Source organism: Candoia aspera, chromosome 6, assembly GCF_035149785.1.
Source record: "Candoia aspera isolate rCanAsp1 chromosome 6, rCanAsp1.hap2, whole genome shotgun sequence".
In the NCBI taxonomy this organism is placed as follows: Eukaryota; Metazoa; Chordata; class Lepidosauria; order Squamata; family Boidae; genus Candoia; species Candoia aspera.
The window spans coordinates 46,283,451-46,349,005 of NC_086158.1; the positions used below are offsets into that span (position 1 = coordinate 46,283,451).

General features: G+C 45.0%; 3 protein-coding genes across 11 annotated transcripts; all 3 read left to right on the forward strand.

Annotated features, from left to right (window-relative positions):
- Positions 1-282: 282 nt before the first annotated feature.
- HPS1 (HPS1 biogenesis of lysosomal organelles complex 3 subunit 1) lies at positions 283-20,078 on the forward strand. Of its 3 annotated transcripts, XM_063306999.1 has the most exons (18): positions 894-1,332; positions 1,861-1,998; positions 3,953-4,095; positions 4,795-4,903; positions 7,526-7,686; positions 7,887-7,998; positions 8,794-8,886; positions 9,138-9,207; positions 9,779-9,843; positions 14,585-14,752; positions 14,832-15,011; positions 15,279-15,346; positions 15,974-16,099; positions 16,460-16,525; positions 17,411-17,555; positions 17,694-17,807; positions 18,584-18,666; positions 19,135-20,078. In XM_063306999.1, the coding sequence occupies exons 1-18, from the start codon at positions 1,216-1,218 to the stop codon at positions 19,295-19,297; spliced, it is 2,121 nt and encodes a 706-aa protein (XP_063163069.1). In that variant the 5' UTR covers positions 894-1,215; the 3' UTR covers positions 19,298-20,078. The 3 variants fall into 3 exon arrangements, with proteins under 3 accessions (XP_063163068.1, XP_063163067.1, XP_063163069.1); XM_063306998.1 differs by lacking the exons at positions 17,694-17,807; positions 18,584-18,666; positions 19,135-20,078 and adding an exon at positions 283-347 and having other exon boundaries at positions 1,216-1,332; positions 16,460-17,504; XM_063306997.1 differs by lacking the exons at positions 17,694-17,807; positions 18,584-18,666; positions 19,135-20,078 and adding an exon at positions 647-723 and having other exon boundaries at positions 1,216-1,332; positions 16,460-17,504.
- A 3,822-nt stretch (positions 20,079-23,900) lies between these two features.
- PYROXD2 (pyridine nucleotide-disulphide oxidoreductase domain 2) lies at positions 23,901-40,072 on the forward strand. 7 transcript variants are annotated; one of them, XR_010068191.1, is made up of 17 exons: positions 23,901-24,131; positions 25,022-25,041; positions 25,248-25,341; positions 25,427-25,500; positions 26,061-26,216; positions 26,399-26,552; positions 27,691-27,752; positions 28,018-28,115; positions 28,524-28,665; positions 28,949-29,083; positions 30,092-30,164; positions 31,211-31,367; positions 33,209-33,363; positions 34,059-34,165; positions 34,507-34,627; positions 38,833-39,059; positions 39,908-40,072. XR_010068191.1 is itself a non-coding variant. In XM_063306991.1 (16 exons), exons 1-16 carry the CDS (start codon positions 24,002-24,004, stop codon positions 34,969-34,971), a joined length of 1,776 nt encoding a protein of 591 aa, XP_063163061.1. In that variant the 5' UTR covers positions 23,901-24,001; the 3' UTR covers positions 34,972-36,138. The 7 variants fall into 7 exon arrangements, 4 of the variants coding, with proteins under 4 accessions (XP_063163061.1, XP_063163062.1, XP_063163063.1 ...); XR_010068192.1 differs by lacking the exon at positions 34,059-34,165; XM_063306991.1 differs by lacking the exons at positions 38,833-39,059; positions 39,908-40,072 and adding an exon at positions 34,901-36,138 and having other exon boundaries at positions 34,507-34,654.
- Positions 40,073-49,718: 9,646 nt separating this feature from the next.
- Positions 49,719-58,836, forward strand: LOXL4 (lysyl oxidase like 4). Its single transcript, XM_063306132.1, has 14 exons — positions 49,719-50,004; positions 51,044-51,210; positions 51,434-51,639; positions 52,699-52,737; positions 53,285-53,501; positions 53,927-54,110; positions 54,508-54,662; positions 55,078-55,245; positions 55,483-55,645; positions 55,961-56,204; positions 56,950-57,065; positions 57,218-57,354; positions 57,553-57,664; positions 57,797-58,836. Exons 1-14 carry the CDS (start codon positions 49,734-49,736, stop codon positions 57,865-57,867), a joined length of 2,250 nt encoding a protein of 749 aa, XP_063162202.1. The 5' UTR covers positions 49,719-49,733; the 3' UTR covers positions 57,868-58,836.
- The last annotated feature ends 6,719 nt before the right edge of the window (positions 58,837-65,555 follow it).

Here is a 65,555-nt window from a genome sequence, read left to right on the forward strand (position 1 = left end):
TACTGGCTGGGGAAGAGATGAAGTCCGCGACATCAGGTCACAGCCGAAAAAGGCCTTGCTGAGGAAGAGTCGCGAAGCCGCCAGATGCAAGGGAAGGCGGTTCTGCCCCGCCCTGGGGGCTGAACTTTTGCTTTCCTCTTAATGGAGCGGCTCCTCCCCAGAGAAAAGGCAGCAGCCGGTCACAGAATATTGTGCCCCCCTTCCTTTTCAGCCCTCTTCACCTCCGACAACCAACTTCCACCTCCTTCTCCGTCCCTCGCCAGCAGCTTGGCGAAGAGCCCCGCCTTATCTCCGCTCGAAAGCGGCGGGGCGCGATTCATTGAACGCGCCAAGCAGCCAACCGAGTGGTGAGGAAATAGGTCAGGCCGCGGCGCTTTCCTTCCTCTCCGCCATCTGCCTAGGAGGCTCACCACCGGTTTGATCCAAAGAAAATCGACCCCTAAACAACAACGCCCAAAGGGCGGCAACGGCGGGCGGGGGAGCTCCCGAGCCCCCTCTGTTTCAGGCGGAGCTGACTCCGCGGCTCGTACGTTTTCCCGGGGCAGAGTCACGCGCGCGCGCGGGCTTGGTTTGCACAAGTTCGTCCGGAGTCGACGAGAACCAATGTGGGACAGGGTCGCCCGGCGGTTCCTGCTGCTCAGCTTACAAATTTGAAAGACCCGGCAGCGCCACGTTCGCAGCCGCTCCCTACCTCGCTTGGAGGCGTGTCCCGGGACGGGAAAGGTAGGGCAATTCGGGGCAGCGGGCCCGTCTGTGGCCTGAAAAAAGTTCTCCTTCCGGGATATCGCCGTGACATCCTGGCGCTTAGCCCTGGTGTGTTCCCTGCGGGGAGCCTTGGTGGTACTTCTTTCTTTCCTTCCTTTCTCCTTCTGCCCACCGTAGGAACAAGTTCCATTTCGGTGTACCGAGCAGCGGAGAAGAGGGTCTTGGCTGCGTGCGCATCCTTCGCGACACAGTTACCGAGCTTCCTTCTTTCGAAAGGCCCCCTTCGAGCTCCATCAGCCGATATCCAACGTTATAGATGTTACTAATTTTGCCTACTGACCCGTGCTTAGTTCCTCAATAGTTACCATTTTGACTCTCCCTTTTGTTTGTTTATATTTCCTGCTAGATCCAAAGCTGATCTTTTTTCTTCCTTGTTTTCTGTCTCCTCATAAATGGGAACTGAATCTAGGTAACCACCTTGAAAGCCGTGCATTGATATTTCCTTTACAGATGAAGTGTGTCCTCATTTCCAGCGAGGGTGCTGAAGTCCTCTTCTACTGGGCGGATCCAGACTTTATGACAATCTTACACCAGCGTTTTCAGAGCCAGGATCAGAATGGTGATGAGGTAAGATCTACTGTAGCTCTTGCACAGTAGTATTAGAGCAGGTGTACTTAAGACAGTCTGCCAGCTTTTGCAGACCCCAGAGCCCCATGTGAATGCAGGGCCGCAACTAGGCTCTGTGTCACCCAGGGCAAACATGGATTCCGTGCCCATTTTGATGCCCCCCCAGCACGGTGCCAGGGGCACATGCCCCACTTGCCCCCCCTAGTTGCAGCCCTGTGTGAGTGGGTGGAGCCAAAAGTTTTAGGCCTGTTTCTGTATGGCTTGTAGTTCAGGGTATTAAAGAGTATAATGGGTCCTTTAAGCCTTGCCAAATCACTTAAGAAAGGGGTAGTGGCCCTGTACACTTTGATAAATGCTTCTTGGTCTGCTGGGCAAAGCCTAACATGGCCCTTGAGCTAAAGGAAGTTGCATGCTCCTGTTTTAGTGATTACATATAACTTCTTGGAAGGATATTGGGTTTCAGCTAGTCCAAGGTATGTGTGCTAATTGGAAGATAGGAATATTTGCTGGTTGTCCTTCTTTTCACAGATCCCTTCTGTGGAAGACAGCATCAACACGTTGTTTGCCCCCATGATCATCTCCTGTGCAACTATGCTAGAAAAGTTAGGAGACACATACACTTGCTTCTCTGCTGAAAATGGCAAACATCTCTATGTGCTGCATATGGTAATTACTCCTGCACTGCAAGCTGTTGATGAACTTCTAATAAGGAGGGGACAAATGTGTCCCTGGATGTGCCACTTGCTTTAGGACAGAAGTGAACTGTCCAGTTTCAAAGTAGTATTTTCCCTCTTTCCCCAAAAGAGTTTTGCTTCTGTCCAAAAAAGAATCTTCTCTACAACTTTCACTTTCTAAAAAGCCAAAAATAAGCCAATAAATAAGAATAAAATAGTATTAAACAACATCACTTAAAGCAGCAGTAAGCAAAGAGCACAGTGGCTTTCCCTGATCTATTGCTTTTAATGTGGGTTGCCTTTCAGTTCCCATAAACATTAGTTCACATAGCATTTGGCCACAATTATAGGAGTACTTTAGTCAGGAGATTAAGGATAGAAAGAGCACTGTTGGAAGATAAACATTTGACGAATTAGATTGCATTTTGCTTCCCTCCTCAAACTCAAAAAGGAGAGCCAACCAGATTTTTTCCACATGAAATAAGGAGCTTCTCAATCTACTATACCTTAGTTCTTCTGAGTCTGCAGGCAGGCAGGCAGGCAGGCAGATTTGTATCAGAGGAAATTGTAGTCCAGTTACCATGGTCTCAAGCCAGTTTGGACTTTATTGATAACTTAGCAGGTGCCATGGACCTCTAAATCACACATGTCCATACATACGCATATGTAGTTCCAAAAGGATGAATCATCCTTCAGATGGATTTGGACATGGTTCAGCTCCTTTTAGATCCAACCTTGTATGGAGAAGAGGACAGGGGTTTCCAAAAGGGATTCCTTGCCCTCCCTGCCGAGGCTAAGATGGCTAGAAGTTAATAGACATTGTTTATAGGACAAGTAAAGGGTCTGTATGGAGACACTTTAAATAACTTTATTCAAACATATTTGTGTGAAGCCTCCTTGAAGATCTGATTGGGGTGTTAATCTGCATCTAATTATGATGTAGATCTGTTGAATACATATGTTCTTAAAGCTGGCTGTCCAGGACTAGGTGACTCTAAGGCCCAGCAGAGATAGATTCCTGGGAAGACTAAGTGGAATGGAACTCCCAGTTGATCACAGTTGAGGATGTATAGTTTTTACATCCAATTATATCTGAGGATGTATAGTTGAAAAGCGTAAAGCAAAGCTCACATTTACAGGTAGTCCTCGCTTAACGATGGTCATTGTGACTGGCAACTCTGTTGCTGAGTGATGCGGTCGTAAAGCGCAACGTCATACAACTGCCAACTTACGACAGCAGTTGTGGCAGGTACAGTTGCCGTTGTAAGGCAAATCCTGCATGGTTACAGTGTCACATGATCACCATTTGTGACCTCCTGCTGGCTTCTCCATTGACTTTGCTTGTCAGAAGCCAGCAGTGAAGGTTGCAAATGATGGTCACATGACCGCAGGACACTGCAACCATTGTAATGGTGAGCCAGTTGCCAAGTGCCTGAATCGTGATCACATGACCATGGTGATGCTGCAATGGCTGCAACTACAAGGAATGGTCATAAGTCCCCTAGTTGAGCACCATCATAACTTTGAGCGGTTGCTGAACGAGGAATGCCTGTATTCTTTTCCTTATCTTCTGGTTTCAGTGTTTGAGTGGTGCATCCTCCTTTTTTTCCTGCAAAGAATAATTTATAAATGGCACTGTTTGGCAGCCACAACCAAATGCACCCCAGCAACAGTGTATTGTAAACTGGTCACTTCTTGATAAGTCTCAGATAATGTTCTCCAAGGTGGGATCAGTGGTTTTATCCAACATCAGTGAACTGCCTTTTGCTTCAAACCTGGTTTATTTAAAAAATTAAAATGTGCTTAGAGTTTTAGAGCAGTAAAGAGGACTTTTAAGTAATGTTAATTTTATGGTAAATAGTTCCAGTAGTATGTTGCTGTTTTTGTTTGTCTTGTAATTGTAACTGATGCAGTTCTGTAGGCATTGTGTTTTGCTTATTTTTCAGTTTGGTGAATGCCTGTACATTGCAGTGAATGGAGATGGCTGTGAGAGTGAGGATGACCTGCGCCGTCAGCTCTATGTGCTCAGAAGACTGACTGAGGCTCACTTTGGCCTAGTCACACTGGACAGCCACCTCTTCCACCGGGAGTGAGTGATTGGGTGAAGAGGGGAGTTTTGTTTTGTTAGGTTTCTCACTGTTGCCTTTCTTGGATGGAGCATCAGCCATGCTTTCCATATGTTGTTCTTCAGCTCTGCTAACATTAAGCTTCTTTTCTGTAATTGCACTAAGTGACATGAGGGCAGCTTCTTCTTTTTCATATTCCTCACACTTGGCGTTTAGACTTGAGTAAAAGTTGCAACCACGTGGTTGCATAAACAATTTCTACTTACTTAAGTTAGAAAGGCCATGTAGTAGTCCTGTCCACATTGCTGTAATACAACCATCTGACCAATGGGAGCTCTAGGCATTATAATTTTCAGGTACTCATGTTGGGAATACCAGCTTCATGAAAGTCAGTGTAATATATTCTGTCTCACACATTGCCCATGTGTTAGAAGTTGGTGATACGGTTCTGAGACAGAAGAGTTGGCGTTCCTTATAATATATAGGCAAGCACAGCAAAGCAGAAGCTATTGTGTGGCTTCTAGTTCTGATCAATAACTGTGTTGTGTTGCTTGATATATGTTGCTTGAAGACTGCAGTTAAGCATAATGACTGTGGAATGCAATGGCGTTTTCTACTTCAGGTGGAGAGGGGAATCAGTGGCAAAGTATGAAGGGGAGGATGGTGAAGGGGAAAATTGGCCCTGGCTGTACTTAGCTGATTGGCTGGTTCTTTTTTTGTAGACTTCGCCCAGTAGAATCTGAACAACGGGCTCACATCTGGGCGCTTTTTCAGAGCCTGCTGCAGACTTATAACCAGCTGCGTAAGGAAGACCAGAGCTTTGCTATAGAGGTAAAGTAGAGTAGGGTTGTTGAAATGCCTGTGAGATGCATCATTTCAAGAATGGAGGTAGCAAGCCAGAATGTGTGAGTGACCCCTGTAAGAAGTAAGCATAGCTTCAGGGTAAAGCAGCTACTGGCCATTATAGCTGGGGGTTATTGGAGCTGAAGACCAATATTCTTGGTCTTCCGTGGTTCACTATTCTGGCTCCTCCATGATTCACGGAGGAGCTGAGGGTTTTGAAGAGGGTTAAGAGACATCTAGAGCGCCACTGGAGGAAGACAAAGACCAAATCTGACCAAACACAAGCTAGAGCCACTATTAAGGCCTACCTTGTGGCAGTAAGAGGGACGAAACAGCAGTATTTCTCCGCTCTTATTGCATCCGCAGATTGCCGCCCAATGGCCCTGTTTAAGATCACAAGTACCCTTTTGGGGAAGGTGGGCCCAGTGACCCACCTACAGGGCTGTGCAGAAGAGTTTTTGGAGCATCTGCAGGATAAAATCACTCAGATCTGTTCCAAGTTGGACTCCACGCGTGAAGCAGGGTCTGAGGAGATGCCAAGGGAATGTTTTAGCCTTGTTATCTGGGAGCAGTTTGATCCTGTTGGACCCAAGGAAGTGGACAGGATCCTCCAGATTGTGAATGCCACCACCTTTCATTTAGATCCATGCCCCTCCTGGCTGGTGAAGGCAACTCCGGAGGTGACGTGTGGTTGGATCCAAGTGATGGTAAATATGTCCTTGAGTGAGGGGGTGTTCCCGGCTGCCTTTAAGAAGGCACTGGTGCACCCCCACCTCAAGAAGCCATCGCTGGACCCAACTGTGCTGGACAATTTTAGTCCAGTCTCCCACCTCCCCTTTTTAGGGAAAGTGGTTGAGAAGGTGGTGGCGTTGTAACTCCAGAGGTTTCTGGATGAAACGGATTATCTGGACCCCTTTCAGTCAGGTTTCAGGCCAGGATATGGGACAGAAACTGCATTGGTCGTACTTATGGATGATCTCTGGCAGGAGCGGGATGGAGGAAGTGCATCCATCCTTGCTCTCCTTGACCTCTCAGTGGCTTTCGATACCATCGACCATGGTATCCTTTTGGGACGGCTCAGGGAGTTGTGCGTGGGCGGCTTGGTTTTGCGCTGGTTCACCTCCTTCCTCCAGGGCCGATCCCAGGTGGTGGTGATAGGAGAGGAGAGATCTGACCCTCGACCACTCTATTGTGGGGTGCCGCAGGGTTCGGTTCTCTCTCCTCTCTTATTTAACATCTACATGAAACCACTGGGTGAGATCATCCGTCACCATGGGATGAGGTATCATTAGTATGCCGATGATACCCAATTATACATCTCCATCCCGGGTGAGGTAAGTGATGCAGTGACTGCCCTTTCTCAGTGCCTGGGGGCTGTGGGGGTCTGGATGGAGAACAATAGGCTTCAGCTGAACCTTGGTAAGACGGAGTGGCTGTGGATTGACGGCGCGTCGTCTTCCGGGAAATTGTCATATTTAGTTCTGTCATCTTTAGATGGGGTTGCACTGCCCCAGACAGACTCAGTGTGTAATCTAGGGGTTCTCCTGGACTCACAACTCCTGCTCGAAGAGCAGGTGGCAGTCGTGGCCAGGAGGGCCTTTGCGCAACTTCAGGTTGTGTGCCAGTTACACCCATTCCTGGAGGGAGAAGCCCTCTGAACAGTCACTCATGCCCTTGTCATCTCTCATATTGACTACTGCAATGCGCTCTACATGGGGCTACCCTTGAAGAGTATCCGGAAGCTTCAGCTGGTCCAGAATGCAGCCATGCGGGCCATTTTTGGTGTCCCTAGGTCGGCACATATAACACCTTTGCTGTGCGAGCTGCACTGGGTGCCAGTTTGCTTCCGGGTCCAATTCAAGGTGTTGATTATGACCTTTAAAGCCCTACATGGCATGGGGCCAGGTTACCTTAGGGCTCGTGTCATCCCCATTACATTGGCCTGCCCCACCCGATCATCCAGAGAAGGCATGTTACGGACCCCGTCCGTAAGAGAATTTCATCTGGCGGGGTCCAGGAAACGGGCCTTCTCTGCAGTTGCCCCCGCCTTTTGGAACATCTTGCCCCTGGAGGTGAGGCAGGCCCCTTTGCTCCTGACCTTCTGGAAGGCCCTGAAGACTTGGTTCTGCAGTTTTGCCTGGGGCAGCAAAGTGGCTAACCATTCTTGGGGGTGGCTCGCACCCTAGAGTCCCTCCCACCAGCTTGGAATTTTATACCCTCTTGGATTTTATATTTATTTATTGCATTTTATAATAATTGTAGTCTGTCTGGTTTTATGAGATTTTAACTTTTATGATGGTTGTTTGATTTTATTGTAAACTGCCCAGAGTCCCTCTTTTGGGGAAGATGGGTGGTAATTAAATTTGAATAATAAATAAATAATAATAAATAATAAATATGTTGAGAGGACACCAGAATGGGGGAGGGTGGTAGTGCTGAGGTTTTTGCACTGCTCATTAAATTGGGATGAAGGATTTATCCTAAATTTGTTTAGAGGAATAGAAATGTACTTTTTGTACTATGGAGGAACTGCCTGAAGGACTATGGGCCCCAAAGGTGGGAGCAGAGAGGTTTTTGAAATCTAAATGTGCCTCTGCCCATCTTTCTCAGGCTGTAGAGCGGCTGATCCACCCACAGCTGTGTGAACAGTGTATTGAGTTTTTGGAGCATCAAGTTGTACAGTACATCAATAGCAACACTGAGCGTGCTGGACATGAAGTAGTGCATGCCTTCCTGCTCATACACACCAAACTACTTGCCTTTTACTCCAGGTAAAACCCTAGTTCTCCACAGTCATCTTCCCCCTAATGCTGGTGCCACTCTTCCCAGCAAAACCTTTCAGTTTACAAAGTTGCTCCTCTGACACTTCCCACTCTCTGGGCCCCCAGTTTGCTTTCCTCTGTCCCTTTGGGAAGTCAGTATGTGGCTTCCCTAACTGTGACATTCTTTTTCTCTGTGGCACTTTATCCAGCCGTAATGCCAGCTCTCTGCGACCAGCTGACTTGCTCACTCTCCTCCTGATTGTGCAGGATCTATATCCCAGCACTTCTAAGGGCCAGCCTGTTCCTGAAGTGCTTGCCCAGGTAAAGAAATAACTATTTCATATAAGGGGAGTTATACTTGCACAAGAATCTCTCTGCCTATCTCCCTCTTCCCCTCCCTCTGTCTTGGAATCCCTTTGACAGCTGCTTTGGGATGGAACGTCTTCTGTGATAGGGATCTTGAGTTGTGAACTTTTATTCATTTAAATATTTATGTGCCAGATATATAGATATATTCCACCTTTCCTCCAGGAGCTCAAGGCAGCATACATAAGCACTCCCTTCTCCAGTTTTTCTCCTACAGTAAAAGGTATTAGGCTGCAAAATAGTGACTGACTAAAAGTCATCTAGTGAGCTTTTTTGGCTGAGAATGTACTTAAATCAGGCTGTCTTCAGTTCTAGTATCTTAATTACTAAACAATATTGGCTGTGTGAGATCTACAGATTCCCGAATGGTTGAGCCTCTTTCTTGAATGACATAGTTAGTGGTTAGACTGCTGAACTAGAATTCAGAAGACTAGTTCAAATCCTCATCAGTTGTAAACTTAATTGAGTGATCTTACTCCAATCATATATTCACTCAGCTTACCTAAAATGAAGAGTGAAAGGTGTAATCAATATATGTTATCCTAAGCTCTTTTAAAAGAAGAATGGGATAAACATGTCAACATTTCTGTTTACAGGGTCAGCTCCTGTAAATGCTTATTTTCCAGTGTTATTCTACTATTTTAATTTCCCACAGTGCTACAGTGATAACTTGGCATTGTGAGGAATTAAACGATGGAAAATAGCTGTTTATAGTGGGGCTTGGTGCTGATGCCAAACCTGTCTGTTCAGCCTGTAGAGGGAGAACTAAGTCTTCAGAGACCGCAAAGCAGTGAGAGTATTCCAGTGAACAGCCCCTTTCACCCCAGCACTTCTCAAGAACAGGTGAGTACAGGCTGGTCTTTCAGATGCCTAATGTGTCTTGGGATCTGGGCACTGGGTGTGGACTGGACTTCAAAAGTTTGAATAGATAGAAGACAAGAAAGCTGCTCTGAGGTTTGGGATGAGCTGTGTGGGGTCTATCCTTTGCCAGGACTGGTTAATCTCTGTTGCCCACTGTGAGAATTTCTTCTGGGCACATGGGAGGGAGCCATGTTGGGCTCTGGCTGAGTCAGTTCCCTTCCACCCTCCCTCAGATAGCAGATGATCTCTCTATGCCTGAAGAGTTCTTCACCCCCAAGGCTTCCCCTAGCCAACAGAGTACAGGTGAGTTTGGGGTCAGTTGTGGAGAACTTTGAGAAGAGATGTGGAAAATGAAAAGGGCATTCTGTTATGGATCTGAGGAGGACTCTTTCAGAAGAAGTGGTTTGCGCATTAATTGGCTATAGTAAATGGCAGCTGCTATTACCTTGCTTGCTCGCTTGCTTGCTTGAGAGGAACAGAGCTCTGCTACTATTGTGGCATTCAAAAAGCATCTGCTGCAGCCAAAAAACTTAAGGAAAAATGGGATAGATGCCTGGATGGGACAGTGATGGTCAAAATCTCTTGCGTTAGTTGCTGTCTCTTCAATGTCTTTCCCATTCTTGGGGGTAAGGATATCTTGGGTGCTTATAAAGATCTATCAATCAGTAGTTATTTTGCAGCTATTCCACCTTTCTCTTTAATGGATTTTTTGTGGAAAAAAAGAAAAGAAAACGTGAGAACACAGAGGCTCCAAGTGGAAGATGATCGTGTCTGGTCGCGCCAGTGAAGTTCTGTATTTGAGGCAGGGGCAAGTACATAAGAAGGCTCTGTTTGGAAGTGCTCTTAGTCTCTCTTCTTTTTCTGCTATCTGAAGGAAGTTCCTGGACTGAGGGTGTAGACTCACAGAGTGAGGGAGAGGTAAACTCTGCTGATTTCCTGGTAAGTGCTTGGATTAGGATTGGAAGCTTTATAATCAATCCCTATTTTGTGTACTTCGACCTTTTGGGGATATGCTGATTGTTTCCCATGCTTTTCTCTAGCCTATCCCTATCTCATCCAAATCAGAAATGACTTTAGGGTTCCCACCACCCACTCCCTCCACTTTCTGTGAGCAGAACCTCTAGCATAGGTTTGTGTTCATACGTTGTTCCCATATGAAGAACAGAATAAAATGAAAGTTCCCAAACTAAATAAAACTCCACAAAAGATAAAATGTAGCAACAAAGAAACGCACCAGTGGGAGTTGGAAAGAGGCAAGGGACTATTCTATAATGAATCGAAGGGCTCAAGATAGAAAAGGTAACGGTAGATTTTTTTACAGGAGCCTTCCCAGACTTGGTATTCCCCAGATGCATTAGGCTTTGTTGTTTATTCGTTTAGTCGCTTCCGACTCTTCGTGACTTCATGGACCAGCCCGCACCAGAGCTTCCTGTCGGTTGTCAACATCCCCAGCAACCCCAGGGACGAGTCTGTCACCTCTAGAATATCATCCATCCACCTTGCCCTTGGTCGGCCCCTCTTCCTTTTGCCCTCCACTCTCCCTAGCATCAGCATCTTCCCCAGGGTGTCCTGTCTTCTCATTATGTGGCCAAAGTATTTCAGTTTTGCCTTTAATATCATTCCCTCAAGTGAGCAGTCTGGCTTTATTTCCTGGAGGATGGACTGGTTTGACCTTCTTGCAGTCCAAGGCACTCTCAGATATAGCCAGTCCTCCTGGCTGGAGGATTTGGGGAGGTTTGTTCTGTGATACGATACATGCTTCCATTTTGCATAATATAGATGGGTAGTCTACCTGTCCTGTAATAGGCATCCTCTGACCCAGTTCTTTTGGTCCTGGAAGGATTGTTTAAGATTTGAACAAGTTATGCTCATCCTAATTAAAAAAAAACTCTGAACAAGTGTTCAGTTCATGCCTAGGCAACAGCAAGGACATGTGTATATCTGTGTGAGGGAGAAGTGTGGGAAGGTTAGCTTCCCAGAACTCACTCCTGCGTAATATCTGCCTCCCTGTGATCTGTTCCCCACATATTCCCTACTTGTTTCTTAAGGCTTCTGGGGGTGAGAGACGGGGAGAGAGCCAGAGAGTGGATGTGGTATGAGTGGATTCCTCCCTTCTTGATTGGGGTGCCCCCTGCCAGCTAGTAAGAGAGGCCGGTGGAGGGCCACAGTAGCGGTGGGGGTGTGGTGATGTCTGGGTGGCTTGCCACCACCCCACGGTTGCTTGAAGTATGAGTCTTGACGTACAGTTGGATGGAGGGACCCTTAGCTGGAGGGTCGGGGTGGGGAGGAGATGGAAGTTCCAGGGGGATTAGAGTAGGTCATTCCATTCAGGTGGTGACAGGTCAGGGGTGTTACGGTGGGGACCAGAGGGCGGGCCATTGTTGGGAAAGGCACCCCTGGTGTTTGGTACCGGTGGTGTGTTCCGGCCCTCTGTGCTCAAACCCAGGTCCTGGACAGCAGATCCATCAAGGCCCTGGGCTTCGGCTGCTGCTTCTTAATACCAGATCGGTCAACAACAAGGCCCCCCTCATACATGATCTGATCATTGAGGAGGGGGCAGACCTGGCATGTATTACCGAGACCTGGCTGGGCCCTGAAGGGGGGTGCCCCTTTTGGAAATGTGCCCGGTTGGGTTTATGGTATGGCATCAGCCAAGACCCCAGGGCAGGGGAGGAGGGGTGGCAGTTGTCATCCGGGAGTCTCTGGTGGCCTTTGGGCACTGCCCCAGAAGTGGCTGGTTGTGAGACCCTGTTCTTCAATTCGGGTTCCCGAGAACAGTTGGAAGTGTTGCTACTCTACCAGCCTCCCTGCTGTGTAGCAACCTCCCTACCTGAGCTGCTGGAGGCTGTCTTGGGGTTGGTGGAATTCCCCAGGCTTAGGGTTCTGGGGGACTTCAACCTGCCATCCCTGGGGCATGCCTCGGAGGCGGCTCGGGAGTTCATGGCCACCATAGCAGCCATGGGCCTGTCCCAGATTATTCGGGACCCAACTCGGGACAGTGGGATCACACCAGACTTGGTTTTCTTGTCGGAGCAATGGCAATGTGATCTGAGGGGAGAGTTACAGCTGTCCCCATTGTCATGGTCAGATCATGCCCCACTGGCCCTGAGATTCTCCTATGCTGTCCCCCTCCACAGGGAGGCAGGACCCATTTGATTGGTCTGCCCCTGGCGACTGGTGGACCCAACAGGGTTTCAGAGGGAGCAGAGGATCTGCTGCACGGTCCAGCAGAAGCCCTGGCTGCTGCCTGGAATAGGGAGGTGGCCGGGGCCTTGGACAGGATCGTGCCTGTGCGGCCTCTCTTGCCCCATTCTACCCGACACTCCCTGTGGTTTACAGAGGAGTTGAGGGTTTTGAAGAGGGTTAAGAGGCACACAGAGCGCTGCTGGAGGAAGACAAAGACTGAATCTGACCGAACACAAGCTAGAGCTGCTGTTAAGGCCTACCTTGTGGCAATAAGAGCGGTGAAACATCGATATTTCTCTGCTCTTATTGCATCTGCAGAATGCCTCCCGATGGCCCTGTTTAAGATCACCCAATCCCTTTTGGGGAAGGGGGGTTTAGAAACCCATTTACAGGGCTGGGTGGAGGAGTTTGCTGGGCATTTGGAGGATAAAATTGCTAAGATTCATTCTAAGTTGGATCAGGGGAGAGGCCTAGGGAGCGGACTTGCCCAGTTATCTGGGAGCGGTTTGATACTGTTGGGCCTGAGGAAGCGGACAGGGTTCTCGGTTCTGTAAATGCCACCACTTGCCAATTAGATCCATGTCCCTCCTGGCTGGTAAAAGCAGTTTGGGAGGTGATGTGTGGGTGGGTCCAGGCGATGGTGAATGCATCCTTGAAGGAGGGAGTGTTTCTGGCAGCCTTTAAAGAGACACTGATATGCCTCCTCCTCAAGAAACCATCACTGGACCCTACTATTCTGGACAATTTTCGTCCAGTCTCCCACCTTCCCTTTCTAGGGAAGGTGGTTGAGAAAGTGGTGGTATTGCAGCTCCAGAGGGTCCTGGATGAAACGGATTATCTGGACCCTTTTCAGTCAGGATTCAGGCCCGGATATGGGATGGAAACAGCCTTGGTCGCACTTATGGATGATCTCTGGCAGGAGTGGGATGGAGGCAGTGCTCTTCTTGACCTCAGCGGCTTTCAATATCATCGACCAATGTATCCTTTTGGGGCGGCTCAGGGAGTTGGGGTTGGGCAGCGTGGTCCTGCACTGGTTCACCCCCTTCCTCCAGGGCCAGTCCCAACTGGTGGTGATAGGGAGCGAGAGATCCGGCCTGCGGCCGCTCCTTTGTGGGTGCCACAAGGCTCAGGGCTCTCTCTCCTCCTTTTTAACATCTACATAAAACCGCTGGGTGAGATCATCTGTTGCCACGGGATGAGGTATCATCAGTACACTGATGATACTCAACTATACATCTCCATCCCGGGTGACGTAAGTGAGGCTGTGGCCACCCTCTCTTGGTGCCTGAAGGCTGTGGGGGTCTGGATGGGGAACAACAGGCTTCAGCTGAACCCTGGCAAGACGGAGTGGCTGTGGGTTAGGGGCTCCCAGGTATCTGAGAGCATACCATCTTTGGTTCTGGATGGGGTTGCACTGCCCCAGACAGACCCGGCGCAGAACCTGCGGGTTCTCGTGGACTCATGGCTCCTGCTTGAAGAGCAGGTTGCAGCCATGGCCAGGGGAGCCTTTGCACAACTTCATGTTATGCACCAGTTACGCCCTTTCCTGGATCAAGATGCCCTCCGGACAGTCACTCATGCCCTGGTCATCTCCCACATAGACTATTGCAATGCGCTCTACATGGGGCTACCCTTGAAGAGTATCTGGAAGCTGCAGCTGGTCCAGAATGCAGCCACGCGGGCAGTCTTGGGAGCCTCAAGGAGGGCACATATAACTCCTTTGCTGTGTGAGCTGCATTGGGTGCCAGTCTTGCTTCCAGGTCCAATTCAAGGTGTTGGTTATCACCTTTAAAGCCCTACATGGCATGGGACCAGGTTACCTGAGGAACCGCCTCACCCCCATCACATCGACCCGTCCGACCTGGTCAGGCAGAGAGGACATGCTATGGACCCTGTCCATGAGGTATTGCCAATTGACAGGGTCCAGGAGGAGGGCCTTCTTTGCTGTGGCACCTGCCCTGTGGAACACCTTACCCCCAGAGGTAAGACAGGCCCCAACTCTACTGGCCTTCCGGAAGGGGGTGAAAACATGGCTATGCCACCTCGTTTGGGATGGGAGGGGGATAGCCACTCATGGGGGTGGCTAGTACTGTGATCGTGCCAAGTACAAACCCTATTGCCATGTTAAATTTTACATTTTATATGTCGTATTTTTATATTTGTATTGGTGTTTAGGTATATTTATATTGTATTGATTTTATATTAGATTGTTTTTACTGACTGCTACTTATTATCTGTAAGCTGCCCAAAGTCATGTACGAGATGGGTGGCAGAGAAATTTGATAAATAAATAAAAAATAAAATAGTAGCTCAGTAGTTGGAGCTATTGCTTTACTTTGCCATCACAAATGTTCTAGTATAAAGGAACAAGGGATTACGTGGGCACATTCTTAAATCATAGTGAAACAGAAGGTCTTGGGACATTTATCTGAGCATGTTCTACAGTTCACTTTATTCTAATTCCATGACACCTGCACATTTTCTTCCATCCTAGGTGGCTGAGGATTTGCTGCATAGTTTAATACCCCCAGCCCCAGAAGCTACAAATCCACGGAGAATATTTCTGGATGCCAACTTGAAAGAAGGCTACTGTCCCATGATGCCCCACACAATGCACTGCCTTTCACTCTGGCCAGGCATCTTGCTCGTGCTCCTCACTAAGGTGAACAGGGTCCACTGACACTCATTTGATATCCACCCAGACTGGCTGCTGCTGAATATCCACCCTCTCTGCCTTCTAGAGCCCCAGTTCCCAGGCGGCCCTTTCTCTCTACCAACTGCTGGATGGGCTCCTGATGATGGAGAAGAAATTGAAAGAGGGTCAGGAGACCCGGCAACCTCTGCGTTCTCAGCCATTATTTTTGGAGCTTCGACATCGAATGGACAAATTTGTCAAGAAGCTGGGTGGGCAAGAGTCACAGGTGAAAATTAAGTTCGTCTACACAGAAAATCAGTGAGGGTGGTGGATGCTTTTGCTCAGTATGAGGAGAGCTGGGGTAATATCCTGACAAATAAAATCCAGCCCTTCAGGAGTGCTAATGGGATAGAATTGAGTAGACCTTTGCTGTGGCTGAGTTTCTACTTGCACTGTAGGAGTGATAATGAGACCTCCTAGATGAGAAAGGAACTGAAGAAAAAACTAAACCTTGTGTCATCTGGAGTGCAACTTGTTTCTGTATGTCTCTCAGTTGCAGAATATCTGGCAGGATTTAAAGAACAAAGTTTCCTCTCGAAGTGAGCCTGGAAGTTCCTTGGAGTGAGTATTAGTAGGAATTATCACATCTACTGATCAATATGCACAAGTAAATTTGTCCATTCAAGCAGAATACCTCTATGGGATTGTTTAAATTTTGCACCTATGAACATTGAGAATAGACGCCTTATTTAGAAAAATTAAGAAAGAAGAAACAAAAATGTTCAAAATAACAGCAAGGATTTAGAACTAAAATGTAGACAATAGAACAAGCAGCGGTGGGCAACTTGTGGCTCTCAGAGCTCCATCTGATTACGGCTGCTAAAAACTGAAGGCATAGAAGACCATTTCCAGTTTTTTGGAGGTGGGGAGATGAAAACTAGTATGAACCTTAAAACAGGCATACTATAGTTTAAACAAAACAAGGAATAGTCCCCGCAAGGTCCCCCTAAAATTTAAGAGGCAAATCCTTCAGCCAATACTTTTGTGCAGCAAAGAAAATATATAGAAAACATACTCAAATATTAGGAAGAGGAAAGGAAAAGAGTTCCATCTGGATAATCAGCTTTCCTGTATTGCTGATATGCTCTTTATAAAAAGTAATAGTTGAAAAAAATGCAAGCCCAAATCAGGAATGCCACTTAGAGTGAGAGATGTCCTAGAAGTGTATTGATCTTTATGTTGGTTCAGACTTTTGCAGGCTTTTTGCAATGTCCGGCGGCAGCTCTGTGCTGTATATCGGCTCCTCTTCCTTGGATCCTCAGGGGCCCAAGGCCTACCCCAGAACTTGCTGGACCGGGTGCAGCAATTAACACAGTGAGTGAGAAGGAGCAGAAAGGTGAAATCACAGCTGAGAGTCTGGTGGGTTACAGGATCTGTAGGCTTCTCTCGGACTGTGTGTGTCTTCCAAACTCTGCTTATTCCATGCAGTCCAGCTGGTGTATCTCTACTGCTGGACAACTCTCTGACCCTCTGCTCAGTATCATCTTTTCTCCAAATGCCAACACTCAGTTTTCTTCCACTGTAAGAACAAGGGAGTGGTGAATTGAAGGCACCCGCTGCCCTTTCTTCTTTTTGCCCAGGGCAGGTTTGCCAAATAAACATTGTTGCTCATGACTTGCATGCATAACAACCGTAGTCCTTTGTTTAATTTTTTTCTCCAACTTGTATTGTCAGGGACAAGCTCCAAGACTGGAAAGACTTCTTATTGGTGAAGAGCAAGCGTAATGTCACCATGGTGTCATATCCTTTGATGTTCAGCATTTCCTCCCCACCTTTCCATTTTGGTTGGGGATGCTGGAAGTCCTGTGGGGAATTAGAGAGGCTCTGGTGAAGGGAGAGGGAAGCACGGGGCAAAACACTGTTCTGATACAACTACTGAAGCGACCTTGGCAGAGAAAGAATTTCTTGGGGAAAACAGCCTTTTTTTTTTAATAAGACTTCTATTAAGTTTGAAACAAAGATAAAAACTACAAAAAAGGAAAAAAACTACAAAAAGGAAAAAAATTAAAAGTGTGAAACACAAGAAAAAAGAATTTTGAAGATTACATAAAGAGGTGACTTCCAACTATTAACAACAATGTGCTAATGGAAGGATTTATAGAAATAGTGTGGTCTTGGTTTGATATAGAGTAACGGATTGATTATGGAAATTGCTATATATTCTTGCTGTTGGAAGTTGGGGAAAACAGCCTTGAAGACAAGAATTTCACTGTTTTCTTTTCCATCTTCACATGCACGAAGCCCATTTTAGTGCTTCCCTTGCTTATAGGCATGAGGCAGAACTGGAGTAGAAGACACTGTATTTGGCTGTTTCCTGAATTTCTCAGATGTTTGGAACAGAGCCATAAAAAACATTATGCTGTTGAAGGATAACAGAAAAACAGCAAGAAAGTACCCATACTTCTAGACAAACATTAAACTCTAAAGAAATTAAACGATAGTTCTGTTACTCATTTAGTTTTGTGTTTTAAAAAATAGGGATTGGACTCTTGACTCCAAAAGTTCTATGAAGTGTCTAAAGATTGTTGTACAGAGTGAAAGTTTAGGGCTACTGTTTGAACTGGTCATGGCCAAAATGGAAAAGATGCCTGTCTTTAACCAAGTTCTTAACTTGCTTTCGTTCACATACTTGGAAAATTTCCCAGGACTTGTACATTTCATCTATGTGGATCGCACAGTGGGACAGATGGTGGCTCCATCTCTTGGCACATCAGAGGAATCTACTTCAGAGTTAGGCAAAGGACCTCTGCTTGACTTTATTAAGAAGAAGGTAATGATAGGTGATTGACAAGTATGTGTATAAATAACCTCAGTGGGAGATGATGTTTTTGGGTACAGGAATTGAGTTTGAGGTTTGAGCTGGCTTTAAGGCAACTTTTCCATTTCTTTCTCTACCTTTGGACCACAGGTATGGTCACTGGTGGCTTTGGCTCGAAGCTACTTGCAGAAGGGCTACACTACACTGATGGTCCGGGATGGAGACTACTATTGCACCTACTTCCTCTGGTTTGAGAATGAGCTGGTAATTGTGGAGGAACCTGTTGCTGAGAGGAAAAGGGCAGGGGCAGGATGCTATTTCATAACTTTATACATAAAAGAGGTTGATACAGAATCTGAAGACCTTCCTTTCAGAGTGTGATGCAAATGATGTACAGAGATTTGTTTTTATATGTACCCAAATTGAGTTCACAATCCTTCCCCATTAAATCCATAACTAGCTACTCCTAGTTTCTTTACTTAATTGGTATAATTTATGGCCAGGGAGAGTCTCTCTTTCTGCAGCTGCTGCTTAAACAACTGGGAATCAGAAACCCTTCCTGATCTATTGCGGATCTTCCAGATACCTACCAGTAGAGCCAGATTTACTCATCTTTGATGAGGTAGCATCCTTTCCCAACCTGATATTTTTAACATGTGTGGGAATTCAACTCCCAAAATTCCCACCCAGCATCTAGAAGACAACCAGACTATGGAGAATAATGTGATATAGAATGTTGGCTCAGGATATATAAAAAAAACTGGATTGAGGTGGCCATGCAGCTTACTCTCCCAGAACTGGTCCTACTTTCCCAGTCTGCTTCACAAAGTTAATGCGAGGCTAAACTGTTGCTTTGGGGATGAACAACTAATGTGGCACATAAATACTGATGACAGGAAGATAGTACAGGCTGATGACTTTAGTCCAGTCTTTCTGGAGAGCACTAGGATGGGTTAGCCATGAGCTAAGAATGCATGCATCTGCTCCAGTTCCAAAAAGCGTTTTTCTGACCATTTCTTTCTGCTCCTGTTTCCATGCAGGGATACAAGCTGGAGGTTATGGAAGTGCCAGTGCTTTCTGATGATTCAGTTCCCATTGGGACACTGGCAGGTGATTATTACAGGTGAGCAAGGTTTCTAGCTCCATAGATAACTGGTGGATGCAGAAGGGATTTTGGATTGATTCAAGCTCTGTGATTATATGAAAAGGACAGTGCTTACAGCTTAATCAACTGCCTCTTCCTCCTGGCATCAGTATAACTCACAACTTTGGAGAGTGTGGCCTCCAATGTCAGGTCTAATCCTATACTGTAGTTACCCTTGTGTGATGTGAAGTTGAAGGTGTTATAACCATCTAAATTCTGGAACTTTAGCTTTTGTTTTGCCAAGGGACACACAACATTGGGAGGAACCTTTAAATTGCATAAAATTGTATGGCTACACATTAAGTTTTTGCAAGCCTGTTGATAGTTGAAGTGCAATGCTTTTGTCTTCTGCTGGCTAGACTAGTGAGACTTTGTAGAACTTTTTGATTTCTCTCTTTCACCACCACCCACTTTTACCCATTTTCTGACTCCCTGTTTCTCTCACAGGAAATTGCTCCGTTACTTTGGCAGGAAACATGCCAATGAAGTGGTGAAGTGCTATGAACTGTTGACCATCCATCTGGGCATCATGCCAAATGAACTTGTGATCCAGCAGGCACGCAGCTTGGCCCAGCAACTCTGGGAGCCAACACGCATCCCCTTGCTTTAGGGACCTTGACTGGTGCTTGGTGTAATTTGGCTGTTTACTTCTTTCTGGACAACATGGCATCTCAGGTCCCTGCTGATTTTACCTCAGTGGGACAGGTCTAGCTTGGACAGTATTTTTACCTGACCTGCATTGGATTTTCAGAGCTAGGAGGTCAACTTGTTCATTCGTCTTCCCTCACAACATCGAAAAGTTCCATCCCAAAACTTGTCGTGGATACCAAAAGCGATTCCTGTCAGGGCATAGCTACTGACATAGCATTGGCCCTTGGTGTGAGATTGGATTGGAGAACTTGTGATACAGGACTTCCTTTCTTGTAACTGTGCATCAGAACTTTGACTCAGAAGCCCATTGGGCACAGCTTATAAATGTACGTGTTAAGTGCAGTGCCTAGTTTTGTTAGGCACTTCATTATCATTAAATATTTATCCTAAACATAAGAAATATAATATACAATAATTTAGAGCAGAAAAGGTAACCTTTTTAGGCTTCTTACAAAATATGGAACAGTGTTTCTCAGCCCTGGAAACTTTAAGATGTATGGACTTTGACTCCCAGAATTCCCCAGCCAGCATGCTGGCTGGGGAATTCTGGGAATTGAAGTCCACACATTTTAAAGTTGCTAAGGTTGAGAAATACTGATACAGAAGGTAAACTAAGAGAGTGCCTTCCACCACCCTGTCAAGATCCCAGGTCTCACTCTCTTATCACTCCAATTTACTTCCTTCTTTTTAAAATCTTCTTTGTAAGAGTATACCCAGCCAATGAAAGTCCTAGACTGCAACCATCCTGTTTTTAAACATTTTTTTAGGAATGCCTATGGGGCATATACAGCCCTGGATTAATTATTAAGCAAAATAAGCACATGCTCGGCACCACAGGGTTTTTCCCTCTAGCTTTCATGCCCTTAACTCTTTCACTGCCCCACTCAACTTCAGTCATTTTTATTTTTGCAATTGTCCTTACCTGCCATGTTCAACTTTAATCTGCATTGTTAAAAAATGTTTTCTTTGGTATAGTGAGTGACTAATGTTTAAAAGTTTGAGCTTAATGCCTTGTCAGTTAATCAATGGAAGGGCTGTGTCATGAGTAAGGATGGCGAGCAGGGGGCTCCCATCCAGACTGTTAAGCGCATGCGTAGCACTGAGGAATTAGGTAGCCATTCAAAGAGACACAGATCGGGACCGCCTTAACCTTTGGGGTTTATATGGCTGGGTTTTTCCCACGCTTCTTCAGTTTGTTAGGATTCCTGTTATGTACAAGCAATAAAACATTAGAGACCAGTTCCTTGTCTCAGCGTGTTTCCTGGCAGTTAGGACATCAATCCTAACAAACTCCTACTCCCATCGAAAGAGGGAGGAACAAGAAATTAAGGAGAGACATTTGGAAATGTCTTCAGAAAACCAAGAAATGTGGCTCGCCATCCTTACTCATGACAGGCTGTGGGGCATCAGTTGGCCTTAATCTAGCCCTGAACACACAGAAGATCCAGAGGCTTTTTTTTAATGGTTTTTTTCTGGAGGCTTGTGTTGTTTTTTGTTTTTATCTTGTTTTGCAGCTTGCCAGATTTATTTATTTTATTTCTTAAAATATAATTTCAAAACGGGTGGGCAGGGAGCTTTTCAGGTGCTAAGGAATACGCCCACAAGCACCAAATTCTCTCTCCGTGGTTTACAAATGTTTGCAAAACTTGCATGCAAAAGAGACACAAGCACGATAAAAATTATGTCCAGAGAAAAAGAGCTGAGGATTATCAACCTTAACAGTTTATACCATATCAAGCTTCAATATTCTAATTGTCCAATAAAGATTGAAGCAAATTGGCGAAGCTGGCTGTGTTTTTGGCTCAAACAATCCTGCAGTCTCTATTGTACTACTGTTTAAGTACAGACCGGTGATACGAAGCCAGTTGTGGAGGGCAGAAATATCCAGAAATTTCATTTGTTGGCCAGGGGATTATCAGAGTTGAAGTCCAACCCATCTGTTGCATACTAACCTGATGATGGCTGAACTAAATTGATTTCAAGTCTGATCCAAAACAGCTATTTGTCTATTCTTACCCATGTCTGCTGCTGCCATTTTTTCCCCTAGAACATGTTCTACATTATTTAATAACCAGACATACTGGTACATTTCTCCAGCTGTGTCTTGTATGACGATGAAACTTCTACCTAATGTGCAGCTCTTTATTTTATTTTATTTTATTTTGTTTGTTTCACATTTATCTGGAGACAGTTTTCAGTATGATAAAATAGCTGTGCAGCAAAAGTGGTAGTTGTACTTCAAAGGATTACTTGCATAGGAAAGTAAGAGCCAAGGTTTGTTCAAAGTTCTCAGCAGCGGATTTCTTTATTAATAATGAATTAATTCTATAGTCCTTTTCCCCACAGCTGAGTTACTGTATTCACCTGTCCTAGAGCTGGCTGAAAAGTATACTGGCATATAATTCGCTGTTCCCAGTGGTGTCCTGATGTTGCACATGCAGGTCATGTTAAGCATGGCGAACTGGTAAAACCCTCTGGCTTTGCTGCCCACTCATGTTTTAGATGTCAGCAGCCAGCAGAAAAGCATTGGCAGGGAGGGGGCTTCAAGAGGCAGCAGGTCTTGACAGGTAACTGACCCACTTCTCCCGCTTTATCCAGGGTGTCATCTGGTTTTGCAGATGACACATTTGATAACCCTCTCCCTCTCTTGTATGATAAAGAAGGAGAACCAGCTCTCTAAAAACCTGGCACCCCACAGCTCCTCCAGCCACTAATCAGCTTGAGGGTAGAGCAAGGCAGTAGCTGTTTCTACCAGGAGACAGACCAAAGGAATGGTGGCAGAGGAGAGGGCTGGGGCCTGAGGGGGAGGTGGTGCCCATGGTGCTTTGCTACAGGATAGTTATAAAAGCATGTTGGATTTCACACATCTGGAAACTGCTGTAGGTTGTAGATGGCTCTACGTGGAAGAATATTACTGCACTTTAAAACCAGGACAGCCGAGCATCACTTAAGACTGTCTCATTCATAGGCTGAGGATGAGATGAAGGCAATTTAATAGGGGAATATTATACCACAGAATAAAGTACATGTTGGTACATTGTTAAGATGCAAGCAAGGAAAGCTGGGCGGTGTAGCTAGATGAGACCATACATTCCCAAACGAAGTCTAGCAATAGACTGAAGGAACCCCTAAAACTGAGGAGGTGAAAGCAATCTTTAGAAAGAAGAAAACCCACAGGGAAGAAAGTGCCTCCACCCTCCAAAGAGCCCAGGAAGGACAGCAGGCTCAGCAACCTCAATTTAGAATGCGCCTCTGTTGGGAGGAGGGGGAGTACTAAATAAGGGGGAAGAGAAAGAAGCATCCCGTGTGGAGGAGGATGTAGCCAAGATTTCTGAATCTTGGGGGTGCAACATTCTGGTGCAGGTCTTCCTTCCTGAAATAATGTAAATGTGCTGCCATTAAAGGCTGACAAGAATAAAGCAACATGACATATTCTTCTGCATTGGCATCTACTGGTAAACAATCTGTTTTAAACACAGAAAAAAAACGGGTAGATTTTCATTAACGTTGCAAAGCAGAAATATTCTTCAATAACTTTGTTCCTCCAGCCACTTAGGCAGGATGGGGACTGATAACACAAGCATGCGAAAGATGGCCAGGCGAGCCGAGTGAAGATGTAATTATACCAATAGATATCAGCAGTTAATTATTTCTTTAAACGCTTGACTGGAAGCCCTCCTAATCTCAGCTGCCTGCAAATGTTGGCAATGGCTGTGATTATCCAGCAAGTGGGGGAAAAAATCTGCATTGCTGAGAAACACGGAGCCAATACTCCAGTTCTGTCTGCCTAATCAGGTCTTCTGCCTGGTTGCAAGCAAAGGCTTGCAAGCTTTTGATCTGATGTTAATATGCCACTTTTCCTGCCACTTAGTTAAGTTCGCCCTAAGGGCTTTCTTTTTCCCTCGAAAACAGCCTTCCCCAAGGGAGCTGTGTGCTGGCTGGAAAATCGAGGAGTTGAATGGTGGCGTGGGGGAAAGAGAAGGGTCTCCGGTCTAGGAAGACCACCTGGGCGTATGTAAGCTGCCTTCCTCGCCGCTTCACATCTCCGGAGCGCGAAAGGTGATATGAGGTCGCCTGTCTTGGAAAGAGACTCGTCAATTATCGATCCATGATTATTGCTTTTTAATGCCAGGAAGGAGCGAGAGGTGTTTCTGAGAATCTCTGTATCAGGTACCAAAATGATTTGGTGGACCTGGTCTGAGTCACGAGCTGGAAAGCAGCTCTGCTTTAGGCTACGTTGCAAATTGCAGGGACAAGGAACGAAGGGAGCAAATTGCAGGACATCCGGGGGCGAAGGGAGCTCCCCATGATGCCCAGGTAGAACGCCTTGCCTTGGAGTGAATGTCTGTCTTCTAAAGTGTTGCAGTTTTTAAACTAGAAACTATTGGTAGTACAGTCCTGTGGCCATTTAAAAAGCAAAGTTTCCTGGTGGCATCCTTGTCCCTCCCTGTTCTGCCCGGAACAGCGCGTTGTTGGTGTAGCAAAGTAACTCGGAGAGATTTACGCGGCAAATCTTCCTCCTACTGACTTGCGCATTCGGGACGGTTCCCGGGGTACTCCCCCGCCGTCCTCTCCTCCTCCTCCCCGCCTTCCTAAAAGCTCGCAGGACCGCCCCTATTTCCTCTCCCGAAAGTGCGAGCAGAAATGCAAAGTTCAGTATAAAATGGCAGGGAGGCACTGTTGCCGGCTGGGTCCGGCTGGCATACGCCGGATTTTAACGGGTTGCAGGGCAAACCATTCGCGGCCTGGAGCCTCCTTGAAGCGGGAGTACGACGCTGTCGTGATCGGGGCAGGTGAGTGTCAGAGGCATAAAGCCCATTTGACACATCCGGGAGCGAAGGCAGCTCCCCATGGCCAGATATGGAGATGGCCCACTGCCCAGGTAGAACGCCTTGCCTTGGAGTCAATGTCTGTCTTCTAAAGTACTGCAGTTTTTAAACTAGAAACTATTGGTAGTACAGTCCTGTGGCCATTTAAAAAGCAAGGTTTCCTGGTGGCATCCTTGTCCTTGTAGTTTTCTTGACAACAGTATGAAAATAGTTTGCCAGTGCTGCTTTCTAGGGTGTTTGTCAACTTTCCAGGTATTTTCTGGTAAAGTCCCATTCAAGTGCTGCTACTTGCCAAGACAGTGTGTTTACCTGGAGTTCTGTGTTGCCCTTTAGGTGTAGCAACCTTGGCTGATCTCAACTAAGCAGAGTCACATTTGGTCATCTCAAAGGTCTGGACTAGACTGGAATGTCAAAAAAGCCACCCCATTATAGTTGCTAAGAAAACTCTCTGGAAGGGTTAATGTAGTCGTAAAAAACTAAGCACAATTTGGAGACTCACTTTAATTCTGTGCCAAACATATACAGGGATGGGCAGCCTGTGATCGTTCAGATACTGCAGAACAATAATTCCCAGCATCTTCATCATTGACCATGCTGGCTGGGTCTGGCTAGGCATTGCAGTCCACTTGCATCTGCAGAGCCACTGCTGATTTTAGATGTTTTAGTATCACCTGTTCTTAATTGTACTATAAATTATGCTTTACCTTTTCAAGTGAATGTTTTCCCTTGAGGACCCTTTCAGGGTTGAGTACGGTGACAGAAAATGCTTGTATAAATAAATGAAATATGTGCACCTCCATAAGAAGGAACAGATCATGACAAGTAGCTTCTCATTCTGTGATACCTCTTTACAGGACACAACGGACTAGTGGCTGTAAGTACTGAGGGTTCTGGAAGGAGGTAGCACCTCACATCTGATGGCTTCTGGAACAGGTCCCCAGTGCCTAACTTATGCTTTGGGGCAATCTGTTCTTCACTGGGGATACCTGGTCTTACAGTTATGAGGTTCCGCAGCAGGGATTCCTGGAGAGCAGCAGGCGGGACTATTCAGGACCAAGTTAACACCCACTGCATCCCCAGGCTGCCTATCTGCAAAAGGGAGGGCTGAAAACAGTAGTGCTGGAGAGAAGACACATTGTGGGAGGTGCTGCAATCACTGAAGAAATTATCCCAGGTAAGAGTTAAACATATCCAATGCTCCCCTTTCCCAAACATGTGACCTCTGCTCCTTGGTGCACCTGACCTCCACTATTCTGCAGGCTTTCGCTTCTCCAGGGCCTCTTACCTGCTCAGTCTGCTGAGACCCCAGATTTACAATGAGCTGGAGCTGAAGGTATGGATAGCACTGGTTGGTTCCTGTTTGGTGTCTTTTTTCCAATTTTGCTTGTCATTTTTTCCTGAAACCTGTTATATCCTGATCCCATGTGCCTCTCCTCTTCCAGTTGTCCAGAGTTACCAATTCGACAGGGACTCACATGCCCTGTGCCTTTTAAAAAAATTAATATTCAGCTTCAAGCCAGAAGTCAATCACAGTGACCTATTTGATTAACACCTCAGTCATCAAGGAGGCAAATTCTTGAAATTAGAAACTAGCAGATAATAGGCCTAAGAAAGGGAGCCTCTTCATGTTGAGGGGTTTACTTGGAATTAAATCCCACTGTATTTAATGGAGTTTACGCCACATACACGTTTTTAAGATTGCAGCCTAAATTAGCTGGTGGCAGTTCATACAATTGTTAGTGGTGTAAAGAGATCATTTTCCTTCTATTGTATGCCAGGAAACAGTCATTCTGGGACCATTGTGTAATGCACAGTTTTGGCACAGCTGCCCATATGTCTGAGCACTATACACAAAACTCCATACTGCATGTGTGTGATAGTTCTGTCTTGCAGAAATATGGCTTAAAAGTGTTGCTGCGTGACCCGTATTCCTTCACTCCAGTGCTGGAGGACAGTCAGGGTGGAAAAGCTCCCTGCTCGCTGTTGCTGGGGAACAGCATGGCTGAGACACAGAACCAGATTGCCCAGTTTTCCCTAAAGGATGCCCAGGTATTTGGGGTGACTGATCTTGGAGCCAGAGGGGTAAAGAGCAGCAGAGCGTATCACAGTCATACAATACAAGAAATTAAGCCTAAACGTTTGTGAGTGCTTGGGGTGTTCATCTGCAAGAAAAGGCTTGTTCTAGGAATGAGTCTCAGCTGAGAAGTCTGCCTCTTCCTTTTCCTTTGCAGGCCTTTCCCAAGTATGAGGCGTTCATGAGCTGCTTGGTGGCAGCCATTGACCCTCTCCTTGATATCTGCCCAGTGGATGTAGCTGCACTCACCCAGGGCTCCTTGCATCAGCGATTCAGGGCCTTGAGGGGTTTGCAAGCCCTGTTCCGTGCAGGTGAGAGGCAGGCGGCCCAGGCCCTGCCACTTGGGATAGGACTCGCCTGAGGTCAGAATGAATGCATACCCAGACCTCTCTTCAGTGACTGTTGTGTTGGATCATGTAGGTGACTAGAATCTCACTCAGTCACATGGACTTTATACCTGAGTTAATATTCCCTCCTCTTACCTTGCTGTAAGGTAAGAGTGAGTAACCTGAAGCCCAGGGCCACATGTAAACCCTAGATTCCCTTTTTGCAGCCCTTAGAGAATATTCTGACCATGAATATTGGTCACTAAAATTTGTCACTAAAAACTGGCCCCACAGTTTCCTCAATTTTGAGAAGGAAACACATGGAAACTAGCATTTGCTTTAAAATAAAGGAACCCCAACATTCTCCACCAAACCTAGCCTCACCCATGTGTGACTTTAGCTAGCCCAAAAATGTGTGACTTTTGGCCAACAAAAGGCTACTTGTTCCTGTTTTGGAGCAACAAAACAACCATACAGCCCCTGGAAGGTGCATCAGCTGATAAACTGAGGGCTGTGCTTGTTTGCACACTCACATGCACTCCTAATGCCCAAAGACATCCACATACAAGAATGAAGGCCATGCTAGATTAGTTAAGATTACTTTGCATCTTTCCTAAGACTAGGATTGTTGAAAGCAGCAACATTGCTGAAAGAACAACAATATTAACGTATTAACAGCAATATTAGCATTAAATGTTTATTTAAGATACCTTGTTTTTATTGTATTTCAATCTTTTTTAGCTTTACTGTAAACTGCCCAGAGTCCCTCTTTTGAGGGAGAGGGGTGGTGACAAAATGTGATAAATAAAATAGATAGATAGGGGAGAATTGGCGCTAATATAGTCACCTCTGGAGGGCTTCATGAAGGCTTTTTGCCAAAGGTGTGCTAACAAAAAATTGTGAACTTGAAAGTGCCCAAGCAGCATGCCTGGAACACCAGCTGTGTATGAGCAACAGTGGAAGACGAGCAAAGAGAGAGGAACTTTCCTGGTGTGACCCATTTTATTGGGGATCTTCTGTGCCTGTAAAACTCTCTTTGTGTCAGACAGTGTTGGGATGGTTAACAGGAGTGTTTTCCTTTTTTTGTTCTGTATTTGAAATCACCTTGTTTTCTTCTTGCCAGGATTTGCTTTGGGAAAACAACTTCCACAGTATTATGAAGTTCTCACAGCCCCCATTTCCAAGGTGAATGGCACTGGCCAATCTGATCAGGATTGTAAAATGGGGGCGGGGAGGTTGTTTGCACAACCTCTTTAGGATAGAACTGTGCAATCTCCACAATTCAGTAGGTGCTCAATAATAAATTCTATATAGCTTTAATGTGACCTGTAAGAGGATCCTAGGACTAGCCTAAGGACCTATGGGTCTGAGGAAGGTGATGAGGACATGGAATGTGTAGATTCCTTCAGGGGTTCCATACAAAACCTGTTTCTGATACCTCTTCTTGCAGATTTTGGATTTCTGGTTTGAGTCAGAGCCCTTAAAAGCAACATTGGCCACTGATGCAGTGATTGGTGCCATGGCTGGTCCACACACACCAGGCAGTGGGTAATAATACTGTTGTTAATTCTTATTGCTGTTCTCCAACCTAACCTCTCCCTCCTGTCTCTGCATCTACCATTTCCCATCCTTTCATATTCACCCCCAGCCTTTATACTTTGTTGACAATCAATAGCAATCAGGTCTATGTATCAGCATTGCTGGACACAAGCAAAAATGGTTAGCAAGTTATATCAAGCTTTATAACATTTCTGTAACGCTTCTACATTTTTGTAAGTCCTTGGGGAGTGAAAGTGTTATTATTCTAATACATACAGTTATAAAGACTAAGTTGCATTTGAGGGAGGAGACTTGCATTTTTTTAAAAAGGTATACAAAAAGTCAGAGACAAGCCCAAGCTGCTGGCCATCTTCACAGTATTACTTGGCAGTCCCTAATTTTTGGTCTTTCCCATAGGTATGTTCTGCTGCACCATGTCATGGGTGAGCTAGAGGGACGCAAGGGTGCCTGGGGTTATGTGTCTGGTGGCATGGGGGCACTTTCTGGGGCCTTGGCTCATGCTGCAACTACGCTTGGGGCTGAGATCTTCACTGATAAGGTGAGTAGATCTTTCAAATCTTGATCTGAGAAGTGCCTCCAAGGAAGAGGACTCTGACAAACAACAATGGAACAAGAAAATAGGCAGCAAATGCAATTGTTCACTGTTATGTGGGACAGAGAGTTCTATTTGAACCACAAGACTAAGGCTCAAATTTTGGTTTCTTTATGATGGGGAGAGACTGAAGTCAGGATCCTTTCTACCACCAGATTAAGTGGGCACATTTGTGTTAGTCATGTGAGAACCCATACTTGTTTGCTGATTATTTTGTTCTCCCCCTCAGGCAGTTGCCCGGATTCTCCTGAGTTCTGATAAGAAGGTTCAAGGAGTTTGCCTCCAGGATGGAACTGAAGTGAAGAGTCGCTTGGTGCTGTCCAATGCATCTCCACATCATACCTTCCTGGAGCTGACTCCACAAGTAAGTTTGACTTTCTGACAAAACAGGGAAGTCCTGAGGAGGACTTATTAGAAAGCCATCACTATTACCCTTATTTTTTCCTTCTCTTAGAAACCAGGATGGCTAGATTGATGGGTCTATTTGCATTCTAGTTCTGGATAAGCAATATGCATCTCTTTCATCAAGGACCCAGAAGAAGGCAGGGATTATAATTTGCGTAGAAGAGAACTGAACTGCTTATGGAGTCTCAGGAAAATAAGATTGTTGAGAGTTCCTTTAAACCATATAAAAGAAAGTGACAGCTAATAGTTGGAAAGAGGAAGGAGTTCCAAAGGGAAAGGGAGAAGGGTCTGAGCCATGTGCTTCAAGTATAGCCTTCCCCATCAACCTGTTCCAGAATTCCTAGCTAATACCTGGCACATCTAAAGGGTGCCAGAAGACCCTTAGGGAAGGTTTGTCTCGTTCTACTGTTGTGTATTGATTCATACTTTTTTTTCAGAACAGTGGATTCCTTTCATTTTAAATATTGCACTATGCCGAACCTCCAGTTCTGTCGTATTCCAGGGATGGATACTGACTAGGGGCACCATATTCTCTGGCATAAAGTCCTTATTCTCTGTCAATGAACTGCCCAACCTGGGGTGTGGGTACCAACTGGGGTCCCTTTTAGTCTTTTACCTCATTTAGATCTGAAATAATAGTTTAGGAAGACCTGTGAAACTGGAACCTTCTGAATACAAAATATGTGATCTGGCACTGTGTCATGGCCCTTGGTCAACTGCTCCCTTTAGTAAAGCTTATCCTGGTCAGTTGCTACTATTAGGACAGTTGTCATACTGTATCCTTCCAAATCTGAATCCTTGGCAACTGTGTACATGAGGGGAGTGAGTGGCTGTGAGTGGCAATCATGTATGCAGTCTTTACATAATATAAATATATGAAGAATGAGAAAAATGGGTTTGGGCAGTTAAACTCCAAACTATTTTCAAGTCTGCTTCCGAACCATGTATCTGTGTTTCTTCTTTCTAGGAGCATCTGCCCTTGGAGTTTGTACAGAGAATCTCACAGTTTGACACATGCTCTCCAGTCACCAAGATCAATGGTGAGGACTGTGAGGAGGTAGATAGGTGAGAAGCTTCCATGTAAAGGTCCTTAGTGGTACAATAATTTCCATGGTCCTGTGCACAACAGGCAGAGCTGCCTCACAATTCCAGCCTACTGTCATTCAGAGGACAATAAAGAGTGTTTATAATGCCTCTAGCAGTATCACTAATAACACTATGATGATACTATAGCCCTGGTACTTTCTGGTTACCTCCCGTCTGAGTACTAATGTGATCCAACCCTGCTTAGCTTTTCGAGATCAGCCACACTGCTTCAAGGAATTAGATCTGTAAATTACAAAAATCTGTAACTGGGTAGCATCTTTAATAGGGCCAACTGAAACGTTACAGAATCATGGGCAAACTTTTGATTTGTTCTTCAGACTGGATGGTACAAATGGCATGTAGTGAAGAATAGGAAAAGACAAAAAAGATACTCCCCTCCACCCATGCTTTGTATCATTCAATCATACAAAGAGTTTTGGGGAACTTGAAATATTTTCTTCTCACTGCATTCTGTTAATATATTTTTTTCTGAATTATTTTTTGTCCTTCCAGTTCAATTTCCCAGTAAATCAAAATGGGGGGAGGAGTAAACCCAAAATAATTGGAAGTCTATTTTAGTTTGCCCCTCTTCCAACTTTTGGGGGCTGCTGATTTAAAGAACAAAGCTAACAAGGAGGGAACCAATGATTCTCAGGCTAGACGGAACAGTTTTGTAAACACTGAACAGAAGTCCCCCAATCTCAAGGCAAAGGAGAAAATAGCCAAATTTCTGTTGACTTGAAAAGGTAGATGCAAACGGCGTAGAATTTAAACCCTGAAACGGAAGTTATATAGGCCTTGATTTCTATGTTCTGCAGTAGGCAGCTGCTCTGCATAAGTATGGCTTCTGTTTTATCTGCAATTTATCTAGCCATGTCCTGTCTGTGAACATCTGTTTTGAGCAAATTCCTGAATGCTGTGTTAAGTATCTGGAGAATTAAGATTTAATGTACTGCCTGGCATTGTTTATAATATCAACTTTTACTGCCCATATCCCCAGTGGCTGTGGATCGGTTGCCCAGTTTTCTGGCAGTCTCAAACACCACCAATGGCGATCCCTTGCCTCACCATCAATGCTCCATCCATCTTAATTGTGAAAACATCCATGCCTTGCACCAGGCCTTTGAGGATGCTTGCAATGGGAGGCCCTCTAGAAGGTATGATCAGCAATGCTGAGTGGCTGCAATGGAGTTGGGGATGGAGCACCCCCGCCCCAAACCTGGATACTTTCAGATATGTTAGATTCCAGTTCCTATAATTCCCAGTCAACATGACAAAGACTGGTGGTTGAGAATTATGGAAAATGAGGTCCTAGTAGCTCTGAGGAAGGCAGCTTTATAATCTACTCTGTCCTAGCCAAGGGGTGAGGGTAATGGCTACAGAAGAGAATGAAGCCAACTTAAATCTGATATATGGGATTCTTATTTAATGAATATCTAAAACTGCCGTGGGTGGACCTGCTCCCTGTTATACTGTTAAGGAGCCTTCCTAGTACTCAACCTGGCAGTGACCTGCCGTTAAATTTCCTACACTTGAGAGCACAGAACTCCAAACTGCTAACACAGATTTCACGTCTCCAGAGTTCCTAGTCTAAAGCCTTACCATGATCTGATCCTGGTCTAATGAGTTAAGGCCCATTTTCTAGCAAAACAAATGGATATTGTCAAGTTCTTCTCTGGTATATTTATATGACTGTGAATTTCCTACATAAGCATGCATCTACACAGTTTCATTAGTTATTTTAGACACTGGAGCATCTGTCAGGCCTTTGCCCCTGCTATGAATGTGGTGCAGAAACTCTAATTTAGATTCACATTCTGCATTGCTGGTTTGATCTTCCCTGCCATCTCTCTGCAACAACAAAGAGTTTTGCTGGTGTTTACTGCTTTCCCCATCTCTCAGTATTATCATTTATTCAACAGTTTTAAGTGCACAATACAATCGAAAATCCAGAATTGTAATTCACCCTGGCACTCAATCTGTTACAATGTGCTTTGTGTAGAAAGGAAATTAACAGCCCAATTATATGCTTGTTTACTCACTAGAATTAAGTTCACTGAATTCACTGAGGCCTACCCCCAAGTAAATTGTATGTAGAATTGCATTGTTAGGTTATAGAATACTATTTCAGTACCATAATAAATAAAATTGGAACACTAAGCCTTATGCCTGAGGTCACATACTGTACTCCAAATATAGGATTACATCTCTTATCTATAATGATAATTGCCTTTTCAAATTTGTATTTTCTTGGTTTTATGAGAATAGCAAGTGGGGCCTGGGATCAACAAAACGTGGGTGGTGTTCCTGACCAGTCTTTTCTGTTTAATCTGTCATCTGTCCAATTTCCTTCTAGTTCCCCCTTCTAGTAATTGGTCAGTACGCCATGCACAGTGCCCCCTGCCACAGTTCTCTCTCATACTTTTTTTTGTTTCTAGAAACCAAATGAACTGCTACTTCCCTTCTATATATGACTGTTGCCATGCAAACTAACAAGCTGGGAGCTGAATTTGCTACTAGTATTTGCCAGGATTGGTTGATATTTGACTTTCCCTATGTTGCTGAATTTCAGTTCCCAGCAACACCAACCAGCCTGGTTAAAGATGATGCTGGAGTTGACATTCTACAAGAACTAGAGTGCCACTTCTTGTTCACCCCTGGATTTATACATATTGTTTTCAGCAAGTTTTTGCAAAGTCAGTATGGAGTATGAAACAAGTAGGACTTTGTCCTGACATTAGACTTTGTAGGACTTTGTCCTGACAAAGAAGACTTTAGGTCTTCTCAAAGATTTGTTTCAAGGCTTGGGCTATCTTCTTGGTTTGGTGCCAAGTACCTCACTTACTTTCTTTTTGTTACAAGATGCTGGCAGGACTGTATTACAGTAAATCCAGCATGTTAGTGTAAAACCAAGGCATGATCTTAGCAGCCTCAGAAAGAGAACTTTCAGCCAGTGACTCAGGGATAAGAGTAACAGCTTGCCTTTTTTCTTGTTTAGACCCATGATTGACATGTGTATTCCATCGGTCTTGGATCCTACCCTGGCTCCCCCAGGCTGCCATGTGATTTCACTTTTTACCCAATACACCCCCTATTTGCTTGCTGAAGGAAAGCCGTGGGATCACCATGACCGTGAGAGCTATACCAATCGAGGTACAGCCAACTGGTAAAACCTGGCAGGGAGTAATCTTGATATAAAGGCCAAATGTTGCATTTACCTAAGGAGTATCTTCCATTTGCAAGAATACCCTTCGTACTCATGCAAACCTTGCTACTATATCATTGACAAAATGTCAATTCCCTTACTCTTTTAGAAGGATTTGTTGCTCTCAGTTGCTATCTTTTGTATGCAGAGATAACCTCTGAGAACAGCCATGTGCATTTCCATGATGAACAGGGAAGTTTTGGAATGAACAGGAGCCTAGCAGCAACTGAAGGTTTTAATCACAGAGCATTCATAGCTTTGTGTTCTTGAGGGTTTACATTCCAGCCTGTCTAAAAGATAGATGGTGGGGGGAGCCTAGATAAATTTATTTATTTATTTAATATTTCAAATTTCTGTCACTGCCCATCTCCCCCAAAGGGGGACATCATAAATGATGATTGGTTTGCCTTGAACCAAGAGGCAAGTCTCGTTTTATCCTATTTGGCCAATTACAAGACTGCCTTATACTGTATCAGACCATGGATCCAACTGTTCAAGTCTCTACAACAGTAACTGGGAGGAGCATTCTGAGATTAAAGGTAGAGGTTTTTCAGCTCAACCAGGACATGCCACAGATTAATGCTGGGATGTTCTATTCTACTCTTGACTTATGGTGCCTACCAGATGTCTTCTCTCTCTGTAGTATTTGACAGTGTTGAAGCCTACGCACCTGGGTTCAAGGCATCCATCATTGGCATAGATGTTTTAACACCTCCAGACCTTGAACAGATCTTTGGCCTACCTGGTGGGGTATGTATTTACTGAGAATCACTCCCCAAAGACCCCACCAATTTAGGAGACTACATAGCTTAATACTTACACAGTAGCCTTGCCAAAAACAAAGCCCACCCTCTGAAGGCTGATTTGACAAGTCACCATAAGGGAACTTTTTGACCCTTCCTGCCTCTGACAATAAAATAGTCTTGGAAATCTTTCCTATGTGCTATTCTTAAAACTTGAATGCCACAGGATAACCATTCCCTGAGTCAAATCATCCAGCATATATAGATTGACTCTTCCCATGCTGGGGAGTGGACAAAGAACCCTGTCTCTTCAGCAGTGTCTCACCTAACACTGCCTCTGGTTTTCAGAATATATTCCATGGAGCCATGTCTTTGGATCAGCTATATTTTGCCCGACCAGTGCCATCTTACTCCAGCTACCAGTCTCCAGTCCAAGGCCTATACCTCTGTGGAAGTGGTGCTCATCCTGGTATGTCTGGAAGGGATTGTGTGAGTGGTATGTGCAAGGCTGCAATAAAAACGACATAGAAGGTGTTTGCCCATGGTCTCATGGGAAGCTTGATTCTGGTCCCATTTCTGCCATGTAGTTCTAGAAGGGACTGCTAGTTGGGTTGAGAGAGTTGGGGGTCATTCGTTCAGGCCTGCCTGTCAATCACAAATATTTCCAAGAATGCTGCCATTTTACTTTCTATTATGATCAAGCCTCTTCTTCCTTCCTTCAATGCCTCAATTTTCTTCCCAGGAGGAGGTGTAATGGGAGCAGTGGGACGCAATGCTGCTAGAGTGGCCTTGGAGGATTTCAAGAATCTGTGAACCCCCAGGATGATTTACTGCTTTGGCTCAGAGCACTCTGCAATCTGCAATCCAAGCCTTTGAAACGAACTCTCTTGTGTAGCATTTGGGGGCCTGCTCTTATGGCCCCCTCTCATATTTTTTCGTCACAAATTGCTCAATACACCGCTATGATGTATTTCTCCTGGAGTGGCAGCCACCAAGCAAGTAATAGCCACAGCTGTTTCAAGTGGGATGCACACATGCCATGAACGCAATAGCTGAGCTTTTCTGGCAATTCTGTTTCTACTTTATAACCAACTAATACACTTCTCATGTAGTATTATTTAACCAAGAGTTTATCCCTGCATCTTATTCCACAACTACTACTACTTTGGATCGTTGGAGGGATGCTTAGAGTCACGAGAGAAGGAGAGCCCATGGGGTAGCTTTCTCTCTGGGTGAATAAGCCAATTGTACTGAGGTCCGTTGAGTTCAGATTTTCTTGGACTACCCTTCAGCATCTTTCCTTCCAAAATCCCCAGCTGTGCTATTTATCTTGCGCTGTGGGGTGTCTTGCCTTTTGCTTCTTGACCTGTGAAAATAACAGGCATTCTGAAATGCTGCTCCTGAGAAACAGCTTATAATGTATATGATGAGTCATGCTTTCCAGAAGATCAAAACCAAGGCCAAGTTGTTACAAAATCACCTTAGCAGAGGGTTAAGAAGAGTTTGCTGCCATTCATGTCATCTAACCTTGTGCTCCCCATCCAAAGCGAGATATGCCTGACTGAGCCAGAGTCCAAAAGAGCCATATTTCTCACTAGCAAAAAGCAGCTGCTTGCAAACACCTCTCTGCAATCTGACTGCAAATCCAGGCAGAGGTGGCCAGAAGCCAGCTGCCCTCGCTGATCCAGCCTTGGTTGGATTTTATGCACAGGCTAATCTCAGTCACAAAGCAGCAGAGCCAGAATTCTTGGCTGCTATCCAGTTCCATTCAATTGAAATCAGTGGGAATAAATCAGTTTAAAGCTAATATTCCACCTCAGTTTACACATGGATTGCAACCAAAGTGTGTTGTCATAATAAGGAATATCCATGACTTCCCTCCCTGTGTATGATGGATTAATTTCATATGAAGAACCAATTATAAAATCATTGCCAACTAGAAAATATATGCCCAGAGATTAATAAAGGGTTTGAAAAACACTCCCTTTCCCCAATCTTCTTTTTTTAATACTGTACTATTTCTCTTGTTTCATGGGAGCACGTTAGTCACTGGCTGCTGGATTCAAAGCAAGCAGTGACAATGCTGGTTGTGCGGTTTGTGGATGGCATTGCCAATAGTCTCATGGTGCTCTTTCTCAACTGCAGTTTATGAGCAACAGCCATTCATTTCAATGTGGCTTCCTTAGGACCTGGCACAAACCTCAATTGAAATAAATGGAGGTTGTATGCAGCAGGAGTTGGTGGACTTTTCCAAGGAGAAGGAAATAGTCTAGGGCTGACAAGATTGTTATATAAAGCCACATAATTTCTGAGGTAGCATGAGGCATCATACAAAATGATGAAATATCAGCTTTATTCTTATGAAACAGGAAGCACATTACATAAAATAATGAATAGAGCTTTCTACTTCCCAGACACCATCAACCCCAAATATCCGGTCTCAGTTGTAATGCAGCTCAGGGCACCTACTCCCTCTGTATCGCCATTGCTGGTTCACATTGGGAGTGTTTCCTTGATAACTCCAAGTCTGCCCCTCTCCCCACAGTGCATTGCCATAGCTGCAGTTACAGGAATAAATGCAGGAACAATTAGCTTTTCTTGATGGTTCATAGTAAAGTATATAAATGTTCATTTATATGAAAATTGTAAAGGGCCCCATTATATATCACATCCCATGGAATCATTCTTGTGTGATATCTGGTCAAGAGGGGGTGCTTTAATGGAGGAACTTTTCTGAACTGAATTGAACACAGAACAGCACAGCGGAAGGAATCAAAAGCTGGGTTTCACCTTTCTACTAAGCCATGATTGGTGTTTTTTTTTTAACCGTTCAATTGTGTCCAAATCTTGGAGCCTGCCTGGACAAGTCCCTGCAGTTTTCTTGGCAAGGTTTTTCAGAAGTGGTTTGCCCTTGCCTCCTTCCTAGGGCTGAGAGAGAGGGACTGGCCCAAGGTCACCCAGCTGGCTTTCATGCCTAAGGCAGGACTAGAACTCACGGTTTCTAGTCTGGTGCCTTAACTACTACACCAAACTGGCTCTCTTATGATTAGTTTAACCATAGTTAACTGAATAAACTGAATGTGGATGGTTTCACACAATATATAAGGCACAACTTCTAACCACAATCATTCAGCTCGAAAGCTCATCACTGCTTCACACAAGTTACTGTACTGTACTTCATCATAATCCAACAGACCACAAAGTCTGTGCAACTCCTTTGCTGGCTAAACCAAAGATGGCCACTAGGGGGAAGCATTGCTGCTTGAATTTAGGGTGTTTAAAAGAGCAAGTGCAGAGTAGCCCTACTCTACTGCAGTTCCTTAGTCCTACTAATGCAACTGTATTTCTCATTTTTCTGTATTGTGTTCACTTTTTGCACAGCTATTTTGGTATCACTGGCAATATCTGGCAAGTGCTGTGCCCACAGCATCTAGCTTGCAACATAATGTCTAACAATGATGGATATATGGGACCTGGCCTAGCCTGAAGCTAAGATATGGGCCATCCGCCAATACCCATAAACAGAAAATGCTAATAGAGGAAGCATTAGTGAGGGATAATAATGGGTGCTCATGTCCCAAGGAAAAGGCAAAATCCAATTCTCAGTAGAGTTCCCAGGAAATATGTGTTTACACAGAATGCTAAGCCATGAGTTGACTAATTATGGTTTAGTGGCTACATAATCTTGTTAGTTTCACAGAGTATGTTAAGACATGAGTCATGATTTATAAAGCACAACAATCAAGCAATCCACATTTTAGACTCTTCTTCACTCAAGGAGCCTCCAGATCCCAGGCATCTGGAGCCTCTCTTTTCTTCATGGAAATTCAACAACTGAATAATCAAGATGGGCATCCACTTCCCAACCAACATTGTGTATCTTCACATGTAATATGCTTCAGCTGTTCAGGCATACTAACAGCACTCTTTTTCCTGCTTGGTTCTCTGTGTCTCCCTGCTTCTCCGCTTACCCTGAAATGTCCAATCCTTTATGTATTTGATTTGGTGCTAAGTGTAGTCCTTGTGGAATTCCATCACTTGTTTCTCTGTGCTTGGCAAGGGACTGGCTCAGCCTGATTGCCACATGTCCTCTGGGGTCATGAGAGCACCATTAATAAAATGTTTTTGAGTTCATTCTCTAAATATATCTTACCTTCTTCTGCCTACAGTGTCTGCCCATGAAGATGCAAATCTTAACATGTTACTAAGGGAACATACACCAGGTTCAGGTCCTCCACCCCTCCTGGCAATGGCTATTTGGGGTTTCTGGCAGAGAACATCTTTTTCATCACCTTTTACCTGATCCCTTTATGTTAGAGATGCCAAGAGCTGAATCTAGAACTTCCACATCAACTTTACGTTTAAACTACAATCCTTCTCTATGCTCTTGCCATAAAAAGCACTGGCATTAGAGAGGGCTAGAACAGGCCTGTGCAAGTCAGCTTCATCAGGACATGGAGACAGCCCTATTCACTTTATTAAGGTGCTTCACTTTCCCCCACCTGCCATAGGCATCCAGGGAGAGGGAGAGATTATGTAATCACATAAACAGTGCAACTTTCTATCTGCATCAAGCATCCTGATGCAAATCGGTAAGGCAAATTTGTATTATTGTGTCACCATTTTGATGTCATGTGGTTTGCTGCATATGCCTCTGTTAAACTGCATGTGCAGAAGCTTCTTAGCTGACTACTGGAAATGCCGGAAAAGGCAGCCAGAGCAATGCAAAGAACGTACGGCAGGAGCTATGCCTTCCTTTAGAAGCAAAGAAGCCATGCTGTTTTCTGAAGAAGCTTCTTAAGAACACAGCTGACAGCAGCAATTATTTCCCAGTGCCTTCCTTTCCAAATCAGACTGGGTGATGGAACTCACTGCTGTCTTTGTACAACATGCTTAACCAGGTCAGTTAAAGCTTTAAATAACTAAACTGCACCTCATGCAAAAGCTGATGAGTTTTAACATTGGTTAGGCTTTCTTGTGGCTTAACATTGCTGTGCAAAACCAGCCACTTTGGGTAGTTAATATGTTGTGCCAACCTAGAAAATGATTTAATTCAGTACTGTAACCAATTTAAGTGAGTTGCATGAATGCAGCCACTCAGGGGTCCTTGGCTGGATTCATTCATCTCACCCAGCAGGTTGAAAACAGCAAGTTCTTCTTGGTTCTGCATCCCCTTGTGTATTTCTTGAGACTTCTTACTTACACGTGCCATTTAGAAAGGGGGGGGGCAGTCTCTTTAGTTAGGGGCAATAAATAAAAAAAGAAAAAGCAGTGCCAGTTCATTTGCTACACACTATATGTATTGGCAAAGATGATCTGCTAGGTTTCTTCTAGTCTCAGGAGATTGTCCTGGCATTCTGCTTCAAGTTGTTGAATGGTTTTTCGTGTGTTTGACCTCCTCTGATTGCTGTGATGGTGGCAAAGGAGAGTCACAGGGTTAGCATATAAAGGTTTAACATTATCCAGAAATGCTTCATGGATAGATGGATATGAATACAGATGGACTCTTATGCAGCATTTCAGGTTAAGAAGCAGGGGCTCAAAGGGTTAGATCAGTGTTTCTCAACCTTGGCAACTTTAAGATGTGTGGACTTTTGACTCCCAGAATTCCCCAGCCAGCCATGCTATGCTGGCTGGGGAATTCTGGGAGTTGAAGTGCACACATCTTAAAGTTGACAAAATTAAGAAATACTGGGTTATATGCTTTTTCACCACAGGGGTTCTGGTAGAAACAAAATGGTCATTCTAGATCTCGGCACTGAGGGAGGAATTGGACCAGATTGAGCCACAATCTATGACAAAAAGGAGGGTGTACCTACAGCCTTGGCACTTATGAAGAGCATGTGAAAAGTACAATATTACTCTGAGATAGGGTGTGGTTTCTAATGGAAGAGGAGACTTTCCAAGCCTCCCCCACCCCACCCCACCCCACCCCACCCCACCAATCAAACAGCAGCATAACCTGGAGCCAGAAAAGGTGCAAAAGAAGAGACAGGTTAGAGGAATATATTACCATGCATAATATAGAAAAAGGGGAGAGAAGAACGTTTTTGTCATTCTCATTCATAGTTTAGAAAACAGGATCACTCATTAAAACTAAATGCAGGAAATTCATAACCAATAAATGAAAGTGCTCCTTTATGCAACCCAGTTAAACTGCGGAACTCGCTGCAATCAGATGTGATGGCCGCTAATATAGACTGTGGGGCTAAAATAGACTGTGGCTGGGGAATTCTGGGAGTTGAAGTCCACACACCTAAACGTTGTCAAGTTTGAGAAACACTGCCTTAAAGAGTAGCTCTGGAGAGCGAGTGAAAGAGGGCCAACGCCGTCCTGGCCATCATTAAGAAGAGCTTCTGAATACTGCAGGCTGGGCACTGTGTGCGAAGCAGTGTAAAGTATGAGCCCCTCCCTGGCTTCTGGTCTCGGGGTTCTTACGGCCCCGCCGCGCCCCTGGGCCCCTGCCAATTTCCCCTTCCTCGCCTTTGTAGCCTGGAAGTACTCGCGCCCCACCCTGGCTGCGCAAGCGGCCAGCCCTCGCCCCTCACTTTCCCTCGCTGCGGCGGCGACCGAAGGGTTTCTCCTACTCCCTGGCTCGGCCTCGAAGCCACTTCCGCCGGCTGATGCTTCGCCCCATCGCACCCGCCGCTGGAACTCCCACCAGCCCCTAAATAAAAACTTCCCTGGAGCGAGATGCTGCACCTGAGACAGCTATATAAATATTGACGGGCTGAGAATAGCTCCCGCCCGAGCTGTTTTTAGCGCTGCCTGAGCTGCTCCCCAGGCTCAACCACAGGACACATCCCGAGCCCAGGCGCTGACACGTGCTCCCCTCGGCCTGGCGCTTAGAAGGCGGAGGGGCGCCTACTCCTCCCCGCTCTGCCACGTCGGCTGGGCGAGCGGCGCTGGGTCCGGGCGATCGCTTGCGGGGCGGCCTCCCGCCCCCGCAGGCGGCCGCAGGGGCAAAAAGCGCCGCGGGGCGCTCGGGGGGACGCGCAGCACAGCGGGGAGAGGCGAGAAGCAGGTGCCGGAGGAAAGGAAGCTCAGCGTCGCCCTAGTCGGCGACTCCCGCTTGCCTGGAAGGACAGATCCAGCTTTAATCTCTGGCTCCAGGTACCCTGGTCGCAGGGCCGTCCAGGAGCAGCCCTTTTCCCCCATAAAAGCCCGAGAGGTGTCGGCATGTGCGGCACAATTGAATCAGTCCAGAGACAGACGGCAGGTCTCATTAAGCAGAAGAAGGAACTCTTGGTCGCTCGCTGACAATAGGCCTCTCGCGCGAGATGGGGAGGAAAGAGGCTCGTTTGTTCTGTGCTGGAATTAAGTGGACTAAATCAGTGGGGTGACAGGCCCCATAAGTTACTGGGCCCCCCAAGATATTTCCTTTGCACGGGCATTGGTGCAGGCATGAATGGAATCAAAGAATCAAAGCAGCAAACCTGGCTTGTCTTGGGTGTGGGGGCGAGGAAGCAAGATTTGCTTTTCTTTGTAACGTTTTTGGTGTTCCTCTTGACCACACCGGAGTCATTTTCCCACTGTTTCCTGCCTGTTGAGATATTAATGCTAGATCACTTCTAAGAAATGAGAAGGCAGATAGGGATTGATTATTTATTTATGTGATTAATATCCTGCCTTTGTATCGCTAGGGTACTTCAAGGCAGTTAACAGTAAAAAATAAACAAATGAAAAGAGTTAAACCGTTATTCAGAGTAGCTCAGAGGGAAGTGGACTGGCTGAAAAGCGGAGTCTTGATTATGGAAAGTCTGAAGACCTTTCTTGAAAGCAGGAGGGGGAAGGGTCTCAACATAACTCCCAGGGAAGGCTTGGGCATGACAAGGCATGGCACAATGAGTTTGCAGGTGTTGTTTGCTTCAAAATATTTAGAAATAGTAACGAACAGTGGGTTCCCCCGTATTCTCAGCTAGGACACCTGAGAGAAAGTGGCAACGGCTTCTTCTTTGGGAAAGATGGGATTAAGTTCTGATACTGAAACCAAGTTGCTGGTATGAGCCATATGCTTAAAAGCACTCTGTTCCTTCAGGATACTTGGTGGACCATTTGAGTCATAACCAATATTATTTTAGAGCAGGGCTAAAACACACAAGATGATGATACCAGCTCTTAACATCAAGTCCAAACAAGTCATGATGTGAGTAAATTGATATCTGAATCCCCCAAACCCTTTTCTTTGATGAAAAGCAGCTGTGAGGGAAAGGAGTGACTTGAGACAGGCTACAGGTGAATTCCCCTCTCCCTTGCCGCAGCCCCCATCCACCTCCTGGGCTCTTGGCTCTTTGGAGGGAGAAAGGCAGAGCATGGTGAAAGTATCACAATAGTTGTTGTTCTCCCAAACAAATGGCATGGTGGAGGGAGGAATTTGGAACAAGGCAACCACATGGGGAAAAAGGCCTCACCCCCCCCCCCATTCCTGCTGCTGCATCATAGTTCTTATTTGTACACCCCCACCCCCCAAATATGTTTAGTCGAAGAACAACGTGCTGTGAGGTTTGTATGGACCTCCAGGATGTGAAAAAAATCTACTTTTCAGAAGAATGACTTCCTTCTAAGTTCAGTAAATGCCCCTTAATTGAGAAATTCTTTCTCCCTCTCCCTCTGTCCCTACTTGTACCTGACCACAGCATGGTCGTTCCTTGACAACAGCCATTCTCACTCATCCCCACGTTGCCTTCATCTCATTCCCCAGTCCATCAGTGAGACAGACTTAAGACAGCCTTAACTGTACTGTACTGGTGCTAAAGTCATGTTTTCCCTTTTGTTCTGATGCTGTCCAGCAGCATCCTCAAGATGTGTCCTATTACAATTCTCCAGCTCTGACATTGGAAGCGAAGTAAGGTGAGCAGTAGTATAAGTTACCAGAAAGATGCTTATTATCCAGGTTGATGCAGGTGCATCCCCTTCTTGCTGGTTCATGGTCAGGCCCATCTGCCAGTCATTCCCTGAAAGAGCTGGACACAAAACATGAAGTCTACTTGGTATGTTGCTGCTGCCTGAATAGCATAACATGAAATAATGTAACAGGCTGAAATAGGAAGAGTGAAATACTGCCCCCCCTTTCCCCATTCTGCATTTACTTTCAGAATACAAAGGAATGGTTACTATGTAGAAGAGGAAGAAAAGGGGGAGAGATTTCAAATAAAAGTGATCTCCCCTAACAACCACTGCCAGCAACTTGGCTCCATTTGTGACACTTGGTTTGGTTTTTTGTTTTACACTATATTCAACTATTATGGCAGAATGGAGCTTAGGAGGTGAGCAGCAGACAATGCAGCCTGGAGACCCTGGCAAAATCCTGGTGCTGGACCCCGCCAACTCCTGCTGCAGTGCCCTGATTGGCAGAGGTTTTTCCTGTGTGGTGACATGCTGAAAAGGAGGGTGGCGAAGCTGGAGGACTCAGCCATCATCACTTCTTGCCTAGCTTGCACTATGTACACATAATCAGGATAACATCATTTGGAATAGACACAATAGAGGCAGGGTAGGGATTAGCAATAGCGTGTAATTTTATGCCGGAGTTTTTTTTGCAAACTCAAGGATGGATGGAGAGCAATTTAACTCAGCAGTGGGAAAATTCCTCTGCCTCATTTTTAGAGGAGAAAAAAAAAGTTATACAAATATGTTTATAACTTCCTTCTATCTTGTAACATTAGTATCAATCTTACTTTGGTATTTTTTCTATCTCTGAACTTAATTCTATGCACAAGTAAGCTAAGATATTTATAGACATGATTTTAGGTTCTCTCTTTGTATTCCCAAATAAATATCTTCCGTTATTTATATTATTCCCCTTGCTTATTCAAAAAGTCTAGCTTTATTCACAGTTTTGGACATAAGATCAGGAAAAAGCTGGCCAAGACTTGAAAGACAATGGATCAAATCCCAAATCAGTTTCAAAGCTGTCTGGGTGATATTGGACCAGTCAGTTTTGGTTAGCCTAACTTGCCTCACAATTTTTAAAGTTTATTTTGAGGACAGAGAAAGAATGGAGTTTGGAATCCCTTGAATTACAAAGAAATGGCTACTGTTAGCATTAATCAATCTTTTCCAAATTTAACTATAAGTTAACTAACTTAATTGTGCTAACTCAGCACAGGAATTCTGGGAGCTGCAGTCTCAACACATTTGGAAGATGCCAGTTTGGAAAAGGTTGTGTTGAACAGATTTTATCTGGATAAATAAATGATGAAATGAAAGCAGTTACATTAAAGTGTCATTCTGAAGTTGATTCATCTACTCTGTTTTTTCCATGCTTCAAATCACACAGAGGTTGGGCCTCTGATTATAAGAAATCTGCTAGCTCAGTTTGATCAGGACAGGGAACCATAATATTTACAAATCCCTGTGCACTGGTCTGCCCTGGCAAATCTCTCCAGAGTTGACATTGTAGGCTGAAAAGTTGCTGCTATCAGTCCCCTTACACAAGAGGAGTGGCCCTTCTGCTTCTCAGGAAGGTAACAGAGCCCTTCTCCTGGTTCACTCTCCCCCTCTGCCTTCTTCTTTTGTTTTGTACGGAACTGCTGACCGCGCCCTGGGTCATAGCAATACCTTTGGAAGAACCTGGTGCTTTGACAATTGCTCAGTCCCCTGGTGTCATTTCACCAGAAGCCATGTGCTGGAGACAGAAGTAGAGAGTGCTCTGTGTGGCCAGCCTCTGGCTTGACAAGAGAAGACCCCAGAGCTTCACCAGGAAAGCAGTCAAGAAGTTCCCTGGGGTCATCCTGTAAGACCACATTCTCTCAGCTGGGCCCTGCAGATGGGTGGGGCTCACTCCATTTATGGGAACTAAAGCTGGAGGGCACAGTGTGGGGTTAGGCAGAGAATTGCCTAGTTTGTCCTAGATGGGTCTTTCCCTGAAAAGAGGGAGAGAGAGAAGGGCTTGCCAGAATGATGAGCTCAGGGCTATTTTGAGGCTCACCCCCCCCCCACCCCACACCACCCCGCTCCGCTCCTCATGTCAGCAACCTACTCTTTAATTTCTGAGCAAACAGGCAGTTGCCACTAGCACATTTTTGCCTGGGATGCGGGCTACGGCATGGGCAACATGCTTCCTGTTTACTGCTCATTGCTCCACTGGACTAGTGGGGAGGGAGCAGCTACTGCCAGGATGAGGCCACAGAATGTGAACCAGTAGCAGGCTTCCAGGAGGGGCTGCGTATGTGTTGCTACTCAGAGGAGGCAGCCGTCCTGCAAATCACAGCAAGAGTGGAACTGAGGAGCTGGATGAAAGGGAGCTGTGGGTCAAAATCAAGGACAAAGAATGTGGAGCAAGACTGAGTCATCTAGCAGGTTGCAGGCTGAGGGCCACAGTTGTAGGTAAAGCTTGATATCTGCCTGATCCTAAAAAAGGGAGTAACCTTGAGAGGATAGGCAGTGGCACCATTAAAGGAAAATGTCAGAGCAGAAATCTAGGGTTTCACTTGTCAGGATAACTAGAAGGTCCCTCAATGCAAAAAGAACTTAAATGTATCCATGTTTAGATGACACATTTATCCACAGTTAACATTAACTGGGAGTAGCTCTCTAGAGAATCTGAAAGGAGTCTTGAACATGTCTACAAAAAATTCTAGAAACTGAACCTGGAATATTCTGCATGCAAAGTTTACATTTTGTCATTGAACCACACATATTCTTAGCACATTAAAAATATTCAATCCACCCAATAATATTATTATCCCCAAGAAATTGAAGATGGGGGGAAATTAACCATATTTTCCAGAGACATATTTGCTGTGGGTGGGATAGACATTTTTTAAAAAACACCAGTTAAGGAGAATTCCAGTCTCCAACATAATACCAACATCATAAGCAAATCAGTTTATGTTAGCAAGGCATTCAAAAGCTCTGTTTAATGATAGGATGCATTTGTGACATCTCAGTAACATCATGGAAACATCCAATTATTGCCCATGAAACCAACCCAAACACAACCAAAATATCATGATGGCTGCTGATGACTTTATCTCAGTAAGCCTGCTAAAAAATTGCTGAACTGCAGATGCTGAAGGATCTTGCTTGTTTTGCTTGGACATCTATCCCAAAGTTCATTCCTGTTGGTACCATTGGAAGTGATGGTGCTCAGCAGTACATGCATTGAAGGAATGGTGGGCAATCTGGGAGCCTCCAGATGTTTTGGACTATATCTCCTGTAATTCTTTGAACTGGCCTTTCTGGATAGGGCTGAATGAACATGGAGGCTAAAATATTTGAAGGGCAGCATCAGATGGCCTATCCTAAAGAGGTTCTACTTAAGGCAGAACAAGGCTGTAATTGGACTGGAGATGCCAGAGCTGTCTACATTTTCCTTTCTTCAAGTTCATCTCAGTGTCATTTAAAAAGAAATTAACCTCATCCTGAACATATACATATACATATACATACATATACATATACATATTTTGCTGGTTTTGGTTGTGAAGCACAAACCACGGTTCTGATGATAGCCACTCCTTTCAGCAGAATCACAATTCTTTTCAAGATTGATTGTAGTACAGATTGTGATTAATTTTATTCTTGTTGGAGGTGAGGCACATTGAACAACAGCATAAAGAAGAAGGTTGCTAGCAAGAACTAAAATAAGAGTAGTAGTATCCCTTACTTAGTGGCTCTTAGCTGTCTAGTGACCAGTCTCTAGTTTCCTCAGAAGTACAACTATCATTGCTATGCTATCAAGTGGGCACACCTGATGTTCATGATAAACCAAAAAGAAATCCACCAAAGTTCACACCTACTTCAAATGTACCTGTTGGGGGGGGGGGCGGGCTAGTTGTGAGACTACTTCAGTTATGGGGCAGGGTATAATTTGAAAAGAAAAATCAGTGACAGATGGCTAACGGACTCTTTCTCCACCATCTTATTCTCACCTGCAACCCTTCCTCCCAGGCCACATTTAATGGGCACCAAGTTGAGAAGGATTGTTCTATCGCAATAAGTTTTCTGCCATACGCATAGCAGAGTTCCTTTATTTGTAAGATACTGTTAAGTGAGGACAAGTATAGCTATGTTCACATAAATCTAATGGTATTGAATTAATTCAGTGAACAATAATCTAACCAAACAGGCTGAGTTTGCATAACATTGTAAGTCTCCAGAAAAGGGGTTGGAGGTGGGGGAAGGTTACTACTACAAATCCAGCCTAGCATTTTGTTACTAGCTTTGTAACTGATGTGGTCAGCTTATATATGCTGACTTTGCAGTAATGACCTTTCTTTTGATTGGGAGGATGTATGCATAAATATGCAAATGGCACCAATCAGGAACTTTTATCTAGTTTTATATGTTTACAGAATTTGCAGCCATTGGACTGGTCCATAGGCAAGACCATAGAGGAACATGAGACTCAATATGTGCTTGAAAACGTCTTCCGTTCTCAGTCACTGGGTTGTAATTAGGGAGGGAAGTGGAGCTATTTCAGACCGTAATGCAAAAGCGCAGGACATTCTGAGTGCAGCAAGGGTCATTCTGGAAAGAAGCACTGCACCAGGGCCACCAGATCAGGGATGTGAAGACCCAGATGACCACTAGGTGGCAGCAAAGAGATACAGAAACCACTACTTACTGCCTTATGTCACCTGGGGGTTATCTGGATTTTGGCAACTCAGATCTGGTAGCACTGCGACGTCCCTGAGAATCATTTCTTCTTCATCCCCTTGCAATAGCCTTTCACACAGGGCCGCAACTAGGGTCTGTGTCACCCAGGGCAAACATGGATTCCACGCCTATTTTGGCACCCCCGCCAGCACGGCGCCCGGGGCACGTGCCCCGGTTTCCCCCTCTCCACCAGTTGCGGCCCTGCTTTCACAGTCCGCTTTGTTCTTCCGATGTCCTGGTTACTGGGTTAGTGTGAGGTCCCCGATTTAGGGCCCACCCATCCCTGAACCTGCAGGGAGGTGAGGCACTGGATCTTCCACCCCTGCAATGTGAACCGTCCCACTCCCGCTCGGGGCAATGTTGCTTCTTCCCTTTCCTCTTGCACAGCATTTCCCTGCCCTTCCTACTGCTGGGCGCTGACGTCTTGGACAGCCGCAGAAACCCAACAGGTGAAGCATGCCGCCCCTTGCCCCCCCCCCCCGCTCCCTCCCTCGGTAAAGAGATATAGGGCTGCTTTGCTGTTGAGGTCCTGCGGCTCCTTTGGTGGGAGGATGGGGGTGGCAGAACCCTGCCCGGGAATACCCGAAAGCAGAGGGGCCGGGGGCCCTTTCTCGCCCCACTGGGGGAGGCGTCCTCTCGGGCACGGAGACCACGGAGGCGCCCGCCTGCCCTGCCCAGATTCGTGCAGGAGCCAGAGCTGAAGGGCGGATGCCGGGGATAAAAAGGGTGGGACGGGACGGGACGGGACGGGCTGCTGGCGAAGACGCGCCTTGGCCGCTCTCTCCGCCGGGGTCTCCACGGGAACTTGGCGGCAACTCCCCTCACCTTGTGAAGCCAGAGGTTTGCAGCGGGCGGCCAGCCTCACCCCCGTCAGATCCAGCTGCTGACAACTGGTTCTGTCGGCTCCGGGAACAGCACCTATTCCCCTCTTTCAGTGCCTGCAGGTGAGTAACTGGCTGACCAGCCTACAAGACCTACTCTGGATACTGGTGTGTGTGTGTGTGTGCGTGCGTGCGCGCAGGTGGTGGTGGTGGAGGGAGGCTGTTTTTGCACAATTCTTTTAACTTGGAAACATTGGATCATAAGCTGAAGATGGGCTAGAGTCATAAAGCAGGCTAAGCCATACTGAATGCCCCCAAAGAAAAAACATAACAAAACCAGCAACAGCAGACTATAGATGCTAAATACTAATAAAATACTAAGCACCTCTGACTTGCCCTGGTTAAGTACACTGAACTGGTGTGTGTAGAGCCCCTGTGGAACTGGGGGTGGAAAGGAGGGCAAGGAACCCAACGTGTCTTTTAGTAAAGCCTCAACCAGTGTGGAATGAGTAAGTCAACCCCCTCAGTCAAGTCTGTGAGGTTGGGGTCAGCGGGCATAGGGAAGCAGTGATGGGACAAGGTATACTGTGTCTGCGTGGCTGTCTCTTCCTCATAAGCTATGCCTGAGTTACCTTAGTATGGAAAGGCATCATGTGTTCAGATAGAAATGGGGGCATCCTCTGCCACTTCTCAAGATCCAAGGCATAAATATAGAAAAGCAACCAATCATTTCATTCCTCTGATGTGGCAGGATTCTGGAGGAGACGCTAAGGCCCCATCCTGCTCATGTGGGTGGCTGGGATGTTGTGCTGTACCCCTGGCGGGCATGTCCATGCATGCTTCCCCATCTGCCCGTTGGTCATTCTCCTTCTGGCAAGGGGAGGGGGAAGAACCTGGGTCTTTTTAAAATACATCCACATTGCTAAGTGCTTAATGAATAATTTACAATACATTATTATTTGCTACTCCTGTTTTTTTTTAAATAACATTTCCTCCTGGTTGTTTTTATATTGTTGCTATAAATTGTCTTGTTCATTTTAAACCAAAGAGGAACCTTCTGACAAGATGTCCCATTGACCCTTTCCTTTCCCAAGCTACATTTGATCCAATTTCTTTCACCTCCCAGGTATCTCCACCAGTGCTGGACCAGAGATGTTCCCTCTGCAGGTGTATCCTCTTACCTTCCTCCTCCTACTCTGCCTGCAAGTACCTAGCTGGGCAAAACATCCCAAAATTAAGCTGCGCTTGGTAGGGCCCAGGAGCCAAGCAGGCGAAGGGCGGCTAGAAGTGCTGTACAAAGGGCAGTGGGGCACAGTGTGTGATGATGACTTCAACATCCATGTGGCAAGTGTGGCCTGCAGGGAGCTGGGCTATGAACAGGCCATAAACTGGGCCCACAGCGCCAAATATGGCCCAGGAGATGGTAAGGAGGGGCAGGAATGGAGAAACCCAAGAGCGTTGTTGGTCTCAAGCACTTCTTAGTCTTGCCAGAGCTGAGCCTGGATACCCACTTTCAGTGCCAAGAGCTGGAAACTCACAAATAAAGGTGGTATTTAGTATGAAAGTACTCAATTATTGGTCCAGTTTTTAAGCTCTAAGGTTAACTTTCAAGTTAGCGGGATATGTATATTCCTGTTCTGAGCACTGGGATCATGTGGACCAGAAAGATTTTACTTTGCATTGGCTCAGAGGCCACCATGAATTGAAATAAGGGGGAGATCACATGCCACACATCCCAAATTCTTATTTTTCAGCAAGAGGCAGCATAAACAGTACCATAGAGCAAATGGGCTGCTTGCAATACTGTAGGCACTCAGGGCTATGTTCACTTCAACCTCAGGTGAAAGTCTGGAAGTGCCAGACCTGTTGCCAGAGAAAGGTAGAGACAAAGTCTAATAAAAGAGTAACACATTGGCCATAGTAAGCTCATCTTAAATTAAATGTCCTTCTTGACAACACATTTGTATTTAGGATGAGAATTTGTGAAAGGCCAGACATCCCACATCCTCTGTGCTTTTTTCCTTTTAATCAAACCAGTCTATTCATTTGGTGCACCAATGTAGCCTTCCTCAATGTATGCCCTTCAGATACACTAGAATGCAGGTGTTATTAGCTGTGCTGATGGGGAATGATAGGCATTGTATTCCAGCTAGAGGGCATTTAGTTGGGGAAGGCTAATCTAATCTGATCTCCACCCAGATAGTTCCCATTTTCCTATACCTCTCCTATGCCTCATCAAATATATGTACATTATTTGTTCTGATTGGGCATTCTTTGCTTGGCTTCTCTAAATGATGCATGTATATTACAAGTAACATTTGTCTTGAAAGACTGACAAGGCTTATAATTGTAAACAGGAAGCAGTATGGCTTTTCCTAGGAAAGGCAATGAGATCAGGCTAGGGCAACTAAACACAGAAGAGAACGACCAGGGCTTCTCCTTCTGATCTTATGTATCCACAGGCCCCATCTGGCTGGACAATATGCGCTGCTCAGGTACTGAAAGCTCCCTGGCTGAATGTGCATCCAATGGCTGGGGGGTGACTGATTGCAACCACAATGAAGATAGTGGTGTGGTGTGCACAGGGCCACGCCGACTCAATTCTGCTGCTTCACGTATCCAGCTGCAGGTGAGGCTGGAGTTGCTTCCTTTCCCTGATAACAGCTTATGCATGCACATTTAGATGGAAGTCCCTCTGAGTTTAATGGCCATGGAAATGTAATCCTAATGCGAAATGAAGATCAGTGCGACTCGTCCCTGCAGTGTTGATGAGCATGTGCATTTGATTAGCTTGCTTTTCATTAACAGCAATCCCAAAATGGAGGTTAATATCCAATCTTTCCCTTGGGCAGGGTTCAAAAGTAGAAGAGGTGCAGATCAAGCCAATACTGGCCCGGGCCAAATTAAACTCCCCTGTCACAGAAGGTGCAGTAGAAGTAAAGCTCCAGGGACGCTGGCGTCAGGTGTGCGATGCTGGCTGGACTCGAAACAACACGCGTGTACTGTGTGGGATGCTAGGATTCCCCTATGAAGGACAGGTGGCCACAGGATTCTACAGGTAAGAGTGAGAAGTACAAGGGCTACGTATGCAATGTTATATTTGTGATGAAGAAAGAGATGAGCATGAACCACGAGGGCTCACTTTTTAATGGGCAACTTATGGGACAGCATAAGGCAACAGGTGATTTTTTATAAAGACAACAATGGTCTTTCTGTCTGTCTCATCTAAAATTTTTGTTTGTTTCTCATGAGAGGCCTGTCCAATTCCTGTGATTTTGTGGGCACTTTTTCCTCCCCACACAGTGGTAGTTCCTTGCGCTTGTTTCCTTCTGTTCATCTTCTACACTCCACCCACTACTCTCTTGCTAAATACAGTCCTGCAATGAGCAGTTATGGGTGCCAGAGCCATTTCATCATGGGGATCAGCCAAACCGCAGTGAGGTAATTATAGTGAAGCCTGTGCTTTTCAGGGGTGAGCAGAACCTGCATTTTCTGGCTCTAGCCTGTGCACCGATTCTGTGGGACTAGCACTCCAGTGTCACATTCTAGACCATCCTAACTTGCTGTGGTGTCTCCCAAAGTGTTAGATCACAAACACAGCCATGTTTGATGGGGTAGTGGGAGAGTGCCCAGTTGAGGAAGATCAACAAATTCTCTGAATGCCAACATGACCTGTAGACACATTTTTCTTGACCACATTGGTAAAGATGTTGAGTTTTGGTCTCCATCATCTTCGAGTAGCTCTCCGTTTTCTATGGCACTTTTCTATAATGCTTGCCATAGAACTACAGTCTGTTTATGGAAACATCTGTGCAGATACTGAGAGATTCAGTGGTAGAAGGGGCTTTGGGGTAATGCCACGAACCAGTTGCCATTGGTACTACTGCCAACTCTCCTAAAAGAACAAATGAGAATAGGAAGCACCGTTGCTTCAATGTATTTGGTAATTCGTTGAAATAAGAGTTCAGAATGAGTTTTATTTTATTTTTTTAAATCTCAAAATTGTCAACAAAAAGAATCTGTAGTGAAGTATCTGAGTGACATATCTACTCTTTCTGCAAGGCATTCTTAATGCTGCTGCCAAAGTGCATTTATATTTGATCTTCTGACCTTTCAGGAAACTCTGGAACCAGAAGCTGAAGGATCCAAGGTCCAGGTAAGGGGTTGGCTCATTTTTTATTGCCTTGTGGTACTCAATATTTGGGAAAAGGAGATTCTAGGGTCTCTAGAGTTTATTTGCATGATTGCTTCCTGTGCCCTTCAGCAGTTAATCCACTAAATTTCAAGGCCTTTCCTCACTTGCACCTAATGATGGTGTTTACATGCCCTTTTTCTGCTGTGTTCCCATGATGTGGCCATCCTTTTCTTACCAGCCATGAATGAGACAGGCTGAAGTCATGTGTTAGTGTTAAAGCAATATTTTCCTCCTTATTCTGACATCATTGAAGGACAGACTCAAGATGTATAAATTCTGTAAGGCTTTGTCATCTTGGAACAAAGTCAGGTGACTCCAGTGACTTGAAACAAAGGCAATAGACAGGACATTGACAATGAGGACAGCAAATTTCACGCTAGTACAGTTTTCTGCCAACTGAAGGATGGGTAGATAGCACTTCGATTCAGCCATGGAAAAAGCCTTCTGGAAGATGGCCAGAGGGATGATTATCTGACAAAAGGAAGTAATTTCTTCCCTTGTTTTGCAGCTTAAAAAGCCTGAGCAAGAAGAATACCTTCTGGATCCATCAGATTAAGTGCCTGGGCACTGAGGTTCACTTGGGTGAATGCAAGCTGCATGTGCTTCCCAAGGCTCAGAATCAAAGTGCCTGCCCACATGGTATGCATGCTTTGGTCAGCTGTATAGCAGGTCCTGAATTCCAGCCCAGGAAAGCCAAGCTATCCAGCCATGGCAAGCCTAAACAGGTAAATAGAAGACCATTTTCCAAAGAATAAAAATAGGGGCCCATATATCCTGGCAAGTAGGCTCAAAGTATTCATGGTGAAGAGCACTGACCATGGTGAAACTATAGGATAATTTGGCAACTTCTCTACTGGGGCAAGGCCAGTCTAATTTTTTGTCAGGATGATTTCAGACGAAGGGTTTATAGTGCTTCACTGAATAGATCCTATATAGTTTTTTTTATCCTAGAGTAGCAGTGGAAAAACCAAAGGGGTTTGGACATCTGTGTGGCTTTAGACCTTTCATAAAATGTTAAGAATGAGACAGGAGAACTACAAGTTGAAAACTTTAGATGCTCTTGACAGAGAACAAGAATTCCTTTCTCACAAATACACACTAACCCTCCCTTCTGTTTGTTAGTTCCTAATCTCTATCTCCACTCCAGCAGGAACCCAAGGTGCGTCTCCGTGCAGGTGCACACGTAGGTGAAGGGCGTGTGGAAGTGCTAATAGGTAGCCAGTGGGGCACTGTGTGTGACGAAGGCTGGAATCTACCTGCTGCCAGCGTGGTGTGTCGGCAGTTGGGTTATGGCACTGCACGAGAAGCTCTTTCTGGAGCACAGTTGGGCCAAGGTGAGTGGAGGGGATGAGACAAGGCATAAACTGGGTGGGGCAAGGGTCAAAGTAGGCTCCTGCCTCCATGCCTTATACTGAAGGAGAAGGAGGATTTTGGACAAGTTATTCCTAAGAAACATCTGATGGAGTTTCTCGGGGGCAAGTGAAACCCAGAAAAGGTGACAAAGTTCTACAATACCAGAGAGAAACTTCAGGGATAGGAAAAAAAGGATGGATTTGGGGAATATTGAATTGTGGGACCAATGTAGAAGAAGGGGGGATAGGAAGATCCATGTATCCCTACTGAGAGAAAATCAGGCTGATAGCTGTGCATATGGGGAAGAATTTGGGTATGGTGTATGTGGCACACAATGTGGTGAGATTCCATTCCTATTAAGAGTAACTCATATTACAGGCCTGGGTCCTATCCACTTAACAAGAGTGCGGTGTAGGGGACACGAGCGATCGCTGGTGGAGTGCAGATCCCAAAAAGCAGCCCAGACAGGATGCCGGCATGACAATGATGCAGCTGTCCGCTGCAACGTACCCCAAACAGATGCCCAACGTCAAGTAAGATCCAATTCTTTGGCTAAAGCCCTGTATCCCCAAAGTAGGGAGTGGAATGAATAATACAAGGAGGGGATCAGCTGCTCTTGCCAAGCAGCCCAGAAAAAAAAGCATACCTGACTTTAGAAAGAATAAACCGTCCTTGTGTTTGGAATCAATAAAAAGCTGCTGGGGCCATGTTTTACTCGGAAAAACATAGGGTACCACAACTTGGCAGGCTGCAAAGGAAAGCCGCTGCCACTTATCAATCTGAATGGCTGTTAACCCTTCATACAACCCATTATGGGTTTCTCAGGAAACTTGTACCCGAGTTCTCAAAAGTCCTAAGGATGCCAACGTAGCCTTGGATTCACCTATAACATGCATCTCACTACATCATAATTAGTCTGACCTATTAAGCCAGTTTTCATCTGTGCAGATCCGTCTAGCTGGTGGGCGCACTTCAGAGGAAGGTGTTGTGGAAGTACTGATGCCCAGAGGAAGAGCCTTCCATTGGGGTGCTGTGTGTGGAGAACACTGGGGACTCAAGGAGGCCATGGTTGCTTGTCGGCAGATGGGACTGGGCTTTGCAAGCCATGCTCTCCAGGTGAGTGCTCACCTGCACTGTTTTCTGATAATCTTAAGTACTGAGCTGCACCAGCCCAAGGTTGTTTACTTACTCAGTTGCAAAGGTGGCACCTGAGGCTTCCTGTTCCATGCCTTCAGGTTAGTCACGATTAGGCAAGGGCTGAAAGAAAGCTTGGGAGCTTATGTACCCCAAGACAGGCATTTCAAATTCAGAGCCTGTATTCACTTGATTCCTATTCCTTTGCTCCTATTCCAGGAAACATGGTACTGGCAGGGCAATGCAGATGCTTCTGAGGTGGTGCTGAGTGGTGTGCATTGTAAAGGCACAGAACTGTCTATCCTGCAATGTCAGCACCATGGACCTGTGCATTGCCCAAATGGAGGGGGCCGTTTTGCTGCAGGAATCACCTGCACCCGCAGTAAGTGGAAATAGGAACAGTCCAGCCTGGTGATGCTTAAAGTGAACACGCTGGGATCTCATATAGAGCAGCTATCTTAGGAAATGCAGCAGTCATGAGAGCTACCATTTTGCCTAGGGCAAAGGCAGATTTTGTTTTGTTTTGTTAAGCTGAGGTTGAGCAAAGGAAGGTTGAGAGAGCTCAAAAGACATAGTACAATGAATGAATCTGGAGAAAGTGGTGTAGTTGGATCATGGGGGTCAATTTGTCTAGCAGTATGGGCCTAGAACTTACACTGTATGGATCTAGAACGTCACACTCCACTTCTCTTTTTAGATGCCCCAGATCTGGTAATGAATGCCCAGCTGGTACAAGAGACAGCTTATCTTGAGGACCGCCCATTGAACATGCTGTATTGTGCCCATGAGGAAGGCTGCCTTTCGGCCTCTGCTGACCGTATGAACTGGCCAGAGGGGTATCGACGCCTGCTGCGCTTCTCCTCTCAGATTCACAACCTGGGTCGGGCTGACTTTCTTCCCAAAAGTGGCCGTCATGCATGGATATGGCATGAGTGCCACAGGTAGCGGGCAGTTCTTGACATCAATTGAAGCGAGTATTTGTAGCTCAGGGTTGACCTGTGGAGTCCTTGGCACTCTCTGAGCCTTGTTGTTTACTTGCAGACATTTCATTGCCAGACTAGGCAACATCTTCAGTGCGAACAGGTGTTGAAACAATGAAAGCAATGAAACGTCTGCAAGAAAACAACAAGGCTCAGCGCCAAGGACTCCACAGTTCTTGACATATCATGGCCAGTAATATGTGTTTTTTTGTCATATGAAAGTGCTGTTGCTATCTGATGCACCTGTACAATTTGAAGCTGAAAGCTGTTGTTAGTTCGTCGGTATTTTAGTTTATTCACTTAAAAAAAAAACAAGATGTGGTCCAGACTACTTTTCCTTTTCTAAAACTAGCCTCTTCCTCTCCCTGTGAGTTGAGGCTCACGTGTCTCACTGAAAGATATTCCACCCCAGCAAGCTCTTTTATGATGGGAGCTCAGTTTGTTGCATCTGGGAAAATAGCAATGTTTATGCTAAAGCTATCATTATGGTTGAGCATGGATGAAGAGCTGTAATAGCCGCTGAGCCAAAAGCCCCACTTAATCCTTCTGCGTTGCTCTGTTTCATGGCTCAGCAGATCTTTGCTTCTTGCTGCCACAAGTAGCATGAAGGACCATTTGCCTATTGCCTAGACAAGCCCATTACTTCCAAGCCATAGTTTTATCCTGACCTTCAGTAGCCTTCTGATTCTTCTTCTTCATCCCACAGACATTACCACAGCATTGAGGTTTTCACTCACTATGACTTACTGACACTCAATGGCTCCAAGGTGGCTGAGGGACACAAGGCCAGTTTCTGTCTGGAGGACACCAACTGCCCAGAAGGTAAGAGAAAATTCATGGCAGAGACTCAGAGGGAACAGTAACAAAGTTAGAACCAAGTACTACATTTGCACCACTTCATAAGTACACCAGAAGTATCTTGTGAGTGAGGCAGGGCCTACTCTCTGTCACCCATCCTGTTCTCTTCCATTTAGGAATGCCACGGCGTTTTGGCTGTGCTAATTTTGGAGAGCAGGGTGTCAGTGCAGGCTGCTGGGACACATACAGACATGACATTGACTGCCAGTGGGTAGATATCACTGATGTGCCACCTGGGAGTTACATATTTCAGGTAAGTCTGGCTTGGTCTGAACACAGAGGTATCACCCCTAAGCAACCTCCTAGGCATGAATTTGGCCCCTATTGTCAGTTGCTTTGTCATGGATTTACTTATTCATTTTTTACTAAAACTGGGAAGGGGGACAGAGAAGAAGATGAGAAGAGAGCTATCAACCTGAACTACAAGCCATCCTTCCCTTTTTATTGCCAGGTTGTTGTGAACCCTAAGCAGGAGGTAGCAGAGTCTGACTTTTCCAACAATGCCCTTCGCTGTCAGTGCCAGTATGAGGAACATCGTATCTGGTTGCATGGATGCCATACAGGTATGAACACAACAGAAAGCCTTAGCCATGGTTGGAAGATAAACCATGTATCACAGGCTGGAGATACATACTGCGCTTTGGCACTGCCAGCTGAGTTAATAACCCTCCTTTTTTCTTCTGTCTGGTTTGCAGGTGATGAGTATGGTGCCAAGATAGAGTGGGATGAGGAAGCACAGCAGAGACTGAGCAGCAATTTTGTCTAAGGCAAATATTCCAGAAGCAGTTGGGATTCTCTAAGGAACCTGGATCTAGATCTTCTCACAGCTCAAAGCAACACAACAAGGGCTATGGCAGAATCCAAGCAGGTGCTGACTAGCACAAGAACTATACTCTGCAGAAAGATTCTTTCAAGGCCCTCTTCCCTCCCTGACATTTGCCCTGGGTTGACATGCACAGCACTGCCACATCCAGTCTATATGGCCATGCTGTGGCTATCACTCCTTTGCCCCACATTACCCAGCCCAGCTTGTCTGGTCTGCTTTCTCTATTTATTGAGCTTGGCAGCTATGGTCAAATATGGGACTGAAATGACCTGATGGGGGACACTGCAGTCTTTCTCAGGCCCAGCTAAGAAAGTAGCCCTGTGGCAAAGAGGACCCATGCTCTTGCCTTGCTGGCAGAAGGGGTGTGTGAGTAGCACAGCCCAGAAAAACTACCTCAACCAGCTCCATCTGTTGACAAGTTTTATCTCAGGAGCTTGGTTCATCTCCAGACACACCACAGCTGTCTTCTTTTCTGCCCCCACATTTCCCCCCCTCCAAAGGCATAGAGCACGCAATATGCCTGTATCCCAAGCACCTACACCCTCCTCCCTGGCCCCCTTGCCTCTGGCACAGAAGAGCTATCATCCTGCCATGGGCACAGACACCTCCACACCCAAGAATCGAAGTCAGACCAAAGGATGCAGAATAGGCACCTATGAGCCCTTCTGCGAGAAGGCACCGGTTGGGCCATGCTATAGTTTAAGTATTAAGAGGTTAGGGAAGTGGAGTGGTATTAGTAACTATGGAGTCAGTAATGTGCAATGAACTGTGATGGCTAATAATAGGGGGGGGGGGTAAAATACTATTTGGGGAACACTTGCTCAGGGAAGAATCACAAAACTCTCCCAAGAGAAACAAAAGGTGCTATTTTGTGTCACATTTTGTGGAGTTTGACCCTGCCAATAAAAGGCTTTTTGGACCACATAATAATGTCCATGGCTGAATGACAGAATGCACAGGCAGAGTTTTTTATGGCATCCACTTTTTCGATGTGAGTCCGGATGACAAAGCCAAGCTGAGAAAGCAGCACAGAAACAGCACAGCCAGTCTGCCTACCTGCCTGGAGCAGGGAAGCAGCAGCATTAGACTTGCCCAGGATAGCAAAGAATAGTAGAGTGGTACAGAGGGGTGGACGCAGTAATGCCTCAAATCCCAAGGGAACGTTCACAGATCTTCTGGTGGGAGTGAGCCAAGCTGTGTGCCTATGAGGGAGAAATCAGGTGGAAGAGTTGGTCACAGCAAAGTGGCACCTGCCTCCCACAGCCAACTCCGCTGCAGTGTTCATCCAGGCAACAAATAAAGCCTGGATGTAGACAGAAGCTTGCAACCCATCAGGCATGGAGGGGAGGGGAGGGGAGGGGAGGGGAGGGGAGGGGAGGGAGAAGCCCTCAGGCCCATGTCAAGAAAGGAAGAGGAATGGATGGGTGATTTATGCCTGCCTGCAGCCAAGCTGGGAGTCAGTGCCTTATTGATCTCCAGCACCACAGTGGAGTTGTACCACAACTGTTACCTCTCCCTAGCAAGCTTGCTTTTCCCTTACCTCACAACTGAACTCAGTTGGAGTGCTCACCCTCATTCCTAATCTTGTCCTGTAATGGATTATAAGAAGCCAGAGCTTTGCTAATCTGCCTGGCCTTCTTGGTGAGGGAGCCCATCTTATTTCAGAGTGAACTTGCTGAACCTAAGGAAACTGGGGTAGGGAAACATTCTCTCCTTCAAAAGTGGAAGGAGGATGTGGGGTGCAGTGGGAGATGAAAACAGCTTAGCTAACCCCTCTCCTTCCTAACGCCCCCTCGGAGGCTCCACTTGTTGGGAAAAGCACCTGGTCACAGGAATGCTGATATACAATTCTTCCAACCTTACAATTAGCAAAAGTTTCTTTTAGCCAAAATAGTAGAAACAGAGCCTTCACAACAGTGTGGCTCCTCCTCTGCAACAACTCCTTTAAAAATGCTACTGGGCTGGTGGTGATTTATTTTGTGTGAAGTGGGGTGGGTCAAGAGATTCTTATTTCTCCAGGGTCTGTGGCAATTTGGGCAGTGGGATGCTGATTCTCATCATCTGAGCTCTCAGCTGGAGGGAGAACTGATTGGCTCATGGGGTTCTCTGGGCTTCAAGGCCAACAGAAGTGAACACAACTGAATGTTGGCTTCAATCTAGTTTCTGAAGATTGGTCTGGAAATGGAGTGAAAACAGCCATTTTGAAGTGCTCTGTCCAAAATGGTTCAAGCTTTGACAGATATGGATGTGAAATTCCATTTCATGAACAGAAGAGACAAGTGAAATTTGATAAGCTCTGCCTCTTTTTCTCTCTCAGCTGATACAGACAATTTTGTCATTGTTTAGTTGACAAAAACAGACTGCTCAGCTTGGACCTTAACAAACCTGGAGAGGGTGGGAAGGTGGCCTGGACAGGGTTACATAGGGCATAGAAATGGCCTTGTACCAGATTGTATAATTGGTGTATCAAGTCCAGGATTATCTACACTATTGGTGGGCAATCTGATTGTATTCCAGTATTGTTGAAACTAAACCCCATAATCCCCATAATTAACCAATAAAGGATTTATAGAAATGGTCCTCCACAAGACCTGGATGAATAAGATGCCTGCCACTGTCTATAAGGATTGGCAAGATTTCTCCCAGGTAGCGGGCATAAGCATCTCCCAATTTCTCTAGTGACAAAACAATTGATGATAAAACCTTTTGCAAGCAAACGTCTTACTGCTGTGCTATGGCCCTTCCTTTCCAAAATAAAAAAAATCCTAAAATTGAGCTGGCTTTCAAATTTCAGTAACCAGACTTGTTTGTTTAGGATCTGGGATGAAGGTTCTATATACTGCAAAGGATTTAAAGACATATATCCTATGCACCAAGGAGCCTCCATGCTGCTCAGCATCATTGAGTAGTGGTATGAAGATCAGTCTTCTCTTAGAGGGAGAAGTCAATTTCATGTTACATTGACAGGAAGCAGCAGTAAGGTGCTGTAGAGCAGAGGTGTGCGTGTCTGTTGCCTTTAGAAGTTATAGAAGTTGCTGTCCCACCAAAGTAATATTCTGTGCATGGAATGGAGAAAGGTGTCATTTTGCTCTGTCTCAAGAATGTCTTGGTATGGTCTTTATTCCTTAGAGCGCAGGCAAGATTCCTCTGAAACTCTGAAGAAGATAGTAAAAATGAGAGCTAAGATCTCTTCCTGGAAAACAAGTCTTATCTATCCTGATTTTCTCATGGAGAAATCCCAGGGGTTTCTGGAAAGCAATTTGAACACCTTTGTAGACATTATTTTAGCTGTGACTATAATACAAGTTCAATAATTATTTGTGCAACCAACAGTGATTACATTCTTAGTTAGCTTCTTCAGCCAATTTTCTCACCAGCTCGCAATTCATGGGGTGAGTAATTTTTCATGAAATATCTTGAATGCACAACTACAGACCTCCATCTTCCAACTCAATGCTACGCTAACACTGCAACATCAGACTAATTCTATCTTCTTAGACTTATTACCTCCTTTGGTTTTTCCTCATCATTTGTATGGTATGTATTTTATGTGATCTTTGCTCTGAATATTAAATGTTTCCGGTAGATGGACCAGACAGGCATAGGGGAAGCAAAAATAACTGAAACATGGTGAACAGGGAGAGTAAAAGAGAAATTGATGGCAATCTACAGGATAGATTTAACAGAATCTGTTAACCTTCATGGTTTAATGGACTGCAGAGGCAAGAGGGTAACCATATTTAAGGCTTACATGGAACAAAAGGGCATGAAAGAACATAGAATTCATATCCATTCTATGACATAAATTTAATGCCATTTCTCATGCCAAGGCGTAGAAAAAAAGGTTAGCACCTCACTTGCTCAACATCCTCCTTCCTTACATTTTCAAACGCACCATCATCTCAAGAAATTATCTTCTTGCTTCTTCAGTCATTTCTCCTTCACTTCCAAACTTCTTGCACAGCCTCTTCTTCTTAATCATGTGCAGACACATATCCACCTTCCCCACTTAATTCTCCATTTAAGGCACTGGACTATGCAAAAGATTTCTAGTCTGACTTATTTGAAACACCCCATTGCAGGCTCAACATGACTGCTCCAACTTCACCAAAACTGTTTTGATGCTGCTCTGACCCTCATAGAAGTGTTCAAAGATCAAAACCCTTGTTTTAAAATTAAGAGTTTGTAAGGCTTTTGGTGTCATTAACTTGACACTATTTCACGCCTGTGGCTGTTTCCAGATAGCTGCTAGTTTTATCAACCAAAAGACGTCATACAGTTATTCTATCTTTCTTTCCTTTACAGATTTTCTGGGGGGGTGGGGACCCAGAAGTAGTGGAGGACAAGATCTTATTGTCTGGATCCTCCCATAAAATTTGGAATGTGTGGCAAGATGATCGGGCAGTAAAAGTCTCTTCTGGAAGTTCCTATGTGCCTGGTACTTCTGCAAAGATCACTTAGTCTGTTCTTATTATTGGTGGGGTAACATCCACCCAGCTTTCATGCCTCAAAGCAATTCCAACAACAATGTATGTATACTTGGACAGGGAAGTATACTTAATTTTTCCCAGAAAGAGAGCACATTTTAAAAAGTTGGAAAATGCAATTGTTTTCCCAAGAGAAATGCAACCATGAAAAGACAAGTGAGGATTATATACAACAGATGAACAAGAAATGGAAATTTATCATTGCAATGAACAGGGGGGAACTGAATTCCACTGTAGTGAATTACAGTGACTCCTTAATAGGTGGCAATGATCCAATCTCTCATTCCAGCTAAACATGACACAGGAGATCTGTGCTTAAATATCTCCTGCATTTTTGTTTTATACTGATTAGCAGCCCCCAGTGGCTGTACTGAAGGTCAGAAAAATCCTTCAGTAAAGACTACTTAACTTCTTTTCTTGTCTAAGATATACACTGAAGCTGTGGTTAGTTCAGGGTGCCCTAAGATAAATTGTGTTTACAGCTGCTTTATGGAACTGGAAGATTTAAATTGAGGATTGAAGAAATAAGGAAAGAGTTAAGCATATCTCCCCAGATGATACCTATTTTACAGCCATCATACTGTGTTGCTAATATCCAATACAGAGAATATGTGGTGGGAAACTCTTACAGCAATTTGATGGGTAACTTACCTCATAAAGACTTTAAACTAGAAATCATCCAGGTACTGTGGACACATTCTTCAAGTTTGATGTTCTTCAGTATATTAGACAACAAGTTGCATCATGCTACTTAGTGTAGACCAGTGTTTCTCAACCTTGACAACTTGAAGATGTGTGGACTTTTTTTTTTAAAAGAATTTTATTAAATTTCAGAAAAAGATAAAAGATACAGAAAACACACACACACACAAAAACTAACAAAGTGTGAAAACACGAGAACAATTTTTAGATAGATTACAGAAAGAAGTGACTTCTGACTTTAAACATCAAGGATATACAGCAATTTCCCACAATCAATCCCTTACTCTATATAAACCAAAATCACATTATTTCTGCAAGTCAACCCCTTAGCACATTATAAAAATCACTAAACACCATTGTTCCCTCCCCTTATATTAAAAGAAAATAAAAAATATAAATCACCTAATCACCTTTCCCTCCCAAAATAACAATTACTTAATTATTCCCTTCCTACTGCTATTCTGTACATTCCTGTCTACTATAATAAAGATTAAAAATAAAAAAGCATGTATATTGTCTGCCATTATAATTAATAATACAAGAAACATGAATACAAAAAACATGAATAAGAAAAAACCTTAATAATCATAATCCCAATCATTAACGATAAGTAAAATCATCCAAAGCCAAAAGACCATCCAGATATTTTTAGTCCCTTAGCCCACTTCAAAACAGACCAAGACATTTACATATCCCCATAATAAGCACAGAGCTATTTTCTTAAAGAAATCAGGCAGCCCAACTGCTCCCCTCACAAACACAGACTTCTCTTCAAAAAACCTCCCATATGTAACAACCCCTTCTTTTCCATAACATTCCATCAGAAAGTCAAATTCTCTCATGTCTTGCAGCTCAATTTCTCTGTTTAAGTTCTTCAATTCAGCATTCCCAATTTCATCCATAATTTCAACAGAAGCCTAAATCTCACTCTTGGAAGAGACATTTCCATCACTTTAGATTCTTCAGGTTCATCCACATCGTCCCCAGCCAGATGGCACATTTTAGACCACATATTTTCCACAATGCTCTGAATGTCTTGCATAATAATTTGGCAGGAATCAGAGAAAATCTTCTTAATATCTGCTTTAATATCTTGGTGAAAGTCAGAGAAACCTGGTTAAGATCCTCCATGTCTGAAGCAGTAAATTATGGTGCCCCCTAGATACTTAACTGGCAGAAGTGAAAGGTAATGGGAAATTTCCGAACTGAGTTAAGATAACAGACAGTTCCCAGAGAAAGTAGCAGCAGGAAAGTAAAAGTTCAGAACGGCAGATTTAACATGTAGGAAAAATGCTAAAATCTTCAAAATTATTGCAAAAATAATAACAGGGAGACGATAACATACTCTCAGCCCTTCTTAGTACTGGATGGAAAGCAAAATCCAAAATTTAAAAAAAAATTAAAAAGTAATCACAAAAATAACAGTAAGCACCAAGAGAGATTGTTTCTCCTTAATGTAGAAAGCCTCTCTTAGGGTACAAATACTTTAAAAATAAATAAATTGGGTGCTTTAGAAATGGGGTGGCTGGACTTAATGTCCCTTTAAGGCTGCAGTGCGGCTTGGAAGTGGTGATATCCCAGCCTCCTGGCAAAGTCTTACCCATCGATCGCAGATGCTGTTTATGATCTCCTGGCTGCAACTTGCCATCTGGAGGACAAATGGGTCAAATTCCGAGCGTTTTCCTCAGTGCAGAAAAACGCTCCTGGGCTTCAGGAGAAACTAGCCTGAGCCCGAAAAGACTGCCATGATGCCAGTTCTGCCCACGGAGCTTGCAGGCACAGCTGCTCACTCCACCATGTTCCCACCGGAAGGCCAAAGATGTGTGGACTTCAACTCCCAGAGGTCCCCAGCTAGCATGCTGGCTGGAGATGTCTGGGAGTTGAAGTCCACACATCTTCAAATTGCTAAGGTTGAGAAACACTGGTGTAGACAATAAGAGTGCTGGCTGGGGACAACAAGAGTTGTAATCCAACACAACCTGAATGTCACCTAGGTTAAACAAGGCTTATTTGTTGTACAGTTCAAAAATGTATATAGAGACTTGATTCAAACAATACACACTGCTTCAAAGACTACTTTTGATATTAAATGGTTCTTCAAAATCCCAACAGAGCTGAGTTTAGCTAAATCATCATTTCCTGAGAAAGAAGCAGCTGAGCCACAATAGGATCAGCAGAGGGAAGCAGGCATGATGCCCAAGCCAGAATTGGCTGGACCAGATTTTCCAAGTTTTTGTCTTGGAATGTGCAATAAGCACATTCAAAAACTGTACTTTGCTATCAGCAATGGCCAGGTATTCCTTTGATTATTGCAGTTCTGATGTGAAAACATACTGCTAGTTTAAAAATTATTCTTGCTTTGAACCAAATTGCTGACTCTGTATTAACACGTTTCTACTCCTCCTATCTCCACTTCAGGAGGGGTGCCTGAGGGAGAAT

What these genes read in the sequence shown, in the direction of transcription:
- PYROXD2 (XM_063306991.1), top strand. Translation starts at nt 24,002, where the DNA reads ATGGCAGGGAGGCACTGTTGCCGGCTGGGTCCGGCTGGCATACGCCGG. An exon ending in CGCTGTCGTGATCGGGGCAG is followed by an intron (nt 24,132 to 25,021) that starts GTGAGTGTCAGA and finishes ACCTCTTTACAG; the next exon opens with GACACAACGGACTAGTGGCT. An exon ending in TCACAGCCCCCATTTCCAAG is followed by an intron (nt 27,753 to 28,017) that starts GTGAATGGCACT and finishes CTCTTCTTGCAG; the next exon opens with ATTTTGGATTTCTGGTTTGA.
- HPS1 (XM_063306999.1), top strand. Translation starts at nt 1,216, where the DNA reads ATGAAGTGTGTCCTCATTTCCAGCGAGGGTGCTGAAGTCCTCTTCTAC. An exon ending in CCAGCACTTCTCAAGAACAG is followed by an intron (nt 8,887 to 9,137) that starts GTGAGTACAGGC and finishes ACCCTCCCTCAG; the next exon opens with ATAGCAGATGATCTCTCTAT. An exon ending in CCCTAGCCAACAGAGTACAG is followed by an intron (nt 9,208 to 9,778) that starts GTGAGTTTGGGG and finishes TGCTATCTGAAG; the next exon opens with GAAGTTCCTGGACTGAGGGT.
- LOXL4 (XM_063306132.1), top strand. Translation starts at nt 49,734, where the DNA reads ATGTTCCCTCTGCAGGTGTATCCTCTTACCTTCCTCCTCCTACTCTGC. An exon ending in AAACAGATGCCCAACGTCAA is followed by an intron (nt 54,663 to 55,077) that starts GTAAGATCCAAT and finishes TCATCTGTGCAG; the next exon opens with ATCCGTCTAGCTGGTGGGCG. An exon ending in GTTGCATGGATGCCATACAG is followed by an intron (nt 57,665 to 57,796) that starts GTATGAACACAA and finishes TCTGGTTTGCAG; the next exon opens with GTGATGAGTATGGTGCCAAG.